Source organism: Trachypithecus francoisi, unplaced genomic scaffold (assembly GCF_009764315.1).
Source record: "Trachypithecus francoisi isolate TF-2019V2 unplaced genomic scaffold, Tfra_2.0 Lachesis_group13, whole genome shotgun sequence".
Taxonomy (NCBI): Eukaryota; Metazoa; Chordata; class Mammalia; order Primates; family Cercopithecidae; genus Trachypithecus; species Trachypithecus francoisi.
The window spans coordinates 89,719,631-89,791,719 of NW_022681458.1; the positions used below are offsets into that span (position 1 = coordinate 89,719,631).

Below are 72,089 nucleotides of genomic sequence, written 5' to 3' on the forward strand. Positions count from 1 at the left end.
TAGCTAGCATTAGAGAAGAACCAGGCTCAGCATTCTGTCTTCTGCTCCCACCCATCCATAGACTCCCACCAATTGGTCTGTCCCTACTTAACACTAAGTTTTAATTTTGAAAATAAATGAAAGTATAGATTGCATGTTTTAAGAATTCGCAAATTACACTCTTGTATATGTGCCTCCCTGACCCCATTATGTCTCTGTCTTCCCACTCTGCTACATATAAACACACACATACATACAAACAGAAGTAGAATATTTGTTTTAATTTCCCCTACAAAGTTTAGGGACAGAAAAAACAATGAAAGACCAAGAGTATAACTTTCTCACTTGTTCCTGTCTACTCTACCTTAGCAAAGGAATGCAGAGAAAAACTTCAGGATTAAGTGAACAAATAGCTAAATTTAGGTCATCCTTCCTTCCCTAGACTCAACTTCAATTAAATGTGAAAATATCAGAAGGGGAATATTTTTATATAGTTGTTATGGTTCATTTTATGTGTCAACTATCATGCCCAGTTGTTTGGTCAAACACCCAGAGTAATCAAATCTAATAATCCTAGATATGGTAATCTCAGTATCAAATATTTTGGTACTGAGACCAGGGTGCTGCTGTAACAAATACCTGAAAATGTGAAAGTGGCTTTGGAATTGGATGATGGGTGAAGGCTGGAAAAATTTTGAGGTGCTTGGTAGAGAAAGCTTGCATTGCCTTAAAGAGAGTATAGGAAGAAACATAAATATTAAAGATGCTTCAGGTAAGGTCTCAAACACAAATGAAGAACATGTTACTGGAGACTAGAGGAAAGGTGATTCTTGTTATTAAGTGGCAGAGAGCCTGGCTGAATTATATTTTGTTGGGTAGAAAGTAGAACTTATAGTAATGAACCTGTATTCATTATTCAGCTGAAGAGATTTCAAAGCAAAGTGCTTAAGGTACACCCTTGTTTCTTCTTGTTACCAATAGTAAAATACAATAGGAAAGGGATAAATTTAAGAAGAAATGGTTAAGCAAAAAGAATCTGGAACTTGTAGATTTGGAAAATTATCAGACTATCCACATTACAAAAAAAAAAGAAAATGTGCTTTGGCGGTATCACCAATGTTATTGCTGGAAAACTGTTTGCTCAGGAGATTAGGCATGTGATTTGTGGATCCAATTAGTTTCTCAGCATAAACACTGCCACCTTGGACTGAAAGGGAAAGGCATGGGTCAAAATGAAGGAACACTGTCAGACTTCTGGGATTCCACAGGAAGAAAATAAATCAATGGAACTATTTGGTTGCAAATATGTATTATATTTCAGAAAATGGGAAGAAGAGGCCAGCAGGCTACTGCTGTCACCGTGGACTCAGAGGGCACAGACCCAGGGAATAGCACCCTCACATCCTGGATTTCAGAGGCCACAGCAGGGCTGTCACCTGGGGTCAAGACAGGTGGAGCCACCACCAGGTGAAAGCATCAAGCCTGTGGGGATATTTCTCAAGACTTAACATGTAATAAAATTTGCCCTGCAAAGTTTTAAACTTGCTTGAGACCCATGACCCCTTTTTCTTTCAATTTCTCTTTTTTGAAATGGGAATGTCTATTCTATGCTGGTCCCGCTACTGTATTTTAGAAACATAGAACTTGTCTGGTTTCACAATTTCAATGATGAAAAAAAGTTTTTCCTCAGGATAAATAATAGTCTGTGTCTCACCCATAATTGATTTGAATGATTTAGATAATGAGATTTGAGACTTTGATTTGATAGTGTTTAGATGAGATTTGGGACTTAAAAATTGATGCTGGAATGATGAAGACTTTTAGCAATGTTGGGATGGGGTGAATGTATTAATATTTTGCACATGGGAAAGACGCACATTTGGGGAGTTGAACTGTTTTGTGTTGAATCATCTGTTTCCCAGTAAGAGGTATACCCTAGTACCTCAGAATGTGACCTTATTTGGAAATTTGGTTAAATGTGGTCTTTAACTTTAAAGTTAAAATAAGACAGATACACACAGAGGAAAGACAACGTGAAGACAGCCACATAATGACAGAGGCCGAGATTAAATTGAGGCAGCTGCAAGCCAAGGAATGATATCCTCACCTCAAAACTACATTCCCCTCCCAGGCTCTGAATGAATCATAACTTGATTTTGGTAGACCCAGACAAATAGTTTGGTATCACGTCACTTTCACCCACAGGCTCAACCAGGACAGAGCATCCCAGGGGTGACCATTCCTCTGATCTCTGCCTCACAACTCACCCCAGGATAACCAGTCTTCTGCCTAAGCTAAAGCACCCAACACATCCCCATCTGTAAGAATACACTTCTACTCTGCTTTTCCCAAGAGAAAAGCACAGTCCTATGGTCTATGTCTAAGTAGTCTATGTAGCCCACTTTGTGTTTGGAGTTATAGATAGATAGATAGATAGATACAAGTTATATATATATAACTTGTAATGCTCACAATATGTCTAGTATACAAGTTACTAGCATGAAAGTTATTATTCTCATTCTCTGCAGGAGTCACCCGAAGCACATGATGCTTAAATAATCTGCCTTAGTCATTCGGTTAGTAAACAATGGAGCCAAAATTAAAACCAAGGACTTCCTGCAAATGTGTCAAAGTACAAAGAAAATGTATAATGTTTGATGTAGATCATTTCTTAGGGATGTTCAGTCTTTGTCAGTTTTTCAGATTACCTTACCAGCTCTTTCATCTTACCAAGGTATTATGTGAGCCCGTAAGGTCATTTACTAGATCCTTTGTTGGCATGGGAAGAAAAAGTCTCTTATTTGTACCACGTGCCCTTGTGCCACTCTTCTAGACCTTAATTAACCATATTTCTTTGTTTCTTCTAGCCCTGAATTAACCATATTTCTTTGCTTGCCCAGGTACTAGTGACCCTGCTGGCTGTCAACTAGCTAAGGATGGCAAGGCATTGTTGATACCTGCCCAAGAGCCCTAGCTCATGACCTGTTCTTCTTCACCTTGGTCAGGGCCCAGTGGTGTTGTCTAATGGCCTGGACCCACCTCAGCTCTCAGTGGTGCTTTAAATCCCCTTAGGGCTGGCAGTGAATCCCAAGTAGTCTGTCCAAAAGTCCTTTAATACAGAGTCACTTCATCCCTGCAATCACTATGTTTTCTGGCAAGCTCCCCACCCTAACTCCCAGCTAACATTCTATCTCTCTACTTCAGGAGAAGCCTGGGATTTGGGATTTCTATCTCCAGTATACGAAAAATGAAGGTGGCTTAAAGGAGCTACACTGAGGCTCCCTCTATGCATGCACCATCCCTCTAACACTAATAGTCTCCCACAGGTAGGTATAGGACTCTTTACAATAAAATACTAGGCTAGAATATCAAATATAGATTGGTGCAAAAGATGTACTGCTTTATATTTCCCATCCATATGTCTCTGTCTTTCCTCTAGGACTTCAGTCAATTAGAAATTCACTTCTCATCTCTGCCTCTTGTCTTGCACTAGAATGGTATGCTCCCCACGCCTTTCAACATGAACCCCATCACGTTATAACCTTCCTCTACCTGTGCTAATGATTACCCTGTCTCCTCATATTAATGATGGAAGAGCTTTCTTTTCTGTGTTATAGAAGAAACTAATCTAGATGGTCAGTCCTGGCTTTTAATGTTAATAGACAATTATCAGCTGAAATAGTTTCAGCTATAATTAACATAAAATAACAACTCAATTTGGCTTAAATTGTACAGAAACAGCATTATCTGATATGATTATTCCAAGGTAGGACCATTTTAGGTTTTTTTTTTTTTTTTTTTTTTTACACACTAACAAAACATGCTTTATTTGGTAAAAATGTGAGTGTAAAGGGGCGGGCAGGGCAGAAGGGTGCAGTGTTGGAGGTGGAGGCGGGGGTCTACATAGCTGGGACCTGGCCCCGGGGGTGGACGTCCTATCAGGACAGAGGAGCCAGAGGTCACAATTTCCGGGGGTGGGCAATCCTTTGTTAACAGATCACTTGCTTTTCCAGGGGGTGATGAGAGGAGCTCCAGAGGCACAAGTAGGATGGGGGCAGCTGTCCAGTGATGTCTAGGGAAGCCCAGCCCCCAGCAGCAGCAGGAACTCTTGGGGACAGTCTATCTTGTTGCAAAGGCCAGCAGAGCAAGCAGCCTCCACGTTAGTTCCACAGCTCGACTGGCTTCTAAGATGGGCACGTCAAGATCCAAAATCTCAAAGCAGCCTCTCGTTGGCTCCATCATCCAAGGGAGAGAAACAGCAGAGCCTAAGTGGGAGTCTGAGCCATCTTCTTGGTTCAGTTTTCAAATGAATTTTAAATACCCTCAGTCAAAAGAAAAATAGCAGAAGGCAGAAACAAAAGATGCCAACCTATCCCAAAGCTGTTGGACTTCTGGATGGCTCTAGTGCCAGCGGAGGCCCCATTCCCCTCCACGTCAGACGTAATTCTTGGTGGGGTACTCAGAGGGCCCTCGAGAGATAGCAGGGGCAGATGTCGAGTAGCGGGCCATGTAATGGCTCGGGCCCCGGGATCCCCCCGAGGGGCAAGTGCAGCACAGCAGCCCCCCATCCAGCAACAAAAGGCCTGAGGCTGCCCAGCCCAAGTAGAGGGAGGCCCCCAGCTCCCGCTTTTGGGCCTCAGCCACCAGGGGGTTATAGAAGTCCCGGATGATGGCATGCGCCGTCCAGCACACGGGGATTAGCGTCAGGACCCCTGAGATGACAAAGACAATCCCAGAGGTGAGCACCAGGCAGGCCTTGGAATCCTTCTCCTCCACACAGGTGGTACACTTGGCCCCAGCAAGGTAGACCAGCAAGCCGAATAGGGCCACAAGGAGGGCAATGACACAGAGGGCACGTGCAGCCTGCAGGTCCTGCGGCAGTGCCAGAAGCGAGTCGTACACCTTGCACTGCATCTGGCCAGTGCTCTGCACCACGCAGGACATCCACAAGCCCTCCCACACCACCTGGGCCACCACGATGCTGTTGCCGATGAAAGCGGTCACTTTCCACATGGGCAGGGCACAGGAAACCAGGCCATTCACCCAGCCCAGCAGTGTCAGGACGACTCCCAGGATCTGCATTCCGGCAGAGGCCATGGCGAGGTTGAAGGAGCTGCACTGCGAAGGAGATAAGGAGAAGGAGAAATTCCTAGGCCGAGTCCATTTTAGGTTTTTATATTTAGTGCTCAGCTGTGTCATAAAACAGTTTTCTTCTTTCTGCCTTGCCATCCTTAGCCAGGTGACAGCCACACGACAGCTGCCACCATTCTAGGTGTCACGGACAGATACAATAATATCTAGCAACAGAAGATAACAGCTTTTTCCTCTTCAGGTTGGGGAAGGATTGTGGTAAACTTCTCTAATGAAGTATAATACATTTCATTAGAAATTCACCAACATATAAGAGTTACTGTTGTCCCACATTCTTGTCAACACTTGTATTGTCACTTTTTTTGTTAGCCATTCTAGTGAGTACGTTGATATTGGTGAAGTTGTTTTTGCATTTCTAAATAATAATTATTTAATGTTTATTAGTTTAATATAGTGCTTCCTCTGTAATCATTTTATATGCCGCATCCTTTTTAAAACTAATGCTCACTATCTAATGGTATAGCCATTTACTCAATTTAAGCACTCAATTAGTTGCCAAAACAATATTCCAGAAATTTTTTATAGCAAGAAAAGCCTTGATCAGAAGCATTTACAGCATCTCACTTCTCAGATGCGCATCATGTGCCTCTACATAAACTGGTTTTTGGCAAAGGCAAGGAGACCACCATGATTGGCTTAGACCATTCATGATTCAGCCCCAGGCTGATACAGGAGTATATCTCCCTTAAGGTACAGTACCAGTGGGGTAACTGAATTGAATCAGAGTTTTATTATTAGAACAAAAGAAGGAAAAGTTACTGTTATTGAGTAGACAAAGTGTACACTAAAAATGCTGATGGAATTTTAAAAAATAATTTCATCTCTTGATAAAGTCTAGCATTCATAATTATTTTATCTATTCAAAACCTTACTTTGTTAATCAAAAGCTAAATAACTGCTATATTAGACAAATGGATGAATCAGACTAACTAGTTAGAAAGTCATATACATGGAGCTGCAAATGAGAAATGAATTTCAAAAGCAACTTCCTCACTGACTTAAAATCAGTCTGTCACAAAAACATATGGGCTATAGTCTGAATTTCAAATAAGGTAACATTTGTTAGATAATGTCAATTTCGTTTGTTTCAGTTGGCTAATGACCAGCATGTATTTGAAAGTCAGCAAGCCTATGTTTAGCCATATAATGCATCATTTGGCTACTAGCAGTAATATTTGGCTTGCAACGAGAGACTTTTTTTCTTCTGTGTGACACTTCAGTGCTTAGCCAGCTGAGTAAGTTAATTATAAATTTTGCTATCTATTGTCAGAAGTCACCTGTTCCAGACTTTGGCTATAACACATGTTTACATATCCATATATACATTTCTTCTTATAATTACTGTAGGTTCAAAGAAAGATAAAATCCCTCAAGTCAGAGGTTGAATCTTCTTCATTTCCGTAATACACAAAATTGCTTAAATCTTAACAAGGTGTGGTTTTCTTTGGACAAAATTTATTATTAAAAAAAACAATTAGCGGCTGGGCGCGGTGGCTCAAGCCTGTAATCCCAGCACTTTGGGAGGCCGAGACGGGCAGATCACGAGGTCAGGAGATCGAGACCATCCTGGCTAACACGGTGAAACCCCGTCTCTACTAAAAAATACAAAAAGCTAGCCGGGCGAGGTGGCAGGCGCCTGTAGTCCCAGCTACTCGGGAGGCTGAGGCAGGAGAATGGCGTGAACCCGGGAGGCGGAGCTTGCAGTGAGCTGAGATCCGGCCACTGCACTCCAGCCCCGGCGACAGAGCGAGACTCCGTCTCAAAAAAAAAACAAAAAACAAACAAACAAAAAAATTAGCTTAAAAGAATCTTTCTCTGATATATTATTGTATCAACCAAAATAAACATCTTCATGTGTAGAAAAATACGAGATGAAAAATTTTAAGGAACATACTAGGTTTATTTTGTTACTTCTATTTTTTGCTAAAAAGATTCTAATTTGGCCTTATTATGATCATATAGTCTACAAAAACATATTCTTAAGATTTAAGACTTTAAACGTAATTTTCCTTAAATCTTCATAGTAAATTTAATGGGATTTTATAAATCAGATAATAGTTGTAATTACTCATACTTACTGAATTGGCTTTACTTAAACATTGAGATTAGTTGGTTTTAAACAAACATATTCCCAAGCTTAATTATGGATAACAGCAGTTACATAAATTATTTTCTATGTGCAAAAAAGTAAAACGACACATGCTAATGAGGTCAAGGACCAGCCCCTCTCAAATTTTCATTTCCACACATGTCAGCAAACAGCTGGAAGCTAACAATAGTAGGGGTTGTGCTTTTGACTCCTTTAAAAATAAAATGGCTCTGCTTTGAAAAGACAAATGACATAATGCATTGCAGGTTTCAACTCTATGTGTCTGTCTCAGCCTCACCCAAGCTGCCAGGAATAGTGTCTTCCTCTTGGGAGTTCAGCCATAGCCAAGCTCTTACCAGGGACAGTCAGGCTGGTGGTTCCTTCTGAGTTTCTCAGTGTTTGTGGTTTTCAGTGATCAGTGAGCTACAGCTTTCTTAATCTACTCCCATTACACGTGCAGTACCCCCGGGCCTAATTCAGCTTAGCCTTGTACCCTGGACACCTGTGGTCCTATTTAACTCCTAATTCCTATAGAAACCTTGTTTTCAGGAATGGGTCATGCTTCCAGATTCTTCATCTTATTTCAATCAAGCCTCAGTCCTTATACTCTAGTTACCAAACATCAACAAGAATCACGGCCATCCTACAGCCTCCCTTAGCCAAATCTTGTCCACCTGAATCAAAAACCTCTGAAACTTTCATCTCACTTAGAGACAACATGATTTTGACACCCTACCAGTTTTCCTCAGCCTCCACCAATTACCAATTAATTAATTGGTAATTAATTGGTAATTAATTACCAATTCTGTCCCATTCTTAGGTGAATCTTGTTGCCTTAGAAGGAAGTTTTATTACACTATTGACCTAGGCAGGGCTGTCAATGACAGATAGGTATGATACATATCAGAACCTTTGTGTTTAGTTGACAGCTGCCTGATTCCTTTCCTGATACAAAGGAATCAAGTGACTGCATCTGAAGCAAAAACATTTTTTTCTCCTTTATCGGCATAACTAGCTTTTTTTTTTTTTTTAAACTATAGTTTCAAATTTGTTGCTAGAAAGAAAACAGCTGGTAGGAGGAGTGTAACAAGAAAAGAGGCTTAAAGAAAGCTGTGATTTCTATAGTTATTCTAATAAATGTGTGAAATAGCCAATCTGGAAGCACAGGATAAAACCAACTGAAAGCATATGAATTGACATTTGGGTATATGAGGTCTCCTCTTCAATAATATGGTAAGAAGTTTGTCTGTTGTAAAGCACATGTGGCAATTAATAAGAGTACGTTAGGTTTATTAAGCAGGCACTTTACATGTACTAGTTAATTCTTTTTTTTTGAGAGGGAGTCTCGCTCTGTTGCCCAGGCTGGAGTGCAGTGACGTGATCTTGGCTCACTGCAAGCTCCGCCTCCCAGGTTCAAGCCATTCTCCTGCCTCAGCCTCCCGAGTAGCTGGGACTACAGGCACCCGCCACCATGCCCTGCTAGTTTTTTGTATTTTTTTTTTTTTTCTTTAGTAGAGATGGCGTTAAACCATGTTAGCCAGGATGTTCTCCATCTCCTGACCTCATGATCCGCCCGCCTCGGCCTTCCAAAGTGCTGGGATTACAGGCGTGAGCCATCGCGCCCGGCCTAGTTAATTCTTAAAAATCATAGGAGATAGGTATATTTTACAGATGAAGAAACTGAATCACAGAGTTGAAGACATTTATACAAGGGCATACACCCAATTAAATGGTAAACAACAGTATTATTAACATATGTGTACTTGAAGTTTGCTTAAATGTTCTCGCCACACACACACACACCCCTCCACACATGGTAACTATGTGAAGTGTGAGATGTGTTAATTAGCTTGATAGTGGCAATAATTTCATAATGTGTATATATATATATAGCAAATTATAATTTTGTATACCATAAATATATAACTTTGTCAATTATGTCTCAACACATCTAGAGGGAAAAGAAAATAAAAAATTTAAAAACAAATGAAACAGAATTCCAACCCAGGTCTGCTGATTCAGGTGACGGTAAGTCAATATTAGTCAAAGTTAAGCATTGTGTAGAAAATTATCCTGTTTCACATTAAAATATTTCCAAAGGAATTTAGAAATAGTCTCCATTCTATATTCTGACAAGAATGCAAATTCTGAAAATTTCCTGTCCTTCATTAAATGATCAATTAAGGTAGCATTTGAGGGAAACATATCATCTTGCTTTCCTCTCCTATCCTTCAGTATTTAAGTACCATCAGCAGTGCTCATTGGATCTCCAATGAGAGAAATGCTAGGAACCTAAAAATCCCTAACTAACTAGTTAACATGGCTAAATCTTGAGGAGTCATAGCATGGTGGACATTTTGAGAGAAGAAACACTGTTTATACCAGTTAGGACTTGGTTTCTCACCCTGAGAACTTGGCTGTACCACTTATGGTCTTAGGAATCCTTTTTCCCAACAAGAAGCAGACAAAATAGCCTCTTTGGTCCTTTCCCCCTGGACCCCATCCTAATCTTGCTCTTTGAAATCTTTCTTCTAAAAAAGTAAGGAAGAGGATGCAAAAATTAGCCCACAGAAACAGCCTTCTTCTAAGGCTTGAGTCGTGCACTTCACCTTTCCTTCCCCTTGCACTGTAACCTAATCTCAAGAAGGTTAGTCAGATAAGAATCCCAAGAACATTCAACTGTAGACTATCCGATTGCACCAGATTGTTTCTGGAAGACACAGAAGAATGGTCTGTGAAGCAATCACCAAAGGAAGGTAATACAATGAGGGAAGCCATCTAAAGGAGCCTGCCACAAAAAGTTTAAAAGTCTGCATGGCAACTTGACCCAGTTGTGTCCTTGACAATTATTTCTTCTCAGGAGGAAAGACTAGGTTATGCTGTAGTAACTTAAAACCTCAATGGCTTACAAAAGGGAAAGTTTGCTTTTGGTTGATACTACATGTTCAACACAAATCAGATACAGTCTGGTGAAGAGGGGAAAAGAAAAATATGCCTAACTGGCTCTCAAAGTTTCTGCCTCTGTCCAGATTCAACAGGCCAAAGAAAATCAGATGGTCACTCCCAAGTTTAAAAGGCAAAAATGTATAACCCTTCTGTTGGGATGGATACCACATATTATATGATGCCAATGGAAATATCATTTGCTCCAAGAGAAGGACAGTGACTATTATGAACAAAAATACAAAATGCCACAGGTTGTGTTTTGTGTCTAGTGGTTTATTTATGGTGTGCAGCTTAGAACAACACACATTCATTCTCTCATAGTTTCTTTGGGTCAGGAGCCTAGGCACAGCTTATCTGGGTTCTCTGCTTCAGAGTCTCACAAGGCTGTCAGAGCTGTGATATTTGAGCCCGTGGGTTCTATCCAAACTCACATGGTTGTTGGTAGTATTCAGTTCCTTGCAGCTAAAGGACTGAGGCCCTCATCTTCTGCAGGCCACCTTCAGTGCTTTGCCATATGGGCCTCCCCACTCAAGTGTGGTGGGTCACCCACCAGGTTACGCAAGGTTACAGGTCCACTGCCTTAACCCTGAAGGCCAGGCAATGTGCCAAGGCCACAGTGCCCAGCCCAAGAGCAGGTGTCCCAGCGAACCCAAACATCCCAGAGAGTATTTGAGAACCTACCGAGGAAAACAGTCCCATCGCGCACACACACAGGAGGCAAAGAGCCAGAAAATTAACTTAAAAGCAGCTTAAGAATGGGAAGCAGCATGGATCTCTAAAGTTGTCTTGCTGCCATCCAGGGGTGCCTCACATGTAAGTCCTAATAAACTCATCTACTTGCCAGTCTGGATTTGTCTGAGTCATTCTTTGGTCTCTCAGCTCCCTCCTAGTTTGGGAAGAATATTTTTAATACAATTCTGGGTTTTTCTCATTATAACCATACAGACAGCCCCCATTATGGCAGCTTGCTTCTTCAAAACCAGGAAAGTAGTCCATAGAATACTGCCAGGAAGTCAGAGCCTTCTATAACATAACGTAATCACGGGGGTGGCATCCCATCATCTTTGCTCTATTGTATTGATTAGAAGCAAGTCAACAATTTCACCCACAGTTAGGGGAGGTATTGTACGAAGGTGTGAACACCAGGAGATACAGATCTCAAAAGCCACATTAAAATCTGTCTGCCACAGGTGGTGGAGTAGGAAACGAGTGGGGAATCTTTGGGAATCTTTAGGCTTCCCCTGGAGATTACAGTATACCATTCATGTAAATTCCAAAAACATGGCCAAGAATATTCCAGTTAATACCAGAAACATGATATTTTAGCTTCCTGTGTAGGTAAGATTATTCTATTTGACATTAAGATCATAGCACTAGTTTTATTTTAATTCCACTATATTTCCCCTGCCCTTAGGCTGCTATTCCTCACTAAGAAAACCATTTTAAAAGTACTGGTCATGATATTAATGAAAACTGTCTTTGCTTCTTGATTTTTATCTTGGTTTTTAGAAGGATTTTAAAAATACGTACTGATCCTAAATTTATTCACATCCTAAGGCCTATTTTATCTGCTCCTTGTAAACTATCAGCATTTCCACATTAGTCACAGACGAAGGGTGTCACCAGAATAGCTAATAAATACAACCTATGCAAAGCAGCTTCTATCAAAATAAGAGAGAATACCAGGCTCCTGATTTCCACAATTAGTGTATATTATGTGTTTATAAGCCAAGCAGCTCAAAAAGGCATTGCCAGAGAATATACTGAATGAAAATGTTTGCTTACCAAAAAAGATATTTCTAAATGTTAATTATGACCAATTTGTTTTTTCGTAAGACCAAAATAATGCTGCAAAAGATTTTCAAATACAAGTTGACAGAAATAAATCTGGCTGTTTGTAGTAGTTTATGGTATAAGAATTATGAGGAATGTTTTGATTTAAGGAGTAAAGGAGTAAAATCTATTTCAAAGGGAAATGCAAACATTTTACAGAGCATAGGCTGTGTGGTATCACAATACTAATCAAGTGCCTGTCAGATGGGATGTATAATGTTTCTCTCCCACTATAACAATAAAAGTACCCTTATCTTTCACCACAGTTTTATAATGAAATAATACTATGTTTACACACAGCTGCTAAATGTCATTGGCAACACCAGTGACAATATGATTACTGACCTCAAAGACTGTATGTTGTTCCTGTCCTCAAAGGTGCCAGAAAGCAACGTGATAATCCAGATGAAACCTAAGAAAAGGAACTACAAAAGGCTTATATGCAGGTCAGAAGATATTCAAACTGATTTATAACTAAAGATATGCCAACTAAAACAGTGGGATATACCTTTTATCCAATATAGTGTCAAAGATCAAAAGTTTTAAAAGTGCTGTATTGGCCATGGTAAGGAGAAATGAATACTTTCAAATTATGATAATGAGAGTAGAAATTGGGGCAGTCTCCTTGGCAGGCAACCTGGTAATACCCATCAAAAAATTAAAATACAGGAAAGGGGAGTTGGTGCACAATGAGTATAAAGTTCTATTATGTGAGATAAAGAGGTTCTATAGACCTGCTATACATCATAGTGCCTATAGTTAATAACATGCTACTGTACACTTTAAAATATGTTAAGAGGAGATCTCATGTTAAGTATTCTTGCCACACATACACACACAAAACACAAAAAAGCAATAAAATTTTTGGAGGTGAAAACTGAAACTAAAATATGTTTAGTACCTTGATTATGATGATGGGGTCACAGGTGTATGCCTATATCCAGATACATCAAAATATATACATTAAACATGAAAACTTTTCATATATCAATTATACCTCAATAAAACAAACATTCAAATACATGTAAACACAGACTTAGCAGTTTTGCCAAGATGTATACTCAACCATAAGCATAAAGACATTTTCTCAAGGAAACTCCCCAAATGCATTATATAGTAAAAATAAAATGAAAAAGCAAAACACAGATGTGTGTACATGAGATGTCCTCACTCGACTAGAAAAAGGAATATATATGTTTATGTATACATTTTTTTTCTAGAAGGATAAACAAGACCCTATTGGTAGTGGTTATCTCTGGAAAAGGGAGATGAACTATGGAGTAGAAATGTATTTTACTTTTTATTTTCTAGCCTCCAGTACTATTAGGAATTTTTACCATTCCAATTTTTCAATAAAAAATAATAAAATAAATAAGAAATAAAACTGACTGATCTGGATGAATCAGATACAGTGAAAGTCATATCTAATTAAAATTATGGAATTATATTTTGGTTTCTCAGCCTGACCACATTTTAATTGTCCTTAAGAGGCCAAGTGAATGATAGGGCAGTTCCCACTCAGAATGCTAATTTGTTTCCTCTGGCTTTTTAAGAGTATCTGTGCTTTGGAGACTTATTCCAGGTTGTTATGACCTGAAGGAAATCAGCTTGTTAATCTCAGGGTCATCTGAAGATGAGAGGGTTGAGGTTCTGAGGGTTGAGAGCTTAGTTGGGACCCCAGGCCTAGATTTACCAGGGCAGATGTTAAAAAGCCATTTGTTGAGGAAGAAGTCAATAAGCCTCTCAAAATATGATTAGACAAATTGCTTTTGGGAAGTTTCTTTATGCCTAAAGCATAACGCAGTCCTGAAACTGGATTCTCAAGGTTTAAAGACCAAGAATGGGCCAAAAAACCCCAAAAAAACAAAAACCCCTGAATTCTCATACCCACCTCAGTTTGGTCTCTTTACTTACTCTTAAATCAGATCCAGGCTACCCCCTGGTGGTTGCCTAGAAGAGACATTCCTGTCTGTCTCACTGTGCACTTGGATTCAAACAAGTGGGACCTTATTTTATTATGAAGACAAACTTCCCAGAAATGGCAAATATAATCCAATTTGCTATCAGGCCATGAAAAAATATCTAGCATGGCAGTATGAGTGGAGGCTGAAATGGAGAAGAGAATGATTGGTAAGACATTTTATGTTTTAGATAAAATGTTTTTAAATGTTTCTCTGCTTTGCAAATGCCTTTTCTTCTGGCCTCACTCCCCTTTCAAAGGTCACAACTTTCAATCGACTGAGTGCCATAGGCCCCAGCCTCTCTCAGCTGTAACTGATTCATTGGCTCTAATTTGTGTTTCTGTGGGTTGATGTCACCTCAGCATACTCTAAGTCACTAAAGACACATGACATTACCTCACTTTCTGAATTACCTAACATCCCTAAGTAGAATTTGAATCTCATGTTCAGAACTGATCAACTTATATTCATCTCACTAGATGAGACATTTTCTGAATTTAGTGTTAGTTTAAGCTACGGTGTCTGAACATTGCTCCTGGAACAATGGCATCGTCATATAAATAAAAAAAAAATCTATGGGGATCTAGGTAGTATATGTTACTAGAAAAATGAAGAGCTGATTCTTCCAAGTGTTCAGCTATTTGCTCTATTTCATTTAGGTGTAGTGGAGGTGTGACTCTTCCTGGGGGGTTGACTTCTTGAAATTGCCTTTCCTCATCTGAGGCTGGGATTTGAAATGTTTTTCCAATCATCAAAAGCCCTATGGAGCTTTGGGGAGGAGAAAAAGGGGTGTCCCACATTTTCAGTGTTTGAATAGGATCCTTAGAACTCTCCCTTTATGATGGTGCTTCCTGTTCCTCATTTTAAAAGCAAAGGATTAAAATGTCGTTATGATTTTTTCAAATAAAAGATAGACCAAAAGGTAACATTCCAAAAAAAGGTGAAAAATGTGAAAAATAACCGCTAAAATTTTAACTACATATGGTCAAACAAGTATAAAATAACCCCAGACCAAGAAATGGCTCTTTGAACATATTTCAATGGCTAAAAAGTGACTGACATCTGTCAGCATTGTGGATGTAGAACACCTCAATTGACAGAAGCTGGAGTCTCTGGCAGCTCCTGAGTTAGGAACTTCTGCAGTCATCATCCTTATCTCATGCCAAAGGTTCATGCCTGCAGCTAGTGAGGTGCATTCATACCTTCAGATAGCAAAAACCAACCACAAATCACTCATCAATTTCCGACAATCAATCTCAGCATTTGTCTAACCAATCAGCAATTTGTGGAGACTATGAACCCTTCTCTTTCTGCCTTCCTGCCATTCTCTCCATATGCTTAGATAATCAAGTATCATAAACTGACCCTTGTGTTGAAACAAGTGCAAGCGATTGATGGTTGCCAAGTAACAGAGTCATATATAATAAGGCAAAAGTGGAAACTGACAGGTCTTATTATGGCTTACAAGACTACAAAACCTGAAGTCGGTCCGTCTCTAACCTCCTTCCTTCATTTCTCCCCTTTTGCTCTGTTCCAGCCACAGTCACTTTCTTCATGATTTTTCTCTCACACCAGACACATTCCTGTCTTAGGCATCTTCATTTGTTTTTTTTCCTGCTTGGAATACTCTTTCCAGATATCTTCCTGACACACTCTCTCTTAAGTCTGGCTGAACTCTTACCTTAATGTCACCATCCCATTTAAGATTTCTTCTCCCTCATCACTCCTGATCCCCTTACTTTGATCTATGTTTTACACATTTTAAATACTATATAATTTAACTTTTATGTTTATGTATTTCTCCCTATCCCAAACCACACAAAATACAAAATCATATCCACAAAGGCAGGTGTTTTCATCTGTTTCTTTCACTGCTGTATCCTTGTTGTCTAAAAGAGTATCTGATGTGTGGTTAATACTCAATAAAGCCAATGTTGTTAAGTGAATAAGGAATGAAGACATTGACACTGCAAGACAAATCAGTTCTTTCACTGTGCAATGTAACAATAAGCCCAGGTCAGGGAGGCACAACCTTTGGTCCAGAGCTATCAAGTAGTTCATAAGGGGTGTACTGCATAGCAGAAGTGAACCAGGTCAAAGAGTTAATGTAGCAGAACTTGCTAAGTCTTTAACAGCAATTGTTGGAATAAGTCTAGAACAGTGTGGTTCAAATGGCTGCTTGAAAGATTTTACTGATGTTTAATCCAGTATATCTTGAATCTACCTGCTAGCCTAACCAACCCTACCTTGCACAGACATCGTCTCTGGCTTAAAGAGCCTGCAGTCATTCTCTGACAACAATCTCTCATTTTCCATTTCTCCTTAAAGTGAGGCTTTCTCAGAAAGGATGGAAGACCCTGGAGGTGAATCTAAATAACTCAATAACTTGAAATTTGGCTCCTATCATTCTTATCAGAGCTATGAGTTTCCAAAGACACCACTATGATATTAGCAAGGGGATCTGTATCACTTACAATTGATTGAGTGGGGAGAGATTCTGAGCCATTTTCTTCTAATCTCTCTGACTTATCCCGTGACTTATCTGGATGTCTACCTTTGAAATGGCTGCTTTCCCACTATAGATGCATGCTTCTCTCTCTTATGTGCTCATGAGTTACAGAGTACACTTGTGTTGTCATCTTTTCTCTGCATCACTGATAAGTTCATAACCTACATTCAATCAGCAATCAAAAAGAATGTTGAATGAATGCTAAATCTTCTTGGCAACTGATCACAAATAGGTATCCAGTATGCAAAGGTGCAAAGCAGAAGGGAAAAAAAATGAGCAAATACATGTTGTTACACTCTTTACAGATATTACCCTATTGCAACATTACAAAGAATTTTCACACAAAATAGAGTATGCCTTTCCCCATCATCTGAATTATAAGATCCTTGAATATGTGGCCCTGCTGATCTTGTTCATCACTGTATCCTTACATCCAACAAGATGCATGGCCCATCAGAGGCACTCAATAAATCGTTTTGAATAAATTATTAAATACAGTCATTGCAGTTCCTCTTATCTGTAAATCTGGCCCAAATCCCAATTCTATATCCAGTCTCATTAATTGTACTTTACTCACAAGACGGAGCCTTACAAGATAGTTGAAACATTCTTTCTACATCCCAAGATTTCTTCCTTTTTTTTCTTAATTGTTACTTTATTACAATATGGTGGAGTTCATTAAAAATTTCAACTATAGCTTGATAATCTTTAACCCGGCAGTTTTAATAAAGGCAAACTCTTTATTTAAAAGTGATCATAAAACAACTCAAAATGCAGAGTAAGGAGGATGAGAAACATCTGACTGGCCAATAGATTTAGTTTTCTCAGTATATGAAATTCAAACTTTTCATGTTTAGGAAAGGTAAACTGTAACTTCAGGAAACAGCAATACAGAAAGATTTCATCACATAGACTAGTTTCCATTTAGTGGGTCAAGGGTTTTTAGCTGTCTCAATTGGGATAGATAAATGTATAGGACTGCCCATGCTTCAGCCTTCTTTGTGAACAACTTTTGATCAGCAATGCACTCGGCAATTGTCTTCTTTTCCAGCTGTGCTCTGCACCATTTGCTTCGCTACCACATGCTTTTCCACACAGTTTATCATATGTTCTTGTTCCTTTCAACACATCATAACCTGCACAGAGATATGATAGTACAGGTGATTCTTTACCTCCTTATATACTCGATGCAGTCATTTCTGAAAAGTATTCTCCAAAGTCATAGCAATGTTATTCCTCTTGGCATCAAAAAGGTAATGGCACTTGTGACCCACAGCCTGCTGTGACTTCTCCAAATCAATGGTATCCTGGATTTGTTTGATGGAAGCATCCTTCACCTCTTCTAGTTGGGCAGTCTTTTTGCTCATTCAGTTTATCAGCAAATTCTCCAACAGAGGCACCACATTTTTTAATTACAAAGATAAGTAACCCTACCACTGATACGGTAGAGAAGATCTCTGGGGTAATCACATATATTTCTTTGCAAAGAGCATACAACATAAGTCCAGTTCGAAACATATAAGGTCCTGTTATACCAGTTTTAGGATAAAGAAAATGGAAGAACTCCTCAGGGATAAGTCCAAGATGAACTTCTCCTCCATATTCAGGAAGAGGTGGTAGAGGAGCAAGACATGGCTGCCCTGTGTGAAAGCTCCTTGTTGCCTGCAATACCCCTGGACTGGGGAGGGCTGCCTTCTTCAGGGAAAGGGCTGCCGTAGTAGCAGAAGAAAGCACCCCCTGGGACAACACTGAGAGCCCAAGCCAAAGAATCTTTTAGAGGCCCAAGACTACTAAATGCAAAATAGTGATCACCAGAAACTCAGTTAATGTAGAAGAACATCATTCTGTCTCAGCTCCATTTAACTTTGCTTTGACATAGAATCTTTAGTAAAACATCCATTTCAAATGCTACCTTGGACTGTTTGTAGATAGTTCATTGAAGCAGTCTAGGATAAAATTGAAGATCCCATACAACAGAATCTTTTCAAAATATATTATGTTCTGAAACCACCAGCTTTCCTTAGAATACATTTCATGGGTCATGAAAGAAGAAAAGCAGTTCATAGTCTCATTTCAACTCCTATCATCTCATTAAGTGTAAATTAGACAACAGATTTGCATCTGTTTCTCAGCTTGAATCCTCTTGTAAGATGTTATTGACACAGAGTTAAGAGCCCAGGAATAGACTAATTTGTTTTACAGTGAAACATGACCATATACAGATGATCATTTCTAAATTGATTTATTATTTTTTGTAATGATGAAATATTTATCCCAATCATGGGTTCATTCACAGACTACTAAAAATTAGAAAAAAATAATTTTAACTTCAATTTCACTATTTAGTTTACTATTGAAACAAATTGATATTACTTCATACCCTTAGAGATTTTTGTGTAAAATAATAAAAAATAATAAAATCTTTAAAGCATTATTTTGTGACAAACATACTACAGTCTTCTTTTTATGAAATCATACTAATAAAACCTTAAGAGGAGTTGACTTGTACAAAATTAATTCAACCAGAAAGACACTGGTGAAATGTGAAATAAATCTCTTCAACTAGAAAAAAATATAACTTTTGGACTGATTTTAAAAAGACCCATGGGTTGTTCATAAAGCAAACTGAACTGTCCAGAAAATAATCACTAATATCAATAATCATGTAAAAAGAACAATTGGCATTTTTCATATTTTTTTAATCAATACTTTCTTTTTTTTTATTATACTTTAAGTTCTAGGGTACATGTGCATAACGTGCAGGTTTGTTACATATGTATACTTGTACCATGCTGTGTGCTGCACCCATCAACTCGTCGGCACCCATCAATTCGTCATTTATATCAGGTATAACTCCCAATGCAATCCCTCCCCCCTCCAACCTCCCCATGATAGGCCCCGATGTGTGATGTTCCCCTTCCCGAGTCCAAGTGATGTCATTGTTCAGTTCCCACCTATGAGTGAGAACATGCGGTGTTTGGTTTTCTGTTCTTGTGATAGTTTGCTAAGAATGATGGTTTCCAGCTGCATCCATGTCCCTACAAAGGACGCAAACTCATCCTTTTTTATGGCTGCATAATATTCCATGGTGTATATGTGCCACATTTACTTAATCCAGTCTGTCACTGATGGACATTTGGGTTGATTCCAAGTCTTTGCTATTGTGAATAGTGCCACAATAAACATACGCGTGCATGTGTTTTTATAACAGCATGATTTATAATCCTTTGGGTATATACCCAGTAGTGGGATGGCTGGGTCATATGGTACATCTAGTTCTAGATCCTTGAGGAACTACCATACTGTTTTCCATAATGGTTGAACTAGTTTACAATCCCACCAACAGTGTAAAAGTGTTCCTATTTCTCCACATCCTCTCCAGCACCTGTTGTTTCCTGACTTTTTAATGATTGCGATTCTAACTGGTGTGAGATGGTATCTCATCGTGGTTTTGATTTGCATCTCTCTGATGGCCAGTGATGATGAGCATTTTTTCATGTGTCTGTTGGCTGTATGAATGTCTTCTTTTGAAAAATGTCTGTTCATATCCTTTGCCCACTTTTTGATGGGGTTGTTTGTTTTTTTCTTGTAAATTTGTTTGAGTTCTTTGTAGATTCTGGATATTAGCCCTTTGTCAGATGAGTAGATTGCAAAATTTTCTCCCATTCTGTAGGTTGCCTGTTCACTCTGATGGTAGTTTCTTTTGCTGTGCAGAAGCTCTTTAGTTTAATGAGATCCCATTTGTCAATTTTGGCTTTTGCTGCCGTTGCTTTTGGTATTTTAGACATGAAGTCCTTGCCCATGCCTATGTCCTGAATGGTACTACCTAGGTTTTCTTCTAGGGTTTTTATGGTATTAGATCTAACATTTAAGTCTCTAATCCATCTTGAATTAATGATCGTATAAGGAGTAAGGAAAGGATCCAGTTTCAGCTTTCTACTTGTGGCTAGCCAATTTTCCCAGCACCATTTATTAAAGGGAATCCTTTCCCCATTTCTTGTTTTTGTCAGGTTTGTCAAAGATCAGATGGCTGTAGATGTGTGGTATTATTTCTGAGGACTCTGTTCTGTTCCACTGGTCTATTTCTCTGTTGTGGTACCAGTACCATGCTGTTTTGGTTACTGTAGCCTTGTAGTATAGTTTGAAGTCAGGTAGCGTGACGCCTCCAGCTTTGTCCTTTTGACCTAGGATTGTCTTGGCAATGCGGGCTCTTTTTTGGTTCCATATGAACTTTAAAGCCGTTTTTTCCAATTCTGTGAAGAAAGTCATTGGTAGCTTGATGGGGATGGCATTGAATCTATAAATAACCTTGGGCAGTATGGCCATTTTCACGATATTGATTCTTCCTATCCATGAGCATGGTATGTTCTTCCATTTGTTTGTGTCCTCTTTGATTTCACTGAGCAGTGGTTTGTAGTTCTCCTTGAAGAGGTCCTTGACATCCCTTGTAAGCTGGATTCCTAGGTATTTTATTCTCTTTGAAGCAATTGTGAATGGAAGTTCATTCCTGATTTGGCTCTCTGTTTGTCTGTTACTGGTGTGTAAGAATGCTTGTGATTTTTGCACATTAATTTTGTATCCTGAGACTTTGCTGAAGTTGCTTATCAGCTTAAGGAGATTTTCGGCTGAGACAATGGGGTTTTCTAAATATACAATCATGTCATCTGCAAACAGGGACAATTTGACTTCTTCTTTTCCTAACTGGATACCCTTGATTTCTTTCTCTTGCCTGATCGCCCTAGCCAAACTTCCAACACTATGTTGAATAGGAGTGGTGAGAGAGGGCATCCCTGTCTTGTGCCAGTTTTCAAAGGGAATTTTTCCAGTTTTTGCCCATTCAGTGTGATATTGGCTGTGGGTTTGTCATAAATAGCTCTTATTATTTTGAGGTACGTTCCATCAATACTGAATTTATTGAGCGTTTTTAGAATGAAGGGCTGTTGAATTGTGTCAAAAGCATTTTCTGCATCTATTGAGATAATCATGTGGTTCTTGTCTTTGGTTCTGTTTATATGCTGGATTACGTTTATTGATTTGCGAATGTTGAACCAGCCCTGCATCCCAGGGATGAAGCCCACTTGATCATGGTGGATAAGCTTTTTGATGTGCTGCTGAATCCGATTTGCCAGTATTTTATTGAGGATTTTTGCATCGATGTTCATCAGGGATATTGGTCTAAAATTTTCTTTTTTTGTTGTGTCTCTGCCAGGCTTTGGTATCAGGATGATGTTGGCCTCATAAAATGAGTTCGGGAGGATTCCCTCTTTTTCTATTGATTGGAATAGTTTCAGAAGGAATGGTACCAGCTCCTCCTTGTACCTCTGGTAGAATTCAGCTGTGAATCCATCTGGTCCTGGACTTTTTTTGGTTGGTAGGCTATTAACTATTGCCTCAATTTCAGAGCCTGCTATTGGTCTATTCAGGGATTCAACTTCTTCCTGGTTTAGTCTTGGAAGAGTGTAAGTGTCCAGGAAATTATCCATTTCCTCTAGATTTTCTAGTTGATTTGCGTAGAGGTGTTTATAGTATTCTCTGATGGTAATTTGTATTTCTGTGGGGTCCGTGGTGATATCCCCTTTATCATTTTTTATTGCGTCTATTTGATTCCTCTCTCTTTTCTTCTTTATTAGTCTTGCTAGCAGTCTGTCAATTTTGTTGATTTTTTCAAAAAACCAACAGCTGGATTCATTGATTTTTTGGAGGGTTTTTGTGTCTCTATCTCCTTCAGTTCCGCTCTGATCTTAGTTATTTCTTGCCTTCTGCTAGCTTTTGAATGTGTTTGCTCTTGCTTCTCCAGTTCTTTTAATTGTGATGTTAGAGTGTCCATTTTAGATCTTTCCAGCTTTCTCTTGTGGGCATTTAGTGCTATAAATTTCCCTTTACACACGGCTTTAAATGTGTCCCAGAGATTCTGGTATGTTGTATCTTTGTTCTCATTGGTTTCAAAGAACATCTTTATTTCTGCCTTCATTTCGTTATGTACCCAGTAGTCATTCAGGAGCAGGTTGTTCAGTTTCCATGTAGTTGAGCGGTTTTGATTGAGTTTCTTAGTCCTGAGTTCTAGTTTGATTGCACTGTGGTCTGAGAGACAGTTTGTTATAATTTCTGTTCTTGTACATTTGCTGAGGAGTGCTTACTTCCAATTATGTGGTCAATTTTGGAATAAGTGTGATGTGGTGCTGAGAAGAATGTATATTCTGTTGATTTGGGGTGGAGAGTTCTATAGATGTCTATTAGGTCCGCTTGGTGCGGAGATGAGTTCAATTCCTGGATATCCTTGTTAACTTTCTGTCTCGTTGATCTGTCTAATGTTGACAGTGGAGTGTTGAAGTCTCCCATTATTATTGTACGGGAGTCTAAGTCTCTTTGTAAGTCTCTAAGGACTTGCTTTATGAATCTGGGTGCTCCTGTATTGGGTGCATATATATTTAGGATAGTTAGCTCTTCCTGTTGAATTGATCCCTTTACCATTATGTAATGGCCTTCTTTGTCTCTTTTGAACTTTGACGGTTTAAAGTCTGTTTTATCAGAGACTAGGATTGCAACCCCTGCTTTTTTTTGTTCTCCATTTGCTTGGTAGATCTTCCTCCATCCCTTTATTTTGAGCCTATGTATGTCTCTGCATGTGAGATGGGTCTCCTGAATACAGTAGACTGATGGGTCTTGACTCTTTGTCCAGTTTGCCAGTCTGTGTCTTTTAATTGGAGCATTTAGTCCATTAACATTTAAGGTTAATATTGTTATGTGTGAACTTGATCCTGCCATTATGATATTAAATGGTTATTTTGCTCGTTAGTTGATGCAGTTTCTTCCTAGCCTCGATGGTCTTTACATTTTGGCATGTTTTTGCAATGGCTGGTACCGGTTGTTCCTTTCCATGTTTAGTGCTTCCTTCAGGGTCTCTTGTAAGGCAGGCCTGGTGGTGACAAAATCTCTAAGCATTTGCTTATCTGTAAAGGATTTTATTTCTCCTTCACTGATGAAACTTAGTTTGGCTGGATATGAAATTCTGGGTTGAAAATTCTTTTCTTTAAGAATGTTGAATATTGGCCCCCACTCTCTTCTGGCTTGTAGAGTTTCTGCCGAGAGGTCTGCTGTTAGTCGGATGGGCTTCCCTTTGTGGGTAACCTGACCTTTCTCTCTGGCTGCCCTTAAGATTTTTTCCTTCATTTCAACTTTGGTGAATCTGGCAATTATGTGTCTTGGAGTTGCTCTTCTGGAGGAGTATCTTTGTGGTGTTCTCTGTATTTCCTGAATTTGAATGTTGGCCTGCCCTACTAGGTTGGGGAAGTTCTCCTGGATGATATCCTGAAGAGTGTTTTCCAACTTGGTTCCATTTTCCCCCTCACTTTCAGGCACCCCAATCAGACGTAGATTTGGTCTTTTTACATAATCCCATACTTCTTGCAGGCTTTGTTCATTTCTTTTTCTTCTTTTTTCTTTTGGTTTCTCTTCTCGCTTCATTTCATTCATTTGATCCTCAATCGCTGATACTCTTTCTTCCAGTTGATCGAGTCGGTTACTGTTACTGAAGCTTGTGATTTGTCACGTATTTCTCGTGTCATGGTTTTCATCTCTGTCATTTCATTTATGACCTTCTCTGCATTAATTATTCTAGCTATCAATTCTTCCACTCTTTTTTCAAGATTCTTAGTTTCTTTGCGCTGGGTATGTAAATCCTCCTTTAGCTCTGAGAAGTTTGATGGACTGAAGCCTTCTTCTCTCATCTCGTCAAAGTCATTCTCTGACCAGCTTTGATCCGTTGTTGGCGATGAGCTGCGCTCCTTTGCAGGGGGAGATGCGCTCTTATTTTTTGAATTTCCAGCTTTTCTGCCCTGCTTCTTCCCCATCTTCGTGGTTTTATCTGCCTCTAGTCTTTGATGATGGTGACGTACTGATGGGGTTTTGGTATAGGTGTTCTTCCTGTTTGATAGTTTTCCTTCTAATAGTCAGGACCCTCAGCTGTAGGTCTGTTGGAGATTGTTTGTGGTCCACTCCAGACCCTGTTTGTCTGGGTATCAGCAGCAGAGGCTGCAGAAGATAGAATATTGCTGAACAGTGAGTGTACCTGTCTGATTCTTACTTTGGAAGCTTCCTCTCAGGGGTGTACTCCACCCTGTGAGGTGTGGGGTATCAGACTGCCCCTAGTGGGGGATGTCTCCCAGTTAGGCTACTCAGGGGTCAGGGACCCACTTGAGCAGGCAGTCTGTCCGTTCTCAGATCTCAACCTCCATGTTGGGAGATCCACTGCTCTCTTCAAAGCTGTCAGACAGAGTCGTTCGCGTCTGCACAGGCCTCTGCTGCTTCCCCTTTTGTTGTTTAGCTGTGCCCTGTGCCCAGAGGTGGAGTCTACAGAGACAGGCAGGTTTCCTTGAGCTGCTGTGAGCTCCACCCAGTTCGAGCTTCCCAGCGGCTTTTTTTACCTACTTAAGCCTCAGCAATGGCGGGCGCCCCTCCCCCAGGCTCGCTGCTGCCTTGCGGTTAGATCGCAGACTGCTGTGTTAGCAATGAGGGAGGCTCCGTGGCGGTGGGACCCTCCCGGCCAGGTGTGGGTATAATCTCCTGGTGTACCCGTTTGCTTAAAGCGCAGTATTGGGGTGGGAATTACCCGATTTTCCAGGTGTTGTGTGTCTCAGTTCCCCTGGCTAGGAAAAGGGATTCCCTTCCCCCTTGCGCTTCCCAGGTGAGGCGATGCCTCGCCCTGCTTCAGCTCTCACTGGTCGGGCTGCAGCAGCTGACAAGCACCGATTGTCTGGCACTCCCAGTGAGATGACCCCAGTACCTCGGTTGAAAATGCAGAAATCACCGGTCTTCTGTGTCGCTCGCTCTGGGAGTTGGAGACTGGAGCTGTTCCTATTCGGCCATCTTGCTCTGCCTCCCCTAGGTTCATGCTTTCTTAGCAACTAACACATAGCAAAGTTAAAGGATTCCTGTTTTACCTTGTTTCTCTCTTCTTGTTTGGATGAGTATAAGGATGCTATAAAGGAGGCAAACAGTAGCGAGGAGGAGTATTGACAATTTCTGGTGATTTGTCACCTCACATTCTCTTCAGGAGTTCAGGAACCATGAGACTTTTTTTTTTTTTTTGCCACTTCCCTAGAAGTTTTGAAATCAGTTACAGTAATTAGAACCAACTTCTAGAGATGGTTACAGTGATCCAGCAGAATCACCTTATATAACGCAAAATTTAAATGTGGGGTGGTTTTAGAAATTTGGGAAACTAAAGAGAATGGATTTATAGGAAAATGTGAATACAATTTGATTGCCGTTGTTTGGTTGAAAACCGGGTCCTTGAGTCATCTTATAATGGCTCAACTACCCTGGAGCATTGGGCATTCATTAGCTGGTCTGCAAAATGTTTTGGAATTTTCTTCCTAGTTGAGGATGTAAAAGGGAGAAGGATGACTGAAGTAACAGTAGCTGGGAGTTCAATGCTCTAAGTACTAGAGGATCCGAGATCCATTGTAGAACCTGGACATGCTTGAGTCGGAATTGTCTCTGAGTTATGGCAAAACCAGAGTAACTAAACGTATAAGAACTACATCTAGTGGATAGATTCCTATTTTCTAAGATGATATTTCAACAGCTTTGTCTTGACTAAGGTTGATATATGCACAAGCACATTTTGGGGAACTTTAATAAAAGAAAAGCTACTACTTCTTTTTAAAAATTCATTAAGAAATACAGTAGACATAATCCAGAAACAGTCTGAATGCTTCATATTTCATCTTTAAATTACTCCTTTGTGGGTGTTGAGTGCTTCTTTGGAATACCTCTGGTGGTACACCAGAAGTGATTTGTAACAAAGCACCTGAGAGAAAGCATCCATCTTCAGTTAGTCCAAGCTTGCAGGAGGACATACACTCCAGGAATAATATGAGTTTCCTAGTTAGGCAGCAGCTGCTGTCTCTCTTGCCTCCTGAATGATTGTGTTCCTGGATCTTTGTAGTGTGAATCAAATCTTAGAGGCATAATGAGAAAAAAACAACACCATGGCTGTCATCCACTTTTTCTTTCTTTCTTTTTTTGTTTTTGTTTTTGCTAAGACTCTTATTTAGTTGTTTTAAATAGGGATTTGGAAGATAGAACTCAAGACTTTTCTGCATCTGGATCCACCAATGCTTAGTGTTCATTTACTTGTGTTAAATTGAGCTCTTTAGTGAGGAAAGGCAAAATTAGGGAAAAAATAAAAGTGCTATCACTTAGATTTCATTGCTTATTAAGACACTCAGGGGGTTCTAGTTTCTGAAAATACAGTTAACCATTAGAAAGGAAAAAGTATTTGATCAACAGAATGTTATTTCTAATGGCTTTCAATCAATTGCTTCAAAATACAAAGAGAAAAAGACATCAACAAAGGAATATAAAAGCAAACATCAAAACTCAGGAGGTTAACAATCAATTTAAACGCCTTGGGAATTTTGTTACTGAAACAGTCATTAGAAAGCAGAGAAGACAGGACTTGTGTGACTTCCTGGCCAAAGAAATTAAGAGATAACATGCCTTGTCCTGGTTCTCACTTCTTCTTCTATTGGGACTGCAGATTTTGCTCATTTTAAAAATGTCAGTGCCTCAAGATAGAAGAACTCTGGGTCACGATTTAGAAAAGTCACCATGGAGATCCTTTCAACACTCATTTTTCTGCAGTGTGGGTTACAAATAAACCTTTACTATTTTAAGCCACTCAGTTTTTAGGGTGTATTTATTATCACAGCATAGCCTACTCTGTCCTGACAAATACATTTTATGCCCTGCTAAACTTTACCTTATATCCTTTAAATTTTAGCTGTTAATACAGTATATCTCATGTTTTGTTTTCATACACAAAGAGTTGGTAGATAACAAAATAATTAAATTGTACCTGAAGAAAACATTCTCTCTAGCCGTGTCATCTAGAATAAGAGGATAATTTATTTTAAAATTAAGAATGGCAGGGTTTTTTTTTTTTTTGCCTGAAAATAATGTCTTTGAGGCTATAGACAACTTTCAGTGGTTCAGGGGCTTGCCTGCTCATCTAATTTATGAAGGATTCATGGAGTAAAATCTCCTTTGTCTCTGTATCATCCATGATCTCTTGTCGGCTTCACTCTAATCAGCATGTCTATGGAAGAAAAACCAAACTGTATTGAATTAGTTCTCTTTTTCTTCAAATAACTTTAAAGGAAATTCCTGATGTACTATATTATTTGACTTATTTGATTCCTCAAGACCTTTGATGTCAGGGATAGCCTTAATGGAAGAAGAAATTTATGATACATTAGTTCCATTAAAATGCACCTATAAAATGTTGGCCAACTCTGGTAGTCTGAATGGAGCGGGTCTAGCTTATTTCTATTCAGGAGGTCAAATCTGATTTCTGGGGAGAGCTAGTACTGAACCCTGATATTTGACACCTTGTCCTTTGCTAGGTATTCTGAAGTCTGTAACATGCAACTCTCCATTATTTTCCTTATTAGAAATAACATTTGATATCCCTGTAATTGGACCATTATACTCTTGATTAAAAATGCTGGTTTAGCAAATGACTCATGAAGGAAAACAACTTCTTCCCAGGGAAATATCATAAATGGGATATGGCCGTGGTAGTGGTAGTGCACTTGGAGATGGCCAGGTAAAATACTGAACTCAACTGATAATATTAGTGTTCTATTGGGAAATCTTAATTGAGGAAGACCTTTATTCCACACACTTTCTTTTTTGTTCAGTTCTTTTTAAGTTCGGGGTACATGTGTAGATTTGTGACATAGGTTAACTTGTGTCATGGGTTAAAGCAAAAGAAACTTCAGAAATTGAGGTCTTGCAGGCAAAACAATTTTGACCAATAAAGTTTAAGTTCAAACCAGGTAATCAAGCAATTTTAAAAATTAGAGGTCACAATGGAACAGAACAGAGTCCTCAGAAATAATACCACACATCTACAGCCATCTGATCTTTGACAAACCTGAGACAAACAAGAAATGGGGAAAGGATTCCCTATTTAATAAATGGTGCTGGGAAAATTGGCTAGCCGTAAGTAGAAAGCTGAAACTGGATCCTTTCCTTACTCCTTATACGAAAATTAATTCAGGATGGATTAGAGACTTAAATGTTAGACCTAATACCATAAAAACCCTAGAAGAAAATCTAGGTAGTACCATTCAGGACATAGGCATGGGCAAGGACTTCATGTCTAAAACACCAAAAGCAACGGCAGCAAAAGCCAAAATTGACAAATGGGATCTCATTAAACTGAAGAGCTTCTGCACAGCAAAAGAAACTACCATCAGAGTCAACAGGCAACCTACAGAATGGGAGAAAATTTTGCAATCTACTCATCTGACAAAGGGCTAATATCCAGAATCTACAAAGAACTCAAACAAATTTACAAGAAAAAAACAAACAACCCCATCAAAAAGTGGGCAAAGGATATGAACATATATTTCTCAAAAGAAGACATTCATACAGCCAAGAGACACATGAAAAAATGCTCATCATCACTCGCCATCAGAGAAATGCAAATCAAAACCACAATGAGATACCATCTCACACCAGTTAGAACGGCAATCATTAAAAAGTCAGGAAACAACAGGCGCTGGAGAGGATGTGGAGAAATAGGAACACTTTTACACTGTTGGTGGTAGTTGTAAACTAGTTCAACCATTATGGAAAACAGTATGGCGATTCCTCAAGGATCTAGAACTAGATGTACCATATGACCCAGCCATCCCACTACTGGGTATATACCCAAAGGATTATAAATTATTCTACTACAAAGACACATGCACACGTATGTTTATTGCGGCACTATTCACAATAGCAAAGACTTGGAATCAACCCAAATGTCCATCTGTGACAGACTGGATTAAGAAAATGTGGCACATATACACCATGGAATATTATGCAGCCATAAAAAAGGATGAGTTTGCGTCCTTTGTAGGGACATGGGTGCAGCTGGAAACCATCATTCTTAGCAAACTGTCACAAGAACTGAAAACCAAACACTGCATGTTCTCACTCATAGGTGGGAATTGAACAATGAGATCACTTGGACTCGGGAAGGGGAACATCACACACTGGGGCCTATCATGGGGAGGGAGGAGGGGGGAGGGATTGTACTGGGAGTTATACATGATATAAATAATGAATTGATGGGTGCTGACGAGTTGATGGGTGCAGCACACCAACATGGCACAAGTATACATATGTAACAAACCTGCATGTCATGCACATGTACCCTAGAACTTAAAGTATAATAAAAAAAAAATAAATAAATAAATAAATAATCTTTTCTAATTCTGTGAAGAATATCAATGTTAGTTTAATAGGAATGGCTTTGAATCTATACATTGCTTTGAGCAGTATAGCCATTTCATGATACTGATTTTTCCTATCCATGAGCATGGAATGTTTTCCCATTGATCTCTGTTATCTCTGATTTCTTTAAGCAGTATTTTGTGGTTCTCCCTGTAGAGATCTTTTACCTCCTGATATGGTTTGGCTGTGTCCCCACCCAAATCTCATTTGAATTGTAGCTCCCATAATTCCCATGCATCATAGGAGGGACCTGGTGGGAGGTGACTGATGGGGGCAGGTTTCTCCCATGCTGTTCTTCTGAAAGTGAATAAGTCATATGATACCTGATGGTTTTATAAAGGGCAGTTCTCCTGCACATGCTGTCTTGCCTGCCACCACGTAAGATGTGCCTTTGCTCTCCTTTGCCTTCTGCCATGATTGTAAGGCCTCCCCAGCCATGTGGAACTGTGAGTCTATTAAATCTCTTTTTCTTTGTAAATTACTCAGTCTCGGGTATTTCTTCATAGCAGTATGAAAATGTACTAATACATCTCCCTAGTGAGCTATATTCCTAGGTATTTTTTTCTTTTTGTGGCAGTTGTGAATGGAAGTTTGTTCCTGATTTGGCTCTTGGCTTCACTATTGTTGATATGTAAGAATGCTAGTGATTTTTGCACATTGACTTTGTACCCTGAGACTTTGCTGAATCAGTTTAAGAAGCTTTGGGCTGCGAATGGGGTTTTCTAGATATAGGATCACGTTATCTGCAAACAGTTTGGCATCCTGTCTTTCCATTTGGATGCCCTTTATTTCTCTCTCTTGCCTGATTGCCCTGGCCAGAACTTCCAATTCTATGTTGAATAGGAGTGGTGAGAGAGGGCATCCTTGTGCCAGTTTTCAAGGGGAATGCTTCCAGCTTTTGCCCATTCAGTATGATGCTGGTTGTGGGTTTGTCATATATGGCTCTTATTGTTTTGAGGTATGTTCCTTCAGTACCTAGTTTATTGAGAGTTCTTAACATAAATGGATGTTGAATTTTATTGAAAGCATTTTTTGCATCTATTGAGAAAATCATGTGGTTTTTGTCTTGAGTTCTGTTTATGCGATGAATCACATTTATTAATTTGCGTATGTTGAACCAACGTTGCATCCTGTGGATGAAGCCAACTTGATTGTGGTGAATAAGCTTTTTGATGCATTACTGGGTTCAGTTTGCCAGTATTTTGTTGAAGAGTTTTTGCATTAGTGTTCATCAAGGATATTGGCCTGAAGTTTTCTGTTTTTGTATGTCTCTGCAAGGTTTTTGTATCAGGATGATGCTGGCCTCATAGAATGAGTTAGGGAGGAGTCCCTCCTCAATTCTTCGGAATAGTTTCAGTAGGAATGGTACCAGTTCTTCCTCATACTTCTGGTAGAATTCAGCTGTGAATCTTTTTGGTCCTGGGCTTTTTCCACTTGGTAGGCTATTCATTACTGCCTCAATTTCAGAACTTGTTATTGTTCTGTTCAGGGATTCAATTTCTTCCTGGTTCTTCCTTGAGAGGGTGTTTGTATCCAGGAATTTATCTATTTCTTCTAAATTTTCTAGTTTATGTACATAGAGGTGTTCATAATATTATCTGATGGTTATTTGTATTTCTGCAGGGTCAGTGGTAATATCTCTCTTGTCATTTCGAATTCTGTTTATTTGAATCTCCTCTCTTTTATTCATTAGTCTAGCTAGTGGTCTATCTACGTTATTAATTTTTTCAAATAACAAACTCCTGGATTATTTGATCTTTTGATTGGTTTTTGTGATGCTGTCTCCTTCAGTTCAACTCTGATTCTGGTTATTTCTTGTCTTCTGCTAGCTTTGGGATTTGTTTGCTCTTTGTTCTCTAGTTCTTTTAGTGGTGAAACATCAAAACTAAAAGAGGTTGAAAAATTTGACATTTTTCTAACTTTTTGATGTGGGCATTTAGTGCTATAAATTTCCCTCTTAACACTGCATTAGCTATGTCCCAGAGATTCTGGTATGTTGTCTCTTTGTTCTCACTGCTTTTCAAGAACTTCTTGATTTCTGCCTTAATTTTATTATTTACCCAAAAGTCATTCAGGAGTAGGTTATTCAATTTCCATGTAATTTTATGGTTTTGAGTGAATTCTTTAGTACTGATTTCTAATTTGATTGCTCTGTGGACCAAGAGGCTGTTTGTTGTGATTTCAGTTCTTTTGCATTTGCCAAGGAGTGTTTTACTTCTGATTATATGATCAATTGTAGAGTAAGGGCCATGTGGCCATGAGAAGAATGTATATTTTGTTGTTTTGGGATAGAGAGTTCAATAGATATTTATAAGGTTCAGTTGATGCAGCCACAACACTTTCTTCTAACAATTTTGCCATTTAATTACTTCAAATCAGAAACACATAGTTTGAACTTTGTTTTGACATACGTTCTATTACAGGTTTTTCTCTAATACAGTCATTTATATATTTTAAACACATCTATCCTCAGTACATATGTCTCTGACAAAGGTAAGCTTTGATTACATCTTCCTTTAATGGTGGAGTAAGTTGGATAAAGACATATTCAGGATTGAATTAGGAGAAAGAGAAACTGGTGTTTCTGGGAGGGCGATGAAAGTGTTTGATCATTTTCACTATTCCCCTACCTGATTATTGCCATCGGACACTTCTAGTAGATTTGACATATGTCATGTTTGCTTTCTTTTAGATTTATACCGATAACTCAGTGTTAAACTATCAATACAAACCTAGCATCATTGTGCAACTCCCTGCTCAAACATTTATTTATTTAAAAATTCCCAGTCCTGATGGTATTACTGTTTTAGAAACAAACCCTGGGCTAGGAGTTCAGGGCATGATGCAGCTCTACTACAGAATGAGGATTTAGAGGGCTTTTTGTTTTCTTTCTTATTGCATGGAGGTAAAGACTTTTCTGCTATTGATAGAAAGCAAAAGTTGTGCCACATTGACAGAACAGATGAGACAAGGCACGGCATTAACTGTTCCATCTGGTGTTTCTTAAATAGGACAAACTATTCTTAGAGCTCTGTGAAGTGTCTGCTTCATCTCACAAGAGTTGGAAATGACTGGGCCTCTTAGTGAACTCAATAGGTAGAAGATGAGACTTTTAAAGCTAGATGAGAAAAAAGTGGAGACATAAGGCATATGGAGAAGAAATGTCTAGCAAGGGATTCTGTTTCTATGAAAACTAAGCAAATAGGAGTTTTTGTTTTGTTTTGTTTTTAGCAATAATCACAATTCTGTTCCCATTCCCAAAACCTTATTTGTAATAAAAAGCCATGTTTGTCCTCTTAAATAATCCTTTTGAGATTATCATTACAATTTATTATTTGCAATGATAAACTCAGCAGTCCACAAGTGTTTAGCTGAAATATCAAAGTCACTATCTCTACATGTGGCTCATAACATTTTTGGCAACTATTGCTGCAATAAAGATTCCTTTCTATCCTCTAGTCTGGGCACTGAAAGAGCTGGTACATTGCAACGGGCCCTGTGGAATTGGATGGCCATGAAGTTATCTCAGATTATTCTCGTTTTTCTGTTTTACAATTTTTTTTTGTCTTATTAATTGCTTTTTTCAAGCTAAACGTTAGATAGCACAGGTTTTTGATCAGAAAGTCTTTGGAAATTTTCTTGGGAATCACCATCTTATGACATAAAGTTTAAAAGGAAGCTTCAAAGGACCAATCCTGGATTGTGATTAACCTGATGAGTCATATTGGCAATCAGGTCCAAGAACAGTAGAGTTCAAGTGTAATTTACTTAGTTTCTTATGTCTCCATGTGTATATGGAAAGGGCTCATTCACTATAGTACCAAAACTTTAAAATAACTAGGAATTCCATATTTTCAAAAGAATATAAACCTACACTAGAAGATAGAGAAGATATTGAAAAACAGAAGTATAACAAGGTTCTGGTATAGAAAATTCATGTGGTAAATATATCTTTTCCTGAGTGAATCTATAAATTCAATGTAATAATTATAATAAAAACCCCAGAGGGACTGTAATGTAACGTGACTCTAGAGTACCCCTGGAACAGAAAGTTCATAAAAATATTTAAGAAAGTATTGAGGGGGGCAGAACAAGATGGCCGAATAGGAACAGCTCCAGTCTCCAATTACCACCGCGAGCGACACAGAAGACCGGTGATATCTGCATTTTCAACTGAGGTACTGGGGTCATCTCACTGGGCAGTGCCGGACAATCGGTGCTGGTCAGCTGCTGCAGCCCGACCAGCGAGAACTGAAGCAGGGCGAGGCATCGCCTCACCTGGGAAGCGCAAGCAGGAAGGGAATCCCTTTTCCTAGCCAGGGGAACTGAGACACACAACACCTGGAAAATCGGGTAATTCCCACCCCAATACTGTGCTTTAAGCAAATGGGCACACCAGGAGATTATACCCACACCTGGCCGGGAGGGTCCCACCGCCACGGAGACTCGCTCATTGCTAGCACGGCAGTCTGCGATCTAACCGCAAGGCAGCAGCGAGGCTGGGGGAGAGGCGCCCGCCATTGCTGAGGTTTAAGTAGGTAAACAAAGCCGCTGGGAAGCTCGAACTGGGTGGAGCTCACAGCAGCTCAAGGAAACCTGCCTGTCTCTGTAGACTCCACCTCTGGAGACAGGGCACATCTAAACAACAAAAGGGGAAGCAGCAGAGGCCGGTGCAGATGCGAACAACTCTGTCTGACAGCTTTGAAGAGAGCAGTGGATCTCCCAACACGGAGGTTGAGATCTGAGAACGGACAGACTGCCTGCTCAAGTGGGTCCCTGACCCCTGAGTAGCCTAACTGGGAGACATCCCCCACTAGGGGCAGTCTGACACCCCACACCTCACAGGGTGGAGTACACCCCTGAGAGGAAGCTTCCAAAGTAAGAATCAGACAGGTACACTCACTGTTCAGCAATATTATATCTTCTGCAACCTCTGCTGCTGATACCCAGGCAAACAGGGTCTGGAGTGGACCTCAAGCAACCTCCAACAGACCTACAGCTGAGGGTCCTGACTATTAGAAGGAAAACTATCAAACAGGAAGGACACCTATACCAAAACCCCATCAGTACGTCACCATCATCAAAGACCAGAGGCAGATAAAACCACAAAGATGGGGAAGAAGCAGGGCAGAAAAGCTGGAAATTCAAAAAATAAGAGCGCATCTCCCCCTGCAAAGGAGCGCAGCTCATCGCCAGCAACGGATCAAAGCTGGTCAGAGAATGACTTTGACGAGATGAGAGAAGAAGGCTTCAGTCCATCAAATTTCTCAGAGCTAAAGGAGGAATTACGTACCCAGCGCAAAGAAACTAAGAATCTTGAAAAAAGAGTGGAAGAATTGATAGCTAGAATAATTAATGCAGAGAAGGTCATAAATGAAATGACAGAGATGAAAACCATGACATGAGAAATACGTGACAAATCCACAAGCTTCAGTAACTGACTCGATCAACTGGAAGAAAGAGTATCAGCGATTGAGGATCAAATGAATGAAATGAAGCGAGAAGAGAAACCAAAAGAAAAAAGAAGAAAAAGAAATGAACAAAGCCTGCAAGAAGTATGGGATTATGTAAAAAGACCAAATCTACGTCTGATTGGGGTGCCTGAAAGTGAGGGGGAAAATGGAACCAAGTTGGAAAACACTCTTCAGGATATCATCCAGGAGAACTTCCCCAACCTAGTAGGGCAGGCCAACATTCAAATTCAGGAAATACAGAGAACACCGCAAAGATACTCCAGAAGAGCAACTCCAAGACACATAATTGCCAGATTCACCAATGTTGAAATGAAGGAAAAAATCTTAAGGGCAGCCAGAGAGAAAGGTCAGGTTACCCACAAAGGGAAGCCCATCCGACTAACAGCAGACCTCTCGGCAGAAAAACTACAAGCCAGAAGAGAGTGGGGGCCAATATTCAACGTTCTTAAAGAAAAGAATTTTCAACCAGAATTTCATATCCAGCCAAACTAAGTTTCATAAGTGAAGGAGAAATAAAATCCTTTACAGAGAAGCAAATGCTTAGAGATTTTGTCACCACCAGGCCTGCCTTACAAGAGACCCTGAAGGAAGCACTAAACATGGAAAGGAACAACCGGTACCAGCCATTGCAAAAACATGCCAAAATGTAAAGACCATCGAGGCTAGGAAGAAACTGCATCAACTAACGAGCAAATTAACCAGTTAATATCATAATGGCAGGATCAAGTTCACACATAACAATATTAACCTTAAATGTTAATGGACTAAATGCTTGAATTAAAAGACACAGACTGGCAAATTGGATAAAGAGTCAAGACCCATCAGTCTGCTGTATTCAGGAGACCCATCTCACATGCAGAGACATACATAGGCTCAAAATAAAGGGATGGAGGAAGATCTATCAAGCAAATGGAGAACAAAAAAAAGCAGGGGTTGTAATCCTAGTCTCCCATAAAATAGACTTTAAACCGTCAAAGATCAAAAGAGACAAAGAAGGCCATTACATAATGGTACAGGGATCAATTCAACAGGAAGAGCTTACTCTCCTAAATATATATGCACCCAATACAGGAGCACCCAGATTCATAAAGCAAGTCCTTAGAGACTTACAAAGAGACCTAGACTCCCATACAATAATAATGGGAGACTTCAACACTCCACTGTCAACATTAGACAGATCAATGAGATAGAAAGTTAACTAGGATATCCAGGAATTAAACTTATCTCCGCACCAAGCGGACGTGATAGACATCTATAGAACTCTCCACCCCAAATCAACAGAATATACATTCTTCTCAGCACCACATCACACTTATTCCAAAATTGACCACATAATTGGAAGTAAAGCACTCCTCAGCAAATGTACAAGAACAGAAATTATAACAAACTGTCTCTCAGACCACAGTGCAATCAAACTAGAACTCAGGACTAAGAAACTCAATCAAAACCACTCAACTACATGGAAACTGAACAACCTGCTCCTGAATGACTACTGGGTACATAACGAAATGAAGGCAGAAATAAAGATGTTCTTTGAAACCAATGAGAACAAAGATACAACATACCAGAATCTCTGGGACACATTTAAAGCAGTGTGTAGAGGGAAATTTATAGCACTAAATGCCCACAAGAGAAAGTGGAAAGATCTAAAATGGACACTCTAACATCACAATTAAAAGAACTGGAGAAGGAAGAGCAAACACATTCAAAAGCTAGCAGAAGGCAAGAAATAACTAAGATCAGAGAAGAACTGAAGGAGATAGAGACACAAAAAACCCTTCAAAAAATCAATGAATCCAGCTGTTGGTTTTTTGAAAAAATCAACAAAATTGACAGACTGCTAGTAAGACTAATAAAGAAGAAAAGAGAGAGGAATCAAATAGACGCAATAAAAAATGATAAAGGGGATATCACCCCCAACCCCACAGAAATACAAACAACCATCAGAGAATACTATAAACACCTCTACGCAAATCAACTAGAAAATCTAGAAGAAATGGATAATTTCCTGGACACTTACACTCTCCCAAGACTAAACCAGGAAGAAGTTGAATCCCTGAATAGACCAATAGCAGGCTCTGAAATTGAGGCAATAGTTAATAGCCTACCAACCAAAAAAAGTCCAGGACCAGATGGATTCACAGCTGAATTCTACCAGAGGTACAAGGAGGAGCTGGTACCATTCCTTCTGAAACTATTCCAATCAATAGAAAAAGAGGGAATCCTCCCGAACTCATTTTATGAGGCCAACATCATCCTGATACCAAAGCCTGGCAGAGACACAACAAAAAAAGAAAATTTTAGACCAATATCCCTGATGAACATCGATGCAAAAATCCTCAATAAAATACTGGCAAACCGGATTCAGCAGCACATCAAAAAGCTTATCCACCATGATCAAGTGGGCTTCATCCCTGGGATGCAGGGCTGGTTCAACATTCGCAAATCAATAAACGTAATCCAGCATATAAACAGAACCAAAGACAAGAACCACATGATTATCTCAATAGAAGCAGAAAAGGCTTTTGACACAATTCAACAGCCCTTCATGCTAAAAACGCTCAATAAATTCGGTATTGATGGAACGTACCTCAAAATAATAAGAGCTATTATGACAAACCCACAGCCAATATCACACTGAATGGGCAAAAACTGGAAAAATTCCCTTTGAAAACTGGCACAAGACAGGGATGCCCTCTCTCACCACTCTTATTCAACATAGTGTTGGAAGTTCTGGCTAGGGCAATCAGGCAAGAGAAAGAAATCAAGGGTATCCAGTTAGGAAAAGAAGAAGTCAAATTGTCCCTGTTTGCAGATGACATGATTGTATGTTTAGAAAACCCCATTGTCTCAGCCGAAAATCTCCTTAAGCTGATAAGCAACTTCAGCAAAGTCTCAGGATACAAAATTAATGTGCAAAAATCACAAGCATTCTTACACACCAGTAACAGACAAACAGAGAGCCAAATCAGGAATGAACTTCCATTCACAATTGCTTCAAAGAGAATAAAATACCTAGGAATCCAACTTACAAGGGATGTAAAGGACCTCTTCAAGGAGAACTACAAACCACTGCTCAGTGAAATCAAAGAGGACACTAACAAATGGAAGAACATACCATGCTCATGGATAGGAAGAATCAATATTGTGAAAATGGCCATACTGCCCAAGGTTATTTATAGTTCAATGCCATCCCCATCAAGCTACCAATGAGTTTCTTCACAGAATGGGAAAAAAACGGCTTTAAAGTTCATATGGAACCAAAAAAGAGCCCGCATTGCCAAGACAATCCTAAGTCATAAGAACAAAACAAAGCTGGAGGCATCACGCTACCTGACTTCAAACTATACTACAAGGCTACAGTAACCAAAACAGCATGGTACTGGTACCAAAACAGAGATATAGATCAATGGAACAGAACAGAGTCCTCAGAAATAATACCACACATCTACAGCCATCTGATCTTTGACAAACCTGAGAGAAACAAGAAATGGGGAAAGGATTCCTATTTTAATAAATGGTGCTGGGAAAATTGGCTAGCCATAAGTAGAAAGCTGAAACTGGATCCTTTCCTTACTCCTTATATGATCATTAATTCAAGATGGATTAGAGACTTAAATGTTAGACCTAATACCATAAAAACCCTAGAAGAAAATCTAGGTAGTACCATTCAGGACATAGGCATGGGCAAGGACTTCATGTCTAAAACACCAAAAGCAACGGCAGCAAAAGCCAAAATTGACAAATGGGATCTCATTAAACTAAAGAGCTTCTGCACAGCAAAAGAAACTACCATCAGAGTCAACAGGCAACCTACAGAATGGGAGAAAATTTTTGCAAGCTACTCATCTGACAAAGGGCTAATATCCAGAATCTACAAAGAACTCAAACAAATTTACAAGAAAAAAACAACAACCCCATCAAAAAGTGGGCAAAGGATATGAACAGACATTTCTCAAAAAGACATTCATACAGCCAACAGACACATGAAAAAATGCTCATCATCACTGGCCATCAGAGAAATGCAAATCAAAACCACGATGAGATACCATCTCACACCAGTTAGAATGGCAATCATTCAAAAGTCAGGAAACAACAGGTGCTGGAGAGGATGTGGAGAAATAGGAACACTTTTACACTGTTGGTGGGATTGTAAACTAGTTCAACCATTATGGAAAACAGTATGGCGATTCCTCAAGGATCTAGAACTAGATGTACCATATGACCCAGCCATCCCACTACTGGGTATATACCCAAAGGATTATAAATCATGCTGCTCTAAAGACACATGCACACGTATGTTTATTGCGGCACTATTCACAATAGCAAAGACTTGGAATCAACCCAAATGTCCATCCGTGACAGACTGGATTAAGTAAATGTGGCACATATACACCATGGAATATTATGCAGCCATAAAAAAGGATGAGTTTGCGTCCTTTGTAGGGACATGGGTGCAGCTGGAAACCATCATTCTTAGCAAACTATCACAAGAACAGAAAACCAAACACTGCATGTTCTCACTCATAGGTGGGAACTGAGCAATGACATCACTTGGACTCGGGAAGGGGAACATCACACATCGGGGCCTATCATGGGGAGGTTGGAGGGGGGAGGGATTGCATTGGGAGTTATACCTGATATAAATGAGGAATTGATGGGTGCCGACGAGTTGATGGGTGCAGCACACCAACATGGCACAAGTATACATATGTAACAAACCTGCACGTCATGCACATGTACCCTAGAACTTAAAGTATAATAAAAAAAAAAAAAAACCAACCAAAAAAAAAAAAGAAAGCATGGACCTAAAACCATTAAAACCCTGGAAGAAACCCTAGGTAATACCACTCAGGACATAGGCATGGGCAAGGACTTCATGTCTAAAACACCAAAAGCAATGGCAACAAAAGCCAAAATTGACACATGGGATGTAATTAAACTAAAGAGCTTCTGCACAGCAAAAGAATCTACCATCAGACTGAACAGGCAACCTACAGAATGGGAGAACATTTTTGCAATCTACTCATCTGACAAAGGGCTAATATCCAGAACCTATAAAGAACTCAATCACATTTACAAGAAAAAAACAACCCCATCAAAAAGTAGGCAAAGGATATGAACAGACACTTGTCAAAAGAAGACCTTCATACAGCCAACAGACACATGAAAAAATACTCATCATCACTTGCCATTGGAGAAATGCAAATCAAAACCACAATGAGATACCATCTCACACCAGTTAGAATGGCAATCATTAAAAAGTCAGGAAACAACAGGTGCTGGAGAGGATGTGGAGAAATAGGAACACTTTTACACTGTTGGTGGGATTGTAAACTAGTTCAACCATTGTGGAAAACAGTGCGGCGATTCCTCAAGGATCTAGAACTAGAAATACCACTTGACCCAGCCATCCCACTACTGGGGATATACCCAAAGGATTATAAGTCATGCTGCTATAAAGACACATGCACATGTATGTTTATTGTGGCACTATTCACAATAGCAAAGACTTGGAATCAACCCAAATGTCCATCAATGACAGACTGGATTAAGAAAATGTGGCATATATACACCATGGAATACTATGCAGCCATAAGAAAGGATGAGTTCTTGTCCTTTGTAGGGACATGGATGTAGCTGGAAACCATCATTCTTAGCAAACTATCACAAGAACAGAAAACCAAACACCACATGTTTTCACTCATAGGTGGGAACTGAACAATGAGAACACTTGGACACATGAAGGGGAACATCACACACTGGGTCCTATTGTGGGAAGCGGGGAGGGGGTAGGGATAGCATTAGGAGATATACCTAATGTAAATGACGAGTTAATGGGTGCAGTGCACCAACATGGCACCTGTATACATATGTAACAAACCTGCACGTTGTGCACATGTATCCTAGAACTTAAAGTATAATAAAAAAAAAATTTTTTTTTGCTCACTTTTCAGAAACCAAAAGAGGAAAAAAAAAAAAGTTATCAGCAGAGGTACTAAAAGTCATAAAAATCTGAAAAACAAAAAAAAAAGAAAGCACTTTGAATTTGAATCTTGAACAGATTTTGTGCTGGCTGCGCCTGACCACTTTGAGCACAAAAGTTTCTAGACAATTCTAGCCACATTCTCACCATCCTTGTCATTTACCTGTAAATAGGGCTCCAGTAGGATCAGAGCCTGAACCTGAGAAAATAAGCACAGCAGGAAGAAGCTACTCATATCATGTATCAACTATTTTTTTTCTTTTTTGCCCAAAGGGGAATGGGAGTCTATTTAGCTGCACATCTCGAGAAACTCATTTCTCCTCTGTGAAGCTCAGTTTCACGCCTATAAAATGAGATACTACTAACGTATTCTTCAGAGTAGCTCATGCATGAATTCATGGTTTTCTACTACATTCTGCTACCTGGCTTCTGGAATAAAGTGACAATAGTAAGGAATATAAATAAGAAAGGAGAGTTGATTGAGGATATAAGATGGAGACAATCAGATAAAGGTGCACAGGAAAAACTCTGGGAGAGGACCTGTCCACCGAAATATAAATCCCATGAGCAAATAGTTACATGACCAGCACATGGCACTACTCCTACTACACAATAAATATTCTATGAAAATCTGTGGACTGGCCATCTAGGCTCAAGCATCTTTCTCTAGCTTTAGTAGTGTCTTTTCTACCAGAATCTTTGTGCATTTGAAACATCTAGCTGAAGGAAACCCTGATACAAGCCTCTCTGATTAAAGGAGACTGGCTGACTTGAATCTCAGGGGACAGAAAGAACAGATGCTTGAGTCAGGCATCCTGGTCAGTGAGCACGTTTCTGTGATGTGCCCTGCAGTCATGAGGAATGTCTGGGAACCTGTGCCTATCATTGAGTGCAATGGCAGCTATAATTACTGTCAGTTAGAGTTTCTTTATTTTGAGAGATAGTGTTTTCCTCCATGACTTTCGGGACTCTTAGGACAAAGTTTTCTCCCACCCAGAATAAATGGGAAATCTGGCTCACTGGACTGGGAAGAAATAGTTAGACTAAAGTTGGATATAAGGAACTTGGCAAATAAACTGAATAGGAATTGACTGAATTATGTCTTCAGAGAACCCAAGAATAATGCTGTGTTGTTTTGGGAAATCACCTAGAAGCTTGGGTCCCAGGATCTGATTCTACATTCCATTTTTAGAAAACTCCTTGGAAAGAAGGGTCATTGGCAAAAAAAAAAAAAAAAAAGAAAGAAAGAAAGAAAAGAAAAAAGCCTCCATAAAAGACTGGTGCTTGTTTGCCTTGAAGTAAATTCAGGGAGAGGAGGCATGGTGCAACGGACATAAGTCCTGACGGAGAAAAGAAGGGAGATCTAATATTGGCTCTGCTACTAATATTGGCTCTGCAACTAATTTGCTCTATAAGCTCAGGAAATTCCCTTCATCTCAGAAGCCCAGTGAGTTTCCCAAGACATGCAGCTAAATACACCCCACATTCTCCTCTGGGCCGTAAAAAATAGTTGGAACATGATGAGTGTGGCTCCTTCCTGCTATGTTTATGATGTTGGGTTCCAGAAATCTGATCTTGGGAATCACCTAGAAAGACAGATTTTAATAGTTCGAGGTCATGCTAGTCCATGGATCCTCATTCAGTATTATGTATACGATACTATTCTTCGTGGCCGCAGATTTCCCCAAACTCAGAGCGCATATGCCCATAATGGATTAGGTTTCAGCCTCTGAGCATTTAACTTTTTACACATTCCAAGTTTAGAGTAACTGCACTGGGAGCCATCTGCCACCAAGCATCTGGTTGGACTTGGACCTAATCCATCTCTGCCAGGTGCCTGATAGTCACACACTCTGAAAACCCAATGCCAAAATTATATGTGAATCAAAGACCTGGGGTTCCAAAACGATCCAATTAAGAAGTATTTTTAGAATTCAGTTTAATTTTTCAAGGCTTCAACTTTCAGGATTATTATTATATAATCAGCAATCTTTGAAATGAAATCCAACTAGGTATATTTTTTAAACTAGACCATTTCTTGACAAGTTTGTTAATGGGATTAAAATGTACATAGCTATAGATGTTTTCAGAATTAATACAATTTTAAACTTCTTTTTCCACATTATAGTATTCATAGATGTTTGGCTAAAATTAGTAGATAACTGGGAAATTTTGCCTTGTTCTATTTTGTTCTAATGACCAAATACATGAACTATTGCATCCTACCTTTTAAATTGCTGTGTAAGAAACTGAAAATCACCATTCCATACACTTATGTATATGCTCAGCACCATAACAGATGACACATTTTTTCATGGATAGGATTTTAAGTTTTGAGGAATAAAACCATGCCTTTCACTTCTTTATAGCTATAGTGTGCTAAACATATAAAGAGTATTTATTAATTTTAAAGTAAACGTTAATTTTATCATCTAGTGACTCTATCATTAATTATAAGGATAATGGCTAGTACCTATTATGCAGTATTTGTCAGACATTGTGATAAGCATACTTTATATCATTTTTTGATAATTGTATTAGAAAAACCATGCATATAATTTCTAATATAACCCCTCTTATAAGTAAGTGAAGATCAGAGAGGTGAAGAAAACTTCCCGAAGATGTAAGGCAAGAAAATGGAAACTTTGAGTCCCACACTCAGATCTGTCAGACTTCAGAGCTCATTGCCTTAATTACTGTTTTCCCTAGACATGAACACTTTCCTCTTCTAGTCTTCTATTATCAGTAGGCTTTGTAGGAGAGGATTGTTTTGTATCCATGAGTTTGTATCTTAAATTGTGTATAATGATTGTGCCAGTCACTTCCTGAGAACCAATTCTTCTTTCTTCCTCCTATCTTGGCATACCAGACTTACTTCTCTCCTATTATGGATAAATTTGGAACCTTGAGTGTTCCAGTGCTGAAATATACCTCTGGAGTTCTCTACAGAATCAGAGGAGCCATTTACCTAATGACAAATTAGGAAACATTATTTAGAGCCCAAGGAGACTTAAGAAGGTTGCATAGGAGTAAAGTGTTTACAGAACATTCAAAAAGCATCTTAGGGATCATCAAGTTCAACTTTCTTATTCTACATATCCAGGCTCCTGAGGTGAAGGGAAATTCCTGAGCTTACACAGCTAATTAGTAGCAGAACCAAGACTAGATCCCCATTCTCCTCTCCTTCAGGACCTACTTCATTGCACCATATTCCCTTCTCTCTGAATTACTTCAAGGCAAATAAACACCAGTCTTTTACGCAGGGTGATCCAAGGATTTTTCCAATGACCCTTCTTTCCATGGAGCTTTCTAAAAATGGAGAAAGGAATTATTTATAGCCCTTATTTCAAGGTGCTTTTCAAATATCTAATTATCCAATGACCCACGAGAGCTAGAGGTGGCAAAGGAACTGCAGTGGACTTGGCTGCGTATTTTGTACGCATTCATGTGATGACCGAAACTCCAGTGCTTAGACAATGAATGCCTAGGGTGAGGATGCTAAGAAATGAAGGCAAACATCTGTGCCTGTCATTTAAAGATATGCTGAGGGCAGAAAAAAATAGCTGAAAAGCTTTTAAGCCAGTAGGGTTGATAACAAAGTGTTTGATGTCTAAATAATAGCAACAAACTTTGCAAGAGTTGTCTGGGGCAGATTTTCTGTTTCATTCCATTTTTTAAAGTGATCTTTTAGGCTTTCTAAATGATACAGCACAGGAGAAAACAATTCTAAGTTGTGCAAGAGACTTCAACTAGCAACATTTGTAATATAGTCCACAAGTCTTAGAAATGTTTCCATCTACCAAATTAAACTATTTCCATCTGGCAGACTCTGCTACTTGCTTTGCAAGATGAATGAAGCTGAAAGGACTATGGCTACTTTTCAAGGTTTCAATTCAATGCAGGCAGCATTTCATGTCCAGGTCTAACTTGGTTTCACTGCTCTGAGACTACAGCACCACAGTTACTATAGCTCAAAGAGAAAGATTAACTGCTCTGGAAGGAAACAGACAGGATGAAATTACAATCACGGACTCTGGGATCTGGCATCAGCTGTTAATGGGCATGAGTCAGAGAGTTCTCGCAAAAGAAAGGCTAGAAGGAGGCATAAACAAAAGCACAGAAATTAAGGTGTATATTTTTTCCTTTTCAAGAAAAGTTTCCCCATTTTAGTCATTTTGCAAAAGAGATATTACCATTAGAGACATGTACATTTGACCTGCCCTATGCTTGACACACCATTAATGAATGGAGTGATGTACAGCAAGAGTCTTGGGCTGGGAGCCGGCACCAGAAGCAGTCTAAAAATGCCAGCTGTCCAGGTACCTTCCTTGTTGGTGTGGTTCTGGGATCACTTGCATATTTTTTCAGGCACTAAAGATTTCCTTTATCATCGCCGGGATTACCTCTCTATTCACACTTTTGAAGCTTCTCTTCATTGCCCATTATCTCTTCTCCTTTTCACCAACTGGCAGTATGTTCTCCTTGGGAAGCTGCACCCCTGTCTGAGCTACTGCTCCACAGCCTGCAAAACTGCGTAAGTACAAGGAGCCACCATGTTAACATCATTCCTTCCAGTTCCAAGTGGGCCTCTAGAATACCTCCCACCTACCATTTTCTGCTTTTGATTTCATATCTCCTGACATGAGCTCAACAAGACAAAGCTTTGGGAATTGGCCCTTGTCAGGCTAACTTCACTAATTTCTCATAGGACTTCTTGTCAATCTTCCCATTTCCATACATAACACCACAACAAAGGCAAGGAAAGCTTACAATATCCCTAGGCCTACAAAGCTTCATTTCATTTATCAGTCTCTGTCTCACGCGCTCTCACTCTTGCTCTCAGTCTTGCTGTCCGTCTCTCACTCTCATTCTCTCATTTTTCTAAAATTGGAACATATTCTTGCAAGGTATTGGCCTAAAAGATAATATTCATTATACCACAGTAGAACATCCTAAATCATCAGCCTGTTTTCCTAAACTGAGCCTGATCATTTAAACCTTTTATCATTCCAAGGTAAGCTCTCTGCTCACTAGGACATTACTTGATATGTTCAGAAATCGCTCTTTTTCTCTACCTTCCTCCATGTGTTTATCATCTTCAATTACTTCCAGCAATCCCACTGGGCACTGGGCAAATAAAATTCCCTGTGGCTTTCCCAAACATGCCCCAAGGTGCCAGAATTCCAGCACTAAGTAGCCACTTCCCCTCCAGGGGTTTTGCTCTGTATGTGAAGTCACCAAATGCACCATCTCTCACAATGAATTAAGCACCACTACTATAGCAGAATTGGTGAACTGGCTCTACAGTGTATTTTGGTCATAAAGACCAATAGTTTAGGTACAAAGAATTCAGCAGTTTGAGAGAATTACACTTTTCCCATCATAGCAAAAATAATGCTTTATGATGTCTCTCTCAACCCAACCACAGTAGCCTTTATGATCACTATCCATCATCTGGAAGCTTATTCATTCCTAAATTGTATTGCTTGATATTTTTGGTTCATTAATTTATTCAGGAAATATTACTAAGCATGTACCACAGTAAGATACTATTCAAATATCTGATTCAAACCCTGGCTCTGATGTTTACCACCTTACTCTTAGGTTATTCTAATGATTAACAGAGAAAATAGGCTTAAAAATTATAAAGATTAAATGCATAGCTAGATGACTTATATAATGATGGTATGGGGAACTCTGAGACCCTCTCCCAGCAAAACAATTGTAACTAGTGGGAAGAAATAAAAAACACACCTTCAACCTACCAAACAGCAAGAGCCTGTGGCAACAAAAGTCTCTTCCTCACCACACACAGCTCTGCATGATGGAAGCTCCACTCCAGGTAGGTAGAACCAAGAACACAGGGCTCTGTCTTCTCCCAGCTCCCAGTTGAGAACTGCAGCACATCCCAACCCCACTATCCACCATCTGTATTGTGGAGGTTTTAATATTAGACAAAAACAGCTGAGAAGTCTGGAGGTCTCTTCCTCTACCCTGCCCCAAAGCATGGGGTAGAAGCTCTACCTAAGCTTATAGGCCTTTAATCCTAGGCCTAGCCCACCCTTATCTCTGCTCATTTGTAGGGCAGAGGTTCCACACAAGGAGAGACACGTTGAGAAGGCTAGTGGCAGGTGCTCCAGCCCAGCATCCTGCTTGTGGAACCCAGATGTCACTCCAATGCAAGTGACCATATATCCATACTATGGAATATTATTCAGCAACTTTAAAAAAATGAAAGACTGTTATCTGCTACAACAGGGATGAATCTAGAAAACATTATGCTCTTCCAGGTGGAAAAGCCAGTCACAAAAGACCACATATTTCCTGATTTTACATATGAAATGTCCAGAACAAGCAAATCTACAAATACAGAAAGATTAATCGTTCTCTTCGGCAGGGGATGGACGGGGTGGTAGAATGGACAGCGATTGCTTATGAGTATAGATTTTTGGGGGAGCTGATGAAGTTTTCCAAAATCAGATTGTGGGGATGATTGCACAACTCTGTAAAAATACTGAAAGGTGTTGAATTGAACCCTTTAAATTGGTAAATTATATTTCAGGCCATTTTAAACAATTATGTATATGAAGCATTCATTCATATCCGTATTCAAAGAATGCTATGACCTTTCTGTTTTCTTTCAGTGAATTCAATGAGAATGCAAAAATGAAGAAGTGCATCTTACTTGGGTATTCAGTTTCCCTTGGTAGGAGAAAAGTTACTTGAGGGCAAAGTTCCTTGTGGTGGTGAACATATCTTTTACATAAAAGGCACTCATTATATTAATATTTGTAACACTCTTGAGTTTTTCAACTTGGAGAGCACTATAAGACAGGGATTAACAGACATAGGTTCTGGGGTCCTACAACCTAGACTCAAGCCATAGGATTAAAGATTCAAATCTCAGAGTTAGTCTTCCTGGATTTGAATCCTGGACCTTAGGTAAATTATTAACCTTTTCCAGTTTCAGTTTCTTTACCTTTTATGAAAATACATTTATAGGCATTCATTTGCTCACATTTTCTCTATAAAGACAACTTGCCCTTTGTTGTATACAACCTTTGGAATCCTTCCTTTCTCCAAGGTCATCTCAAGACCTGACTCCTCTGTGAAGTCTCTGCCAACTCCACCTTCCAGGCCATTTACCTTATCGGGCTCTCGTGGGAATGGGAAATGAAATAACATCGTGAAGGACCTGGAATAATGCTTGGCATACACTATGTGCTCAAAAAATATTAGCTGTAATGTTAATGACTATTATCATTTCCTTCCATGATAAATAGTTGTTGGTTGTATTATTTACTTCAAATCTGGCATAACAAATCTTCTTAAGGAATGGATGATAAGATTGCCACATCATCAAATGCCAGACCGACCTGATGTCCTCTCTGCTCACTTTTCCCCCCTATTGCTGTTAATGGCTGGTGGGAGAATAAAGAAGTTCGTAAGTGGAAGAAAATAAATAGCTAAGAACCTCTTCTAAACATGATCTAGGCACTCCTATTTACGAGAGCTTCCAAAAATAAAGATGATAGCCATTATGGTTAACTATTGAGCAACTGTTCTGTGACCTTTATTACATTCAATAATCTCAAATACATTACTCAAACAATTACTCACATCACCCATAAAACAAATCCACACTAAAAGCATGCCAAGACCTCCTGACATTATACCTGAGTATCCCCCCTCTCCCTGGCAGTACAACACTGATATCCCTCTGTGCCAGACATGTGGCATGACCTGTCATTCTCCTGAGAAGCCTTGCCATTTCCTACTTTGTCTTTTGCCTAATATGCCTTTGCTTTTGTTGTCCTCTGAGCTTGAACTGTCCTTCTTACCCATCTCCATCTGTTCATATCTTAGTTATCTCTCAAGGGTGTGCTCAAATGCCACCTCTTCTAAGATGCCTCAGCCAATCTTTACCCTCTCCCTCCCCCCATCGTAAGCGATCTCTTCTTTTTCTGCCTTTCCAGAGCTCTTTGCACTTCCATTATAAATCTCATCATGCTCTACTTTGTATCCCTCTGGACACGACTTCCTAAAGTCAGGGACCTCATCTTCTGAAACTTCACATTCAAAAAAGGACATTTGAGCACCATGTCTTGCATACATCAGGAGCTCAAAGACTCCTAAAATGGATTTAAAAGCCAATCATGAAGACATTCTTTGGTAGCATGTCTGTGAGAGGCAAGGTCTGGTTTATATTCTAGGGGCTAACAGAATGTGCTGTGTGAAACGGCTCTAGAATAATCTTGAGCACCACCATTTAATTTCAGAAAGTACCCAAAATAGTACCTTACCCTTCAGAAATCTCATGTTGACTGCCATCAAAACATATGAAATAACATGAAATGATGTCGCATGCCTTCTGTTAAATTTAAATTTGTGACTTAAAGAAAAAAAGTCTTAGAATGAAGCGTTTATGTATTCTAAATACATCAGTGAAAGGGGACGGGCAGAAAATTTCCATATCCTCACATATTTCCAGGAAAAGTGGTAAATTGGATATGCAAAGAGAAGACTGAGGGACCTCTGAGCACACACTCAACCCACCTGCACCACTATTCATATTAAAGAGCCTCAGGCTATTGTGGCAAAATCATTTAACTGTTAATCAAGATTTTAGCAGAACCACTTGCCAGTAGTCAAGAGACTGATAGCTGGGTGAATATGTGCTTGGGGTGGGAAGTGTCAGGATGGAAAGGAGGAGAAAAAGATATTTCAATGTAAAAATGAGTACTTAATTCAAAATACAATGTAGATAACATTTAAAATCTAGATGATGTTAATGATTTTTATATGGCTACCCAAATCCACAGTCAAAATAGTTGACTTGATTAGATGTTTTTGGTGTTTTCCTCTATCAAATCTCTCTTTTATGCTCTTTCAAAGGAACCAGCTCATTCCAAATAAAAACATCTATGATATTGTGTAAGAGAATAAAAGTAAAAACCAGGGATCTGAAAGACAGTGGAAAACTTGGTCTTGCATATCATCTGACAGTATTACTGTCCTGCCTTTCATAGTGTCCTTTCCCCCTCAGTGCTGCAAGCCCTGAACATCCTCAGTTTAAGTATTTGCCTCAGGTTATGTCTCTCCAGACTCAGAGGTATAAAGTGAAGTTTTAAATCAGCGAAAGAGCTAAAAATGGAATTCTCATGTTGATTCCAGATACTACAGATTAGAATAGATATACTCTTCACAGTCAGCATAAGGCTAGTGGTTAACAGCATGGACTCCAGAATCAGAATCTGAAAGTTTGAATTCCAGCTCCTCCCCTCTATAGCTGTGGGACCTTCTGCAATTTACTTAACCACTCTCTCCCTCAGTTTCCTCATCGGTAAACAGGGATAATAAATGTACCTCCCTAGAGAGTTTTTATGAAGATTAGATAAGTAAATATTTGAAAAAGCTGAAAACAGAGTCTGGCACATACTAAGCTCTGTGTGAGGGTTTCTTAAATTAACATGGTAGGAAGCACCACAGAGAAAAAGGAGCACATGAAGTGCACATTGGAATCAAAGAGGTTTGGCTGAAGAGGCTGTTTCCCAAAAGGTGTAAGATTAGGGCAACCACCATCCCAGTTTGACAAGGACTGAGAGGTTCCCAGGACATGGGACTTTCAGTGTTACAACCCAGAGAGTCCAGGGCTTTTAATACAAACCTGGATGGTTGGTTACCTAGAAAAAGACAAGGAGGTTACAGTAATAGAAACTCTTTTTTTTTTTTTTTTTTGAGCCTCCGTCATATACCAGTCATTACATAACATGTATTATCTCATTTAATCATCTCAACAACTCTTACTGAATAAGGTAATTTTCACTGTTTAGAAAATGAATTTCAGGACCAGAAAAATAAAGTAATTTATCCAGGGACAATAGGCTTTAGGAGGTATGATCAGAGATGGATCCCAAATCCAATTGAATTCCAAGTCAATGGTTTTGAATGTTTTGTTTTGACAAGTAATTATAACATAGCTCCTCTAGAAAGGAGTGGTTTCACGTACCAGGTTCAGGTTCAGGTTCACTTGAGGACAGACCTGAAGTAATGAATTAATCAAGATAGATCCTTAAAGCCCAAAGGTCTGAGCACATTGCCATTAGCTTTCCAGATATACTTGCCTTCCTGGGGTGCTTTCATAAAGCCATCTGTCAAACCCATAGCTGGGCATATAAGAAATATCGAGCTGCTTTTTTGAAACTTAAGATCAAAATGAATTATTCTATTGCTCCCTACTTTCTCTTTGCTCTTTACCAATAATTCCTCTTCAAAAATGTGGCCCAATTTGTAGCCTAAAATTTTGAACTTTATCTACCTTTTTCATCTTTTTCTTCCATTGCTGCTATTATTTTGCTAGTATGACTGGGAATAAAATAAACACATCCAGACCCATTTTAGATTCTTTTCTTGGAAATTTCCTTGACCAGTATTTTTTAGGACTTTTCCTTCTCCTAACACATTAGCAATGAGATAATTATTCACCTTGGGAGAGGGTCTTACCTGACAGCAACATCCTCATGACAGGCAGATGGAGCTCTGTTTGGGGAGGCCACTGCTCATTCCTCACTCTTCTAGAACACAGATGTAAGTGTATGTGTGTGGTGTGAACACCATAGTGTAAACAAGCGGTAAAACAGTAACAACAATAAAATAACCCACTCCCTATTTTGGAGACCTGTTCTTAATGGATTTGAAATAGCCAAGAACACATGTAGTTACATCTCAGTCTTTCCATGCAAAAGAGGACAAAAAATGGTCAAGGGTAGTTTTAGTTATGAAAATGTTAAATAACTCTGATGTTAATTAAAAATTCTCTTGCCACTGTCAGAAACCTACTTTTTGAAGTACAGGTTTTATTTCTTCTAGCTAAGTGGCTGAAAAATATTTCTCTACTTCGCCTTGCTGGTGAGTGTACTGGTTATGTTTTGTACTAACTGTGCCTTCCTCCTTCTAGGAATAGTTGCAGTCCACATCCTCAATCATATTTCTACTCCTCTCCTGCCTCCCAGTCATAGCTGACCAAATCTGGAGTATGATCAGACACAAGGCAATATATTCATTGGCCAAGCAATCTCAGGATTTTAAAATGAGACAATATTCTGTTGGTATTTTCATCTTTGAAAATAAGCCCTTTTGCACCACCAAGTCCCCAAATTCAAAATGAAGCTTATGATTCCTGCCTATGTGAAATGATGTTAGTAAAAGAGTGAAGGGCTATTATCTCTAAAACAAGGTAAATATATGAATACGATGGGCTTTTTATTGTTGGCATGTAGCCAGCACTCAAATATCTCCTGAATAAGTAAATGTTAAATAAGTTGTTCTGCAACTGCCGTCTATCTGGGAATTATTTCTTTGTAAACTCAGATTTCAATAAGAAGAGGGCAAGTTTCTAGGGAAGCACATCTGAAAATGTCTCTCCCACTGTATAGAACTCATTGACCAACCATTCCTGCATCATATTGATAAATATTCCCCTGAATTAATAAACAAACCATTTGGAGTTTTGTACTTCATGCTATTTTTTTTTTGTGAGGGTTATTCTATAATCATCACACGGTCATATATAAAAATTAATCCTTTATTATTATAATATATGGTCAGAGTAGAACATCACCTATACATACTTTTAAAGTATTCCTTGATCTCCTTACCCCAAATATACCCTAATAAGTGCCCCCTAACCCCTAAGCTACTCATGAACTTGGATTATACTATTCAAACCTATTAAAATCCAAAAGTATAATGAAGTCCTATTCAGTACTAAAAGTAATTCCTAAGGTGAAAAAATCAAACACACAAGAAATTACCTTTGAAATTTCCTTAAGTCACCCATGAAGAAAAACACCCACACATGCCATTTCTCAACAAATTAGGGTTTTTTCTTCCCTAGCATTATTGGAACAGAGAATTATTTCTTCATCTAATCATCAGATAAAGTAGTTAGCCATACTGTAGAAAATTTACACAGGTTTAAATTTTATCAAATTCAGCTCAACAAAACACTTATACAATGAAAGCAGAAACTAAGACCAAGGAAAAGCAGATTTCTATCTGCTATCTTCTTATTCCTGGTCATTTGCAGATGGAGTAGAATAAGTGCTACGGACTGAATTGTGGTACCCTGACACCCAGATTGATGTGGAAGCTCTGTTTTTGGAGATAGGTTCTTAGGAGGAAATTAAAGTTAAATGAGGTCATAAGGGTAGAGCCCTAATACGATAAGATTGGTAGCCTTATAAGAAAGAAGAAGAGATAGAGCTCTCTCTTTCTGCCATGTGAGGAGACAGTGAGAAGGCAGCTGTCTGCAAGCTAGGAAGGGAGCCCTCACCAGAACCCAACCATGGTGGCCAACCTAATCTCAGCCTTTCAGTCTCCAGAACAGCAGGAAAATGAATTTCTGTTGCTTAAGCCACAGAATCTAAGATATTTTGTTACAGCCTGGGTTGACTAATACAATGGAAAACCCGTGACTCTCTCATTATTTAATTCCTCTTCTTTCTGTCATCTTTCTCAGCCCCCAAACCCTGTGTTCATGTTTGATTTATTTTAGTTAAATGTGCATATGATGCAACACTTCTGTAACACATTAAATAATAATTGGTCATTGCTACCTTAAACGGAGGAGTTGATCACATTTGTTGGCCAAATGTCAAGCAAAGTCTGGGAGGAGAGCAAGTTAGAAAAAAGAGAAAGGGGCCGGGTGTGGTGGCTCAAGCCTGTAATCCCAGCACTTTGGGAGGCCAAGACAGGCGGATCACAAGGTCAGGAGATTGAGACCATCCTGGCTAACACGGTGAAACCCCATCTCACTAAAAAAATACAAAAAACTAGCCAGGCGTAGTGGCAGGTACCTGTAGTCCCAGCTACTCGGGAGGCTGAGGCAGGAGAATGGCGTGAACCCGGGAGGTGGAGCTTGCAGTGAGCCGAGATCCGGCCACTGCACTCTAGCCTGGGCGACAGAGCGAGACTCCGTCTCAAAAAAAAAAAAGAAAGAAAAGAAAAGAAAAAAGAGAAAGGAGTCAGAAGAGTCTGGCACAAAGCTTCCCTGGAGGGAATACTGAAGCATAGGCCTAGGGGTGGTTTTGGGCTTGGGCGTCTAAGGGGCAGCAGAAAGATTGGGCACTAAGTTCTAGAAGTTTGAGAAGAAGATTGGCAAAGGAGATAAAATAAAAGTTTGTTGATAGCAAAGGCAACTTTCTCAGTTTTGCCTAAGGCTATTTTTGCTCATAAATACAATAACTGAGAATTGTGTAGCGTGTTATTAATCTTACAGCAGACGGATAAACAGCCCCACTTACCAGCTCTTCATATGCCCTTTCTCTATTCACCCTTTCGGAGGATGCAAGGAGAAAATTCACTTCCAGAAATGACAAAGGGTAGGATTGGCTATTCTTATTCATACCTATATAAAATTTTAAGTACACTTACACACAAAAGTAGAGGAATCATTTCCAAAGCGAAATGGCTTTTGTGATCTTCAGGCAGGAGAAAAAAAGGAGCCACTTCATTTATGCTTTAACAAAATGGGAAATTTTAAGTAAGAGACATTGGATGCTGAGGATTTGAGATAACTTTTAACTGACTTTAATGGATTCTTTTCTTGAGAGTCTGTCCTTTATGGTCTTTTCGAATTTTCAATTTCCTTCATCTTAACTGTCAAAACAGAAGGGGTGCTCTGCCCATTACAGTAATTAGACTAAATGAAGAGAGAGCTGTGAAAGGAATTCAGAAGCCACAGGCCGTTAGTATTAATGCTGTTTGTGCTTCAAATATGAACAATAGGTAGTGATATGCATTCCAAATGACTGAAACACCCAGACATTCCATCAATAGTATTCTTTGACATCTATTGTGTGCCGAGCACTATGTCTGGCTGCTGTCTGAAGAAAGAAAAGAAACACAAGACAGCTCTTATCTTCCAGTTACAAGGCTGCAGGTCTCAATATACCAAGATTCTTTGGGAAGACGGAAGCCATGTCATCAAGAAGAGGCCATTTTGTCAGACTTGATGACAATTGTTAGGGACTGAAATTGTATCTCTGTTATAGACAAATGAAAAGTTGTGTTGCCCTAAATTATAGAGAACAATAAACTTCAGGAGACTGCAACTCTCACTTTTCATTAGATAGTCTCAATTTTGTCTATTACATGGTGGAGCTGTTGTAGGACTTTCTCCACAGTTCAGCTAAACAACAGGTTCTTGTTACACAACCAGGAAAGATTAGACTTGGGGATACATAAAAGGGTGAGAAAAATTGAATTTATTGGGTGAAAAAGAAAAAAAAAACAGCAAAGCAAGAGGGGTTGCTGTTAACAGGCCCCCTTCTCACCAATTGAATTCCAGATACCACCCGGGAACAGGAGAGGTCAGGCTCCCCCACCCTGCAAAGGGTGCGAACTTCCTGAAGCCCCACCCCATCCTCCCAGGGCATAGGCCTGTCGGAGGTTCTCTGGGGAGCCCTTTTTATTTGGCTGTCTCAGAGCACTGTTAAGAAAAAACATGTCCATTAAAAACAGCTCGTTAGTGCCTTTACAACTGGTAATCTCCACAGGTCAAATCAGCATGAGGTATGCATTGTGTGACTGAGATTTCAGAAAGGGAGCTTTGAGTCTAGTACTGATGAAACTGTCTTACAACAAGAAGTGGATTTACTCCAATCCTTCAATGATTCCAAAGCAAAGACTTCCTTGACAGGCTCTCGTTTCAAAAACAAACAACAAAAAAATTAACACAGTTTAGGCCTGGCACAGTGTCCCATGCCTGCAATCCCAGCACTTTGGGAGGCCATGGCAGGTAGATCCCTTGAATCCAGGAGTTCAAGACCAGCCTGGGTAACATGGCGAAATTCTGTCTCTACAAAAAATACCAAAAATATAGTTGAGTATGGTGGTATGTACCTATAGTCCCTACTATTAGGGAGGCTGAGGTAAGAGGATTACATGAGCCTGGGGAGGTCGAAGACACAGTAAGCCATGTTCACACCACTGCACTCCAGCCTGGGTGAGGGAGCGAGACCTTGTCTTTAAAAAATTAACTCAGTTTAATAATTCCATGCTGATTAAAATATAACATAGTGAGAAATGTCTTCACCAACTAAAAATGTGCTTGGTTTGCTACATAAATATTTTCAGGCTGACATGAGAATCGATATCATACTAATCAGAGCAGAATTGTGAAGTAGACATACGTAACAAGCATGACTCATGGGACAGAATTATAAACAACTTCATTTTCTCCCCCACTATCTCTTGAAATTTATTCTGTTGGGCTAGTATTTCCATTGCCTTCAAATGAAAACATAGGCAGTCTCTATTACCTTTTCTGCATACTCTTAGATAATAAAAAGTCCTAGGGTCACTTTAAATCACAAAACATTTTATTTCCATAATAAATCAAAAGTTCCAACTTGAATTAAAGCTTCTCCCTCCCCACAGCTGAGACCTGGAGTAGGAGGGAAACACACAGTTGGAGAACAGCAACTGGATTTTTCTCTTTTGCTCTTTGTGCTTCTACTTCTCCCTCACCAGCTTAAATTGGAAAACCTAGAAAGAAAATAGGAGGTTCCAAAAAGACCATGTTTGACTGATACTCTTCTGAGCTGGTATTGGTCCTCTGCAGGTTTGCCAGATATTTAAAGGCAATTTCTTTTGTGGGTTCTTCTGAAATCACCCATACACGAATTCGTCCACATACACAAAGTTGGCAGTCTCAGCTGCTGCGTCCTTGACACAGGAGATAATGAAGTCTCTATATCATTGAATAAGGCTCCTTCCTCATCTTTGGGCATGTGGCCATCCTCCAGGTTACTCTCTAAGGTCGGGTCACTCTTCTAGATGTCTTCTTGAATATAACTTAACTCACTCTCAGAGTGTATGGCCACCATCTTTCCCATAGAAAATACTCATGAAGTCACCTATTAACTGACTTGTACTCCAAATGCTTGTTGAGCTTCCATTAGGTACCAAACATGCTTGAAAATTGATATATACTAAAATATAAATGAGTAATCAGGCTTAAAATGTATTTTGTCCAAAGGGTACTTTTCCAAGGGGCCTACTTAAACTGTGTGGCTATTTATGATAATTTGGAGGTAGCTGATGAATTTTGGAGAATGGAGGGGCTAAAACCCCCAATCTAGTCCTGGTGTCTTTTTTTACATCATTAGTATTTATAATTCTGTGTTACTATTAATATTTAACAATAGAATCACAGAATACCTATACCAAAAGAGACCTTAGAAGCTATCTGGTCAGGGTCTCCCAGTAAATCTCTCTCCTGTGTATGTAAGGTTACAGGCATACGTTTGTGGAAGACTTATTAGATAAGAAGGTGCTCTGAGCATGTATGCAGAAAATCCATCAATGCTAATTCCAATTCCTATTGACAGTAGTTTGGACTATACAACTATTTATTTTGCAGCCTCAGCTCACCAGGGTGAAGGCTAAATTATCATATGGCAGATCTACTCATATGTGAAGGAAATGCAATCTAATCTAGCTTGAGGAGTTTAATTCAGTAGGAAATATTACAAGACGCTAATCAATATTCTTCTGCTCATAATTTTCTAGAGATCCTTGTGTAGGGTATTTGACATTTTAAAGACTGGAAGGAGGCTCACCATGCTGCATGTGAATAGTAGAAGGAGCATCAGCCAGCACAAAGACCGAGGTGGGAGAGTACCTGGGGTGCCAGGTGGCCTGTATGTCTGGGGTGAATTGAAGGATGGGAAGATGGATAAAAGGATAAGAAGGGGAGGGCAAGCAGATTGTGATGGATGGTGATTCTCAACCCTGGAATCCCAGTCGAATCACTTAGAGAGCTTTCAGCAAATAGCAATGAGCTTAACTATAAAACCAAAGAAGTTAATGTTTCTGGGATCAGGCCCCAACATCAATACTTCTTTAAAGCTCACTAGATTGTACATAATGGGAGCCAGGGTGGAGACTCTCTCATAGGTAACTTGAATCTGACTTTGAGTGAAATTGGAAACCACTCAAACAAGTGGTTTTGAGCACAGGAGTGGCTGCTCTCGCCTAGGTTTTCAAGGGTCCCTTTGGCTACTACTGTGCTAAGAATAGAATAGAATGTGAAGGGCAGAAGCAGGAAGTCAGTTTCATAATGCCTCTGCAACAAGAGATGATGGTGCCTTGTCCAGGGCAGGAGCTGTGGTGGTGGGAATAGTTGTTAGATTCTGGGCATACTTGCAGACAGAGTTAGCAGGATTCACTGATGCACTTCATATTAGGTCGGGGAGGAAAACAGAAGTTAAGGAGGTCTCAAAGACTGTGGTCCCAAGTACGTGCTTTCCTCAGAAAGGGCTGGCCATCCTCACAGCCACCTTTTGATGCCTCTTTCCTCTCTGTATATTTTAGAGAGCAGTGTCTTTTAAATGTCATAAAGACTTATTCTAATCCTAATTGGATGTATTGCTTTATTCTATAGAGCAAGTCCTCCGAATAGCAGACCTGGAGTTTCTGCTTTGAAGGGGTATGTTTTTAGTTGCTATTCAAACTTATTGCCAATTGGTTCCTTTTTTTTTTTTTTTTTTTTTTATGAGATAGAGTCTCACCAGGCTGGAATGCAGTTTCATGATCTCGGCTCACTGCAACCTCTGCCTCCTGAGTTCAATCGATTCTTCTGCCTCAGCCTCCTGAGTAGCTGGGACTACAGGTGCATGCCGCCACGCTCAGCTAATTTTTGTATTTTTAGTACAGACAGGGTTTCACTATGTTAGCCAGAATGGTCTCCATATCTTGACCTCGTGATCTGCCCACCTCAACCTCCCAAAGTGCTGGGATTACAGGTGTCAGCCACCACGCCCAGCCTAACTGGTTCTTATTAAATGGTTATTCTCCACCCTTACCTCCAATATGATTCACCTCCTTTTGCCTACTGGTAAGCATTTCAGGCCTGAATCTGTGAAAAGTAATGAATTGTTTCTAGAAATCATCTAGCTTGCCTTGGGTTGAGACTTTGGTTTTGCCAGAGAAAGCACCTTGCACAACAGCTACTAGAAAATTTTGAGTAAGAGGACCTTGATTAGCCTCTTGTAGTCTTTCTTCCTCAAATGAAACCCTCGAGCAAAACCAGATTGCATTTCCTGTACATACATATAAGTAAAACTGCTATTTGAAAATTTGGCCTGCACCCCAGTGAACTGAAGATGCAAGAAATGACTATGCAGGCTAAACAGTGTCCAGATGGAATCAAAGCCAGTATTGGTGGATTTCCAACATGTGTGCTCAGGGCACACTCTTATCTAAAAAATTCCTATGGACGCTATCTGATATGGTTTGGCTGTGTTCCCACCAAATCTCATCTTGAATTCCCACATGTTGTGGGAGGGACCTGGTGGGAGATAATCAAATCATGGAGGCAGGTCTTTCCCATGCTGTTCTCGTGATAGTGAGTAAATCTCATGAGATCCGATGGTTTTTATAAGGGGAAGCTTTCTTGCACAAGCTCTCTCTTTGCTTGCTGCCATCCATGTAAGAGTTCCTCCTTACCTTCCACCATGACTGTGAGGCTTTCCCAGATATGTGGAACTGTAAATCCAATTAAACCTCTTCCTTTTGTAAATTGCCCAGACTTGGGTATGTCTTTATCAGCAGCATGAAAACAGATTAATATGCGCTCTTTCTGCACGCACATTCACACAGAAAAATATAGATTGAAATTACTGTATTTTACATATAACTAGAGTGCTATTTCGAATTATACCAAGGACATATTCTTTGTATTGTTTGAAAGCAAAGCCCCTACCTGATATGGTTTGGCTCCGTGTTCCCACCCAAATCTCATCTTGTAGCTCTCGTAATTCCCACATGTTGTGGGAGGTACCCCATGGGAGATAATTGACTCATGGGGTGGGTCTTTCCCATGCTGTTCTCATGACAGTGAATAAGTCTCACAAGATATGATGGTTTTAAAAAATCAGAGTTTACCTGCCCAAGCTCTCTCTTTGCCCGCTGCCATCCATGTAAGACATGATTTGCTCCTCCCTGCCTTCCACCATGATTGTGAGGCCTCCCCAACCATGTGGAACTGTAAGTCCATTAAACCTCTTTCTTTTGTAAATTGCCCAGTCTTGGGTATGTCTTTATCAGCATCATGAAAATGGACTACTACACTACCTGAATAGGAATTCAAAACCCAGTAAGAGACAATATGACAAAGAACAGGTGCTGAAATGCAGCAGTAGAGATCATGATCTTTGGAGCCAAGGTCATGGAATCAAATCTTTCTCTACCTTATACCTTTCTGTTGACTTTGAGCAAGTCATTTTGTGTCTACAAAAACTTTACTCCCCTCATCTGTGAGTGATAATATGCAAACTTAACTCTTATGGCTATTGTAATCACTAGATGAGTATTGAACACAGTATGGCATTTGCACATAGTAAGTACTCAGCAAATGTTATTATTCAAATGGTCAAAGGAACTTTAAGGTCCTCATCAGTTGTTTGATCAGGTGGAAATATTTTAGACTACATTCAAAAAGTATCTGTTATACAAAACTACCAAAGCCTAGGGAAAAGTTTGCCATAACATAAAGAGCATAGATCAAGAAGTGACAAAGTTAAGTACAGCAAGCTCAGAATAAAATAATGATGCAAAAATAGTCCACAAGAGATACGTCAGGGCTGTATTGTGAATCCAGGAGTTAAACATAACTAGAAGATGATAAAAATTGCAAGTAAAAAGATGAATCAAAAAGACTGATAAAACTAGTGTTTGGATATCACTAAGATTATGGTCCCCAAGTTCCTTGGAAGAGTAACAGGTACTGGTATCAAGATGTCCATGAATGTTTGCACATGGTGGGAGGGAGAAGTGGGGAGGGGAAGAATGCTGATGGAATGAATTACAAAAGAAAAACTGGTGTCATCTTCTTCTGTGACTTCCATTTTATATAGGGATTTGCACTCATCAGGGGTACATGGATATGAGAGGCCACATGACTTGTAAAATATTTGATTTTTTAAAAATCTGATGCCCAAATGCCTAGAATTCCTCAGCTCAGTATGCCGAAAGGTGAAATCAATTACTAAGGTTCAGGACCTCTGGTAAGCCTAATGATGATTTTAGAGTGCAGAATAAACTCATAGGATTATTATTTATAATGTATTGCATTACCAGTAAAGACAAAAAAAAAATGCACTCAATACTCCATTTTCCATGCCAACACTATCAAATACTAACACAGATAATTCAAAGATTTGTTTGTAGCTTGTATTTTCTTCAAAGATTAGATTGCATATCCTTTTAATTTCTGGTTCATTTCTTGGCCCCTAGGATATTCTGCACCTTCTCTCAGCCGCCTTAGCACTCCTCACATCTGCCCTGAAAGCCTTACGTCAGCCAGCTGGTCAATGAAAAATCATGGGGCGTATCTTATGGACTGGCTTAGGGCAGTGGCGTAGGCACAACTTTAACTCAGCTGCAAGAGAACTCTGATAAAATATTCAGAGAGATGCGCCACTGTAAATGAAGATGAGATTAGCCGTGAGAATTCTAAATGGAAAAAGTGAATTTCCATTCCTCCTTCTTTATTATTTCTAAATAAGTCATTTTCAAACTTCAAGAGGTTCTAAATGCTAAATTTCAGAAAACAAGTCTCTAGAGGACCTGACAATTAAATCCTGGTTTCATTACAAGATTGGCTCTACTTTTGCAAGGTAAATACAATTTTCAATGAAACAGTATCCAAAATCTAGAGGCAGTGTGGCATAATGGAAAGACATGGGCTTGGAGTCAAAAAAATATGTTGAAATCAGGCTGGGCCACACTCTATCACTGTGACCTTAGGCACATTATTTTTAATTTAAGCCTATTTTTAGGGTTTTTTTGGAGATTTGTGGAGATAAGTGAAAACATTTTGTTAAAAGTACAGCATTATTTATTCATTCTTTATTATTAAATAAAATTATTTTAATACCTGTGAATTTTCCTTAAGCTCAAATGTACATATATATGTATATATGTACAAAATCAATACTGTGAGTTTAGCCTAGCATTTGATTACCAAAAAAATAGTATAAATGCAATTCTTCATCATAAAAAAAAAAAAAGATTCCTAACATTTAGTTGAGTTCTATGTTACTGTTCATGCCTTACTTGGCTATTTTTCCCTCAAGAGAACAAAATTATTAAAGATTTTTTGGTGGAATGTCAGGAAAACAACAATCAGTGTTATTTAATCCATAAATATAAAGCAGTTATAGGTCTTTCAATGCATTGAAATAAATGAACTAGAATGACCGAAGGCCCAAAATCTGAGTTGCATTCATTCAAACTTCATAATCCCTGGATGCTTTTAATTTTTTTCTTTTTTCTCCAGCAGTCTCTGTGTTATCATCATACTTGTTATCCTCAAATGACTATACTCTACATAAACCCATTGTCAACAAGAACAGATTATGTAAATTATCTATGTAAATGTACTTAAACAATTAAAGATATTCTAAGTTCAATAATGTCAGCAAAGAAACACTAACTAATTAGACAGCAATCACACATAGGCTTAAAGTATCTTAGTACACATTCTTAATGCTTACTGCATACTTTTATGTATTTCACGTAATTACGTTAATGCTTATAGATCTGCATATGTTAAATATATAAATATAAAAGCTCCTTTAAATTGATTCAATTTTCTTCCCACAAATTGCTCCTTTTCATAATATGCCTGCATGCTTAAAATCACTATATTAATGCAGTCAAGTCAGAAACTAACAACATTTAGTCTTGCTCACTATTATAGGAACATCAGGGTCCACAGCTGCCTTCCATTAACGCTCTCAGACTGGACTTTCGTTTGCAGAATGAGTTCCATTGATTGTATAAAAGACATCAGTTTTGTCCTTTAATGACCCATGAGCTCCTTTCAAAAGCAGTTCAGTAATGGTTACTACATTAAAACTTCAAACATGCACAACCACAAGATGAGTTTCTAAAGCAAGACTTTCATCAGCATCACAGTGTCATGTGGAAGGAAGAATACTGGCCTGGAAACCAGACACCTGGCTGCTAATGCAGATTCTGTTACTAATTGGTTGCCTGACCTTGGGCATAGGATTGCCATATAAAATACAGGACACCAATTAAATTTGAGTTTCAAATCAACATCAAATTATGTTTTAGGGTAAGTATGTCCCAAATATTATATGGTATATACTCATATTTTTTAATGATTCACTGATTATCTGAAATTCAAATCTAATCGGACATCCTGTATTTTTATTTGCTAAATCTGGCAATCTTACTTGGGCAAGCTATTAATACAATGATAGCTTCATCATTTAAGAAGTACAGGGGTTAGACAGAATGACCTCTAAGTAAGACACCATAAAACTATTGGGTTCATAGATTAAGCAAGAAGCAAAACTTGCCATATTTGTTTGCCCTAATTATTAAGCAGTTATTCATGAAAATTACACACATTTAAAACAAAGCAAGCTGGTTGGGCATGGTGGCTCACACCTGTAATCCCAGTACTTTGGGAGGCCAAGGTGGGCGGATCATGAGGTCAAGAGATTGAGACCATCTGGCCAACATGGTGAAAGCCGTCTCTACCAAAACCACAAAAACTAGCTGGGCATGGTGGCATGTGCCTGTAGTCCCAGCTACTCAGGAGGCTGAGGCAGGAGAGTCGCTTGAATCCAGGAGGCAAAGGTTGCAGTGAGCCGAGATCACGCCACTGCACTCCAGCCTGGTGACAGAGCGAGGCTCCGTCTTAAAAAAATCAAACAAAAAAAACAAAGCGAGCTAACCTGTTTGCTTAATGATGAAGATGGATATAGTATTTCTGTAAATGTCCAAACTTGGAGAAAAAGCTCAAGCATTTAAAGAACTTTTATATTTGCTATCTACGGCTACATAATAAATCACTTCAAAACTTAGTGGCTTAAAACAACATTTATTATATCACAGTTTCTGTGAGTTAGAAATCCATGCACAGTTCGAGTTCTCTGGCTCAGGATCTCATAAGAATACGGTGAAGATTTTGACTAAGGCTATAGTTATTATTTCAAAGGTCAAATGGACAACTCGCTTCTAAACTTAACACATGTTACACTAAATTCTAACAGGGTTTAGTATCTTGCAGGTTGTTGGACTGAGGGCCTCAGTTTCTGGCTGGCTGCTGGCTACCCTCAGTTCCTTGCTATGTGGGCCTCTCTATAAGGCAGCTCACAACACGGCAGCTTGATTTATCAGAGCAAGCAAGAAGAGCTAGAGAGCGAGTAAGATAGAAGTCACAGTCTTTCATAACCTCACCTTAGCATTGATATATCATTATGTTTCCCATATGCTAGTTGTCAGAAGCAAGTCAGTAGGTCCAGCCCACAATCCAGGGAAGGGGTTATACAAAATGTGAATATCAAGAGGTGGGAATCATTAAGAACAATTTTAGACATTGCTTACTATACTTTGAACAATTTTTTTCTGGAAAAAAATACTGAACAGCTATTCTGAGTTAAGCGTAATTTATCAATTAATATGAAGGCTCTGTATTTGGCCCTTAAAAATTAATGGCTAACATTAAAGACATTAGGCTTTGGATCGAAATGAAATTTAATCATTATTATCATTATATCCTATGTAGTTAGCATTCTTCCAAGATCTCTGATAGATATGCTCCTTTGCCATAAGAAGCATGCAGATTTGGTTTATTCCTGTCTCAAAAGTTGGAGTCACAACTCAGGTGTGCTGAAATGTAACTTTATTGATTCAAACTTTCCATATTTATTAGTTTGTATTTCACTGATGTTCTAACACCCTTCACCTTGTTCTTTACTTGTTGCTGGGTCTAAACTACTATTTTAGGTTAGTAAACAGTCAATTCTGGATTTAAATTTAGTCAAATTTAAGGTCTTTGGCATGTGTCAGGTTTCTGGTGGTGCCTTACTAAAAGTGCCACAAACCAAGTGGCTCTTTTGGAGGCTGGAAGTTTAAAGTTAAGGTGTCAATAGGTCCACAGTCTCTTAAGAGCTCTAGGGGAAAATCCTTTCTTGCCTCTTCCTAGCATCTAGTGGTTGCTAGCAATCCTTGGTGTTTCCTGGCTTGTAGATGCATCTCTCCTGTCTCTGCCTCTGTCTTCGTATGGCATTCATCCCTATGTCTTCTGTATCTCCATATGGCATTCATCCCTGTGTCTTCTGTATCTCCATATGGCATTCATCCCTGTGTCTTCTGTATCTTCACATGGGATTCTCCCCTGTGTCTTCTGTATCTTCACATGGCATTCTCCTCTGTGTCTCCGTTGTATCTCCAGTTCCTTCATCTTATAAGAACACCAGTCATTAGATTAGGGCCCACTCTAATATAGCATAGCCTTATTTTAACTTTATTATATCTGCAATGAATCTATTTTCAAATAAGTCACATCCACAGCTATGGGGTTAGGACTTAATATATTTTTGGGGTGAGGGGGGTATAATTCAACACACAACAGGATGCTTGGTAAAGATGCAGATTCCAGTCCCATAAGAACTTTCCATCCCCTGGAAACTGATATTTACAAGTCTTGGAAGGGATTAGGTTTCTGCTGGTTGGACCAGCTCTGCAGGGGTGCTCTATGAGAGTGGTGCCCACACCACAATTTGGCAAGCTCCGCTCAAGCCAACCAACTATCCTTGTCCACTAACAACAAGCCTCTAGGGCTTTGTCTTCTGCATCCTCTTAATCAGAAAATGTAGATGAGGGACAAAATGTAGGTGTGGCAAAGTGAATAGAATATTAAAGTTAACACATCAAAGGATGTAAATCTGAACACTGGCTCCACATCAGCTGTATGACTGTAAATCGACTCTGTACCTCCATTTCTTCAACTGTCTCACTGAGTTTTTCTTAGAATTAACATTTGTAAAAGTATCTAGCCAGTTCAAAATACTACACTTTTGGGGATAAAAAATAGCAACAAAAATTTGTTCATGCCATTTAAGCCAATAATTCTTCATCATTTGTTCATTTAACAAAAATTTATGAAGTGCACACCATATAGCAGACATTGCACTTGGTATAAGGGGCGCTACAGTGAAAAACAGGTAAAGTTTATACCTCATTCTAAAGGAACTATAATTTAAGAAATCTAAAATTATTTTTAATCAAAACTATTCATGCCAACATTAACTAAATAAGTAAAATAACAAATATCTAGCAATAGGAAAATTATTCATCTGTACCAGCTCATTAACAGTAGTTAATTGAGGAGAATGGGGTTAATAGGGACTTCTACTTTCTGTTTTATATATTCAAGAATTACTGTAAATTTGAATTCAGAAAAAATAGAGTATAAGTTAACAGTTATGCTGAATGAAAGCATTTAGTTTTTTCATCTATTTTAGATTTTTAAAACTATTTTCCACAGAAGGAATAGATTGCTTTTGAAATTAGAATAATTGTGTTTTTAAATTATTTGTAAATTAACTGGTTACAGTGCCTGGCAAATAATCTACAAATGTCAGGGGAATTTAGTGGTCTTCAGCTTTGGAAGGTCTATCTTGCAGTACACAGCCCAGATGAAACTCTTCTAATGCTAGATGCACTGGGCTTGAATCCAAGAATGCTATCATGTTTTTCTCTTCTACCCCAGTATCCTCCTGATGAGGTCCAGCATTTTGGTGGTCTTTCTAACTGGAGTAGCACTTTAACAATAGGCACTAAGATTATGACTATAGGATCAAATTGAAATGCTCCAAATGCCTCAGATTCATTTTCCTAATCATAACTAATACTTTGGAGCAGATCACACAATAACTAGAGTTTGAGTTATTTTTCCTAGATACATCACATTTGGCTTCACTCTCATTAAGAGAAAGCTTTCTCTCTGGCCCCTCCAGCTGTGAGCCTGGCAAAAAGAAGGAGGGGTTCTACTCCCAACTTTCTGACCAACAAGGACCCTCTCACTCATCCTCTGGCTCTAACTCTAAGCTTCTAAGATGCTTACTTACAAAATTGCTTGTACTAAATAACAAATAATTTATCTTTATATTAAAGATAAAAACTAACTTCCAGATAGAACTTCAGACACACATGAGGCAGTAAAATTCCAACTAAAGGCAAGTATATTTGATCACAGTTATCTAGGACAATTATTTTTATAGATAAATGCTGATTTCCATTAGGAATCCAACAATATTAAAAGTAGCTGCTGCATTCCCATTACTTTGTCCTCAGATGTCTGAGGGTCATAAGTAGAAAAAAATTGGCCTAAAGACAAATCACAGTCAAGATCCTATGGTCCACTCAAAGAGAAACTTAAAAGATACAAATAAAATTTTTTTTATAGTTGTGATACATATATCACTTCAACCCTTGGTAGATAATAGTCAATTTTCATTTCTAAATCTTGCATATTTGAGGGGAAGACTTATTTTCCTTTATACTGAAAAGAATCTACCATGTGAAGAGAAGAGTTGGGTGGAGTCCTTGTGTGTGTTGAGGTAGTTGTTTTGTCAAAGTAGAATTGAAACAGTAAACTGGGCAGACTACCAGAGACCCAGAGGAGAACTTTGAGGTGGGTTTACAATCAATGACTATAAAATGTATTCCCCAAGGTACTATAACTTTCTTCTTAATATATTAACACACTCAAAACTTTGTTTATTCGACATTTTGCAACCAAGGTAATAATTATAAACATCGCTGTCTTAGTTGAGTTCTCCCAGAAGCAAATCCTGAGAGAAGCTTTCTAAGAAAAATCGCTATTTATGATAGATAGTAGATATGTAGGGCATATAAAGGCAATATTTTAAAATATAGGAAAACATGATGTAGGAAAAGAAAGCCAGAAAATGTAGAATACATGTTAAGACATCTACCACAGTTCACAACTGAAGCTTAATCCCTCAGAGAAACTCTGGAAATTATACAAAACTCACATCTCAGAACAATCTCATTCAAGGAGCAAGAGAGCTGGGGTATTCTCTGAAGGGGAATACCTTCAGAGAAGGTATTCTCTGGGAAGGCAGCTCCCAAAGGGTACTAATGCCTTGGCTCTTCTAGCCTGGCATGTGCATAGGCAACATGGCTTGTCACAGTTTCAGAAAATTCAAGGAGTCTTACAAACAAGTGCAGAGCCTGTCAGCAGAAGTCAGCTGAAGCACATATTAAGGTGTATAAAATAAAAATCTGGGGCACTGACAGTGCCATTTTTATCTTATTTTATGTGTAACTTATTTAACACTATATATTGTGGTCATGGTGGACAAATAATTTTGTTTCCTACTCTCCAATATAAGCTAGAAACTACTTTTCAGTAAATAAATCTCTGTTACTTTAATTTTACTCTAATGGCCCTTTCTTTCCCCCAAAGGCAAGAATTTTAGAAAAACTTATTAATTTAGGGTTCTAGTATTGGGCTGTACTGAGAAGTGGTAAGATATAGTTGTTAATAAGCCCTGTGTCTAAAGCCAAACTATATGGGTTTAATAGAGAGCTCAGATGCTTACTAGCTGTGCACTTATGTATTAGTTCATTCTCACACTGCTCATAAAGACATACCCAAGACTGGGTCATTTATAAAGGAAAGAGGTTTAATTGACTCACAATTCAGCCTGACTGGGGAGACCTCAGGAAAATTACAATCATGGCAGAAGGGGAAGAAAACATGCCCTTCTTCACATGGCAGCGGCAAGGAGAAGTGCAAAGCAAAGAATGGGGAAGGTCCCTTATAAAACTATCAGATTTCATGAAAACTCACTCACTATCATGAGAACAACATAGAGGTAACCACCCCCATGATTCAACTGCCTCCTACCAGGTTCCTCCCACAACACATGGGGATTATGGGAACTAAAGTTCAAGATGAGATTTGGGTGGGGACACAGTCAAACCATATCAACCTCAAAGTCATTTAACCTCTCTGTACTTCAATGTCTTCTCACCTATAATATGAAGATAATAATTTTATCTACTTGATAGCACTGTGGTAAAATTTACATGAGTTAATAACCTAGAATAATGCATGGCTCCTAGAATAATGCATGGCTCATAATGAACTATAAAAGTATTAGCTATTATCAATATTTCTTCATTTTTTAATTCAATAATTATTTATTGAGCCTTTATGCTAGGGGCTCTTCTTGACCCTACAGCTACACAGATCAGTAAGATATGTGACAGACCTCTAGTATCCACAGTCTAGTAAAAAAAGGCTAATGATAATAGTGGGTGGACCACTTATAACTAATTAGATAATTGTACCACAACGTGGGAAGGTCCAAAAGAGCACAGAACAGGGAGTAACCACCTGCTTGTATGAAGCCAGCAAAGTTTGCCCTTGGAGTTGGTGTTAGAGGGAAAGTAGGTACTGTGAGATAGAAAGGGGTGATGGTTGCCCTGGGAAGGAAGGATAGCCTGTCTGAGGAAGAGGACTTGTGAACTAGCACAGTGCATCACAGGAAATTAAGGGCAACTGAAATTTCAGCTGTTGTGTTTGAAGAAGTTTTAGGTTGCAACTAGGGAGAAAATGCCTTTGTGTACCAGGTAAATACTACTGACTTTTCTTTTGTAAAGGAAGAAGTCAGAGGTAGATTTATATGGTGTGTGTGCATGTGTGTGTTGGTATGTAGTGACATTATAGATTTGTTTCTTAGAAAGATAATTCAGTTATCAGTGTTAAGGATTGACTGGAATCAAGAAAGCCAAAAACCTGCTGTGACCACAGTTCAAGGAAAAGATAATAGATAATAAGGCAAACCAAGGCAGAGGCATTAGGGACTAAGAACAAAGGACAGTTCTAGGAAACTTTTGGAGGTGGTGACAAATTAGGCAGGGCAGAGGGACTGCTTAAGAAAGAAACTGATTTTCAGCTCTTCGGACTTGACTGGTCATGACAATAACAAGCATAAGGAATACAGAAGACAACCAGATTAGTGGAAGGGAGGGGGAAGACCATGATGACTTTAGATAATAACAGGGTAAGTGAAGTGTGAGGTGCCTACAGGAAATTCAAGCAAAGGTGCCTGTGTGAGCATCTTTGGATTTAGGAGACATCAACATGTAAGTGTGTAAGTAAATGAACTCACCTAGAAGTTATACTCTATTTTGAATAAAATTAGATGACACCATGCTACCTCAACTGCACCAAAATAAATACAAGATGGGTGTATCAATCAAGTTGAATAATATCTCCCATTCCCAGTTTTTCCATGAGTAAGTTTTATATGGAAATAACCACATAACTATATAACCAAAACATTTTCTCTTTCATGTTTCTAATAAAGTTTGGTGATCATTCCATTTTGTGATGCTGACTCCAACATACTCACTCTATATTTGACAGGAAAAGTCATATCGGGACTATATGAGCCTTGATAACTATGTAGTTGCTCAGAAATTAATCTGTCAATGACCACTTGACTGCCCATACTGATTTCAGAGAGTGATTTATTAAGAAAGTTTGCTTTCTCCTTTTTTACCTTATAAGTATGTATCCCAAGATTGTACTGCTGATGAAGACTTTCCTAGATCAAAGAGGCCTGTGTTTCAAGCAAAGATTGTAGCTTTAACTATGCTCCTCTGCTAGAACTTTAAAATAATGAGGCTGGTTTTTCTTAAAAAGAAGAAAACACACCTATCTCTGTTTGCATCCTCAGTGTAGTGGTCATTTCTATGAGGCTGCACACTTTTTTTCCCAATGATACTGCCATCTTTCCAAACATTAGAATTCCTTAAGAATAATCAAAGCCTGGCATTCCTATTTTAATGTACTAAATGACAGCAAATTCTAATCATTTAAAGCTAGATTTGATTTATGCTCTAAATATCATTTGCAGCCAAGTGTGACACATAATGTAAGTGATCAAGGTATATAACTAAGTTCAAGAGTGAAACATAATCATAATATAATTGCGATGGTTATCTTCTATTTTCCTATATCTTTTTTTATACTTTAAGTTCTAGGGTACATGTGCACAACGTGCAGGTTTGTTACATATGTATACATGTGCCATGTTGGTGTGCTGCACCCATTAACTCGTCATTTACATTAGGTATATCTCCTAATGCTATCCCTCTATTTTCCTATTTCTATATGAAAATCTCAAACACAAAGTCTGAACATGACTGGATACTTAGAATAAATGACCAATTTGAAGTAAATATATATTCAGTGTTAAAGTCTTCGTATTTCACTAGTGTTTTATATTTTTAATAAAACATTTAACAAGACACCCCAAATAAGTTAATTTTACACAAATTTTAATAGATGCTGAAGCTTTAAAAATACATATACACTCACCATTAGTCCTTTGTACAATAACTAAGGATATCAAGAAAACCCAATTTAGATTGGTTTATTACTAATTTATATCTCCTTGTCCTTTATATATAATGTAACATTCTGGTATTTTTTAGTTTATCCCCTAAAACCACACTCTTAATTTAACCATACATCAATGTTTTAGACAACACAGCTGAAATGTTAATGAATAAGTCTAAAAAAATACCACTGGCCAATTTTTCATTAAAAATAAAATACTCCTTGGAAAAGAGTCACACAAATTGATCATGACTGAATACTGCTCCCTTAAGGCAGAGCAATGACCTAAGTTTAATTGGTTCACAGAAAAGGAGTCTTATTAGACAAATCTGACAGTAACCTTTAGCTGAATGTCATCTTTAGATTTTTTACCAACTACTTTATACATGCATAAGACCAATGTTCAATTATATTAATAATTATATACAAAATAGGCAATTAAATTAATTATTTTATTTTTCAGTACCACTGTGTGCAAGGACCAATGCTAGATAGTAAAAATACAGCAGAAAACAAGACAGACACAGACAAAATCCTTACCCTCAGAACTCTTCAAACACATTATGAATGACTTCTGATTCTATATATATTTTCCAT

The 72,089-nt window shown here is 38.9% G+C and overlaps 1 protein-coding gene and 1 pseudogene across 1 annotated transcript; both read right to left on the reverse strand.

Annotated features, from left to right (window-relative positions):
• Positions 1-4,413: 4,413 nt before the first annotated feature.
• On the reverse strand, positions 4,414-5,076 carry LOC117095398 (claudin-6-like). The gene has a single exon (XM_033232126.1). The coding sequence runs from the start codon at positions 5,074-5,076 to the stop codon at positions 4,414-4,416; it is 663 nt and encodes a 220-aa protein (XP_033088017.1).
• A 12,305-nt stretch (positions 5,077-17,381) lies between these two features.
• LOC117094213 lies at positions 17,382-51,561 on the reverse strand (annotated as a pseudogene).
• Positions 51,562-72,089: the final 20,528 nt, after the last annotated feature.

Excerpts from the sequence above, each read along its gene's own strand:
- LOC117095398 (XM_033232126.1), bottom strand. The coding sequence starts at position 5,076 with ATGGCCTCTGCCGGAATGCAGATCCTGGGAGTCGTCCTGACACTGCTG.